The sequence below is a fragment of the Pyrgilauda ruficollis genome, unplaced genomic scaffold (genome assembly GCF_017590135.1).
Source record: "Pyrgilauda ruficollis isolate IOZ18807 unplaced genomic scaffold, ASM1759013v1 scaffold24, whole genome shotgun sequence".
Taxonomy (NCBI): domain Eukaryota; kingdom Metazoa; phylum Chordata; class Aves; order Passeriformes; family Passeridae; genus Pyrgilauda; species Pyrgilauda ruficollis.
In genome coordinates this window covers 6,249,996-6,319,064 of record NW_024523648.1, presented here as the reverse complement: position 1 = coordinate 6,319,064, position 69,069 = coordinate 6,249,996, and the positions used below count along the sequence as shown (strand labels likewise).

The window sequence follows — 69,069 nt, the reverse complement described above, 5'->3', positions numbered from 1 at the left end:
TTTGTCTTGATAACATCCTTCAGGTTGCAAGGTCAGAGGGTGTTGTATTTTAATTACTTCTTGTTCGTCATTACTTTTATGCCTCATCTCTTCTGCCAGGAAGGTGCTGTTGAAATATGAGGTGTTCCCTATGCAAGTTTGTTCATTTGTGCTTTTCAACGTGATTCCTTTGCACGAAAATCATATCTCCAATACTCCTGTTCCATTCTGTTGGGATGTTTCTAACAATAACTCTGCCCCAAGCTGTGTTCTCTGCTTGTATGCAACAATTCCAATCCCCAAAGGAATGCAAGGACATGACTCTTCAAGACTGATATAATTTGAAAGGTGTGTACAAAATACTATGGCTGGTATGGAAGAGGTAGTAAAATCTTATGCTAATCTGATTTGCTGCTCTTTGATGCTAAGGACACCTCGAATATTTTCATCAGGCAACTGAACTTTTTTCTTTTTTTTTTTTGAGACACGAATTTGAGCTGGCCTTCAGAAATTGTTTCTAGAGGGAGAAGGGAGGAGGTTCCTCAGCTAAGTGCCGTGTCTTTCCTCATTAGGTTTTGTCATGTAGGTGCACAGAAGATCTTTTGATGAGGTCCTTAACAAAATCAGACCAAAAGCATTTAAGGAAGGCAAAAAGTACAACATTTTCAAATGCTTTACCAGGAAACCATTTGTCTGATAAAATTTTCTTTATCTGACTGATGAAGAAAAGAAGACCTGTGAGGTTTGCAAATCAAAATGAGAAAGGATAATGCAAATTGTTTAAAAAATCATTTAACCCAGTTCTAACACAAGTTCCTTTTAGGAGTTGCTTGGTTTTTTTTTTCTACTTATGCAGGGTTGCAAAATTTTCCATGGATACTCATTACAGAATACTTCCCACTGTGCTGAGTAGTGCCTAATGACTATTAGTCATTATGGTGCTAATAGTACTGATTTGCTTTTAATGGGTGCCAAGTTAACTTGAGTGTTTATTCCATGAAAGATGCTATGGGCAAGGGGATGAAGAAGACTTTACAGGATGGCACAGGACTGGGGCTAGTCTGGGCTGCTGCATGGGAGTGATCTTGGATGAGAACAAGTATGTGACAACTGCACCTCTGAGCTGTGCTGCTTCTGAGGTAGTGATGGGGAAATCATTTATTTTAAAATCCAACAAACCAATAAGGCAAATCAACAAACCCAAAGGGTCAGCTTGAAACTCAGGCAACAGCCTAGCAGTACAGACTGAATCCTGAGATGCTGTGGCATTCCTGCTTAGGTTGTCTTCTCCCTCAAATGAGGATCGGATCAATCTGGACAAGCTCCACACCAATCACTCTATTGCTGGCTTTTTTTCCCACCAGATGTAAGAGCAAGGGTTGGTGACACACAGCGCAAGATCTGCTCAAGATCTGCAGATGTTATCTGGAAAATCCTAAAGAACTTTTGTTTTAAAATATTAGTCCAGATGCAGGTTTTCTGGAAGAATAAACAGGTGACTGTGGACATCCCTTGAGCTGGCAGCGAGGTACTTCACAGAGAAAACCCAAACAAGAGGCTGTGAGCAATAAACTAGTAATTTGCAGGGAAGTCTGGGTTTGGAGTGCAACCTCACATCCTACCAGGGATAACAAGAGTATGGTGTTAAAATAACACAGATGCTTCTGAAAATGCTGAGGAGTCAGACTCTGGTCTATACTTAGCATTATGAAATTGCAGTACAGCACCCACAAACTAAAATTCATCACATGTAGACCTTCTGTTTAATTGAAAACTGAGATTTTGGCTATTGCAATGTCAGGCTTGTAAGAATAGAGAGAGATGAATGAAACTAAACAAAAAACTAAGTCATTATGATTTAAAGTCTGTGAAATGCCACTACTTACTGAAAATGACACATTGTGTATCTAGGTTGGAAAGAAGAGGTCAACAACAGCATTGGTATCAAATGAGCCTTCTGAGGTTGTGACCACAGATGGATGTGTACTGTGACTGCCTTTTCCACCTTCCAGAGCATCTGGGAAAGACGCTGAATTAATTTTTTTTCCTTGAGGAGCTCTAAAGCACTAAAACTCCTAGAGGAGTTTCTAAAGCAGAGCCATTATGGGGCCATATATGTGACCTCCAGAGTGTTACGCTGCCAGAAGAAAATGTTGATCTCACTATGGTGATATTTTTCTCCTTCTGATTGAAGAAAAAGGGAAAAAAGAAGAAGAGAAAGAAAAAAGCTTCTTTTCCTGATAGAGTAGTGTATCAGGACATCACTTGTCTTCAAAATGCTGTATCATAAAGAAATCATGGACTGGGGAAGAAATTTCTGTTTACAAGATACATATAAATCAAGCAAGGACCCCAAGGTGGTATCACCTGCAGAAAGTGTTGACTACAGCTCCTCCCAGAAGTCCCCACAAATAGTCCATGGTTACTGAGTTCAGCTGGTACAGCCACATGTCCAAAGGTTGCTTACATAAGTCTGAGTTTCAGGCTACACTCTCATGGGTATAGTAACAAACCTGTCATCACCAAAAATTGAAATAACATGTATTCATGCTTTGGATTCATACTGTAGGCTCCAAGCAAAGATTTGTTTAGTTATGTTTGGAATACTCCAACTTTGGTGAAGTGAGCCCTAATTAGAAAAAGTTTGTGCCTAGGAATGTCAGGCAGCTGTAAATCTGTACTGTAGTGCCTGTAAAAGAGCATCAGACAGCTGCTTTTCTCCTGATATTTAGAAGAAAAAATCTGCAGTAGTCTGGAGTTCAACTTTCTCAAAAACTCTAGATGTCTGTCCATCATACCTACTGTTTTTCTGCAGGACTTGCATAGTGTCTTTGAAAAACTGTCAGTAATTTGTAAAATAATTTGTATTGGTAACAACAATATAGCTGGTATCCTCAACATAGCTGTTTCATAAAAGAACAAGAACACAAATGCATAAATAATTCTATTAAAGTAACTCTTAAATAACCAGACTGAACATCAAACTGCCTTTTCAGTGTCTGGATCCTGGGAGAGGGGACACAGCACAGCAATTCTTGTCTTCTTCCCTGGTGGCAGAGCTGGTTCTACTTTGTCTCATTGTTTCACACTGGAAGTTCCTGCTCAGTACCGACGGTTAATACCTAGGGTCAGTTTCTTTCAGCATCACAGCTTTGAGGTTACTTTTTCTATCATATACCTGTGGCTTCATTTTTTTTTTTTACACTTGATCTTCTGGTCCTGAATTTTTTATTCCTTCTCAAGGCTGTTGTATTCCTGGATGTTATTGATCCAGTGTCAATAGGTGCTATCATTTGTTAATTTTAGGATTTTTAATTTCATTGCTTTTTATCGTATTCCTTTCACTTTCATAATAGCAGTGCTTGTCGTTCTAGATGTAAACTTGACAAAAACATCCATGACCATGACAAGCAACTGAACAAATTCAGGAAAAATATGCAGATATTTTTATGATGGCCATGTTGAACATCATCTCTTGGAAATCTTACATTAAACTCACCATCGATTCAGCAGGCAAGAATCTCATCCCTCAACCTGTGTACACTTTATATGCATACATTTATTTATAAACTCCACATTTCAACAGAATTTTCTTTGCTTTAATAGAAGTCATCTTGAGTGTGTGTAAGTGCCTGGGGGCGGGGATGGAAATGTTTTATATGCAGGAACAAAATGTATTGCATCAGTTCAAAGTAAAAAAAAAACAACCTCATCAAAATGCTTAAAAGTTTTAGAGATGGGTAACTTTTTTCCACCAAAAAATCCTCCTTCTCTAAAGAAAGGTTACTTTTCCTGTTTGCATTAGGAATTTACCACTGTCTCCAGTGAAAACAGGTTTGGGTTCAATATTTTGCTGTGTTGAAAAATTCTGGAGACATTTTCCTTGGATGGAGTAACAGCAAGCTAATCTTAATTTGTGGGAAAGACAGATGTTTCTGTGGTTGTCCAGAAGATGCGGAGATTTGGCACCCTCTTACTGCTACATTTTTGATTTTTGTGTGCATTTATAGCCTTGACTGGCTATGCAGGCTGTTTGCATAGAGGGTAGAGCATGGGGATGCTCTCCCTTTCTGCAGAGCAACACATGCCCCCAAAGGCACCAAGCTCCTCCTCCTGCTCTCCTTCTGTTTTGTGTTTGTTCTGCTAATTTTAACATTATAAACAAGAGGAGAAACTAAACCCAAAGGTCAATTATGCTCTCTGAATCCATCTGTCCAATTAGGAAAAAAAAAAATAAGGTAGAGATTGTTCATCTAGATTTAGACTACTGGATGCCTATTGAGCTTTGTGAAGGCTGCACAGGAAGGATGCTCTTCATTTTCTTGCAAAAATCACACTGAAAACCTATATCCACCAGCTGCTTTCTGAACAAGATCAAGACAGAAAACAAGGCAGTGAGAGGTAGGGGCCAGGAAGTGCCTTCCTCCCCTCCAAAAGCAGCCGTGTTGGTTTCCACACTGCCAAATAAATATATAAGGTGCAGAACGGCAGTCGTGGGCCTAAACTGCTGCTTCCAAGGTCAGCCACTCAACACAGCTTTCTAACAGGAGGAATGATGACAGATTAGAGTTAATTCTACCCAAAGGGAGAAGGAGAAAGGAGAAGAGAAAACAAATTGTACTGATAGACATCATAATTGGAAGGCTAGGCAGACACCTCTCAGGTCTGATACAGGAAAAAGATGATCCAGCCATGAGTCAGGGTTTGGCTTAGGTGGTCTCAGAAAGTTAATGGTTACCTGGGAAGTGAATTGCTCAGATAAAGACTTTTAATGAGTTCTGGAAATGTGAAATGCACTTAGCTTCCTGGTTTTACCTTAGTGAGGGTGTTCTTAGATGCTGATAGGAGATGAGGAGCAAACAGCAAATATCATGGATCCATAGAACAGTTTGGGTTGGAGGGGACCTCAAAGATCATCTAGTTTCAATGCCCCTGTCGTGGCCAGGGACACCTGCCACTAGACCAGTTTGCTCAAAGCCCCATCCAAACTGACCTTGAACACTTCCAGGGATGGGGCATCCACCACATCTCTGAACAACCTGTTCCAGTGCTTCAGCACTCTCACAATAAAGAATATTTTTCCTAATATGTAAGTATTATATATCTATACCTCTATATGTAATAACTAAAGCTAAAAAGCATTTAAAATGTCTGTGTCCTGTGTGGCAGATGGACAGACTGCTAGAATTGTAAATAACTTAACAAAGATATATATGAAGCATAAGCAACCATTTTAAAACGGTACTTTATCCTTAAAAGTACATATGTTAAAAGCTATTCCTCCTCACAGAACATCAGCACCAGAGCAGATGCACTCAGTGAAAAGTAAAAAACCTGAAATTAGGTTAAATTCAAATGAAAGGGAATTAATTCTTTCCCACACCTGTGTAGAAATGCTGAGGTATCTGCTGTGTAGAATTGCTGAGGTATCTGCTTGTGGGACTTGCTATGAATCAGCGCCCAGGATTACACTGCACCTAAGTGCCTCCTTTTGCAGAGGTGCTCGTAAAATAGGGGAAAAGACAACAACCACAACCAAGGGAAATGAGAAACTCTTTGCTGTAAAGCCTTCTGGCTTTTCCAACTGGTCTAATAAAACTTGCCCTCCAGTTTTCTCTCTCAAGAGAAGTAAGAAGTTTTTATGAACTTGAGTCAAGGTATTTGGAAATTTGGCAACGTCTGCAGAAACCAGCCTGCTGATGAGGAAAAGAAAGCTAAATCACTCTGCTTTTGCCCTGAGCACAGGGCTGGATAAATATTCTTTTTCAAACAATGATTTTATTTTTGTCTCCTCAGGCAAGTAATTTAAAACATCAACAGACATGAGTCCAAACTCATCATAAGAATACCTGAAAGCAAACTAGTCTTTATTTATACTAGTTTGAGATTAACAGAACTTTTAAAATGTAGATTGTCGGTAGCACAGCAGAGCTCCAAATCTATCCCAACCTGAGCCAAAGTCAGGCTGAGTCAAGAAAGAAAGGTAGAAATGGTTCACCTGTGTACTCACTGGTCTCAAACTCTGCTTCCAGCTCTGGTGATTAATGTATATCACTTCATAAGAAGAATTTGCATCTCCTTAGTATGCCTATCTGAAAGCAAAACCAACTGTGTCTTCTTCTCTACTACTCCCTGCAAAAGAAAAAAAAATTCAAAACAAGGACATAAAATGCATAGAATGAGAATTAAAAAATTCTAAAAACCTTCATACAATTACTCTGTCTACAGTGATCACTTAAATTGTAGGCATTTTCCACTTTAAAATGTAAAAACAATTTTCAAGTATTTGGGAAAAAGAACAGGGGAAGACCAAGATGGGAATAAAGCTTTAAAAACCAATACACAACTTATGCTACCTCTCCATGGCTATACTGCTATTCTCCCCAGTGCATCTTTAATCAACATTAATAAAATAAGCATGGTGCTTTGTTCTTTCACCTTAGCTAAGGAGGTTAAGGCAACAAACAAGATTTGAAGTTTTTTTCTTTAAGATACATACTTTAAAACATGTTTAAGAGCAGCCAGGTTATCATGTGTGCCCAAGGAAATGTTTGATGCTGACAGAAGTGGAATGTGTTCCCCTTGCTCTTCTTGAAGCAATGGACTTGGATCAAGACAGAACAGTTTTCTAACTCCTTCTACCTTTGCTGGCAGTAATGTTCCCTAGGAACCCATCCTGCTGGCTCAGCATTCCAAAGACAACATCCAGTTCAACCCAAAACCTTTCCTGTTCTCAGTTCCCTGTCCACATTGAACACAAACTGGATTGTCAGTGAAGCTGGTTTTATTCTGCATAGGCATTACCCCAATGTAAAAAGCTTCCAGCTGGATCTGCAAGATGCTTCTCTAACCCTTTTGCATTGCATTGATGTCAAAATCTGGATTTGTGGAGGTTATTCCAATGATAAAAATCATTACATTAAAAAGGTAAATAAAAGGTGATTAATTTACATTTCACAGGTGAGAGCAGAATTCTTGTTGCCTTCTATTAGAAAGATGATGTAGCTATTGGCTATCTACTTTGCAAAAAAATATTTATAAGACTTTGCATTAATTATTAGTATAAAATCAATGCTCAATATTCATTCATTTCCTACATGGAAGCTAAATTGCATAAGAGAAAAGCCAGCACGAAACTAACTCAAAGAATGCCACATAGTACAGGGTACATTAGAAATAGGCTGAAACCAAACCTTTTTATGCCTTTGAGAAATCCTGCAAATGCACAGGACACACAGCTCTTGCTGGACTGCTCTCTAGCAAGAACACCTCAATGCCAGGATACACCAGCAGGGATAAACCAGATGTTGGGTCACTACCCATGATCAGGCCAAATCTTCATAATTAATTGACTCATTAAGCAACAGCAGAGAAACACACACTTGAAAAACAGGATGCCATCCAGAGGAATCTGGGCAAGTTTAAGTGGGCTCAAGGGAATCTCATGTGGTTTAACAATTCCAGGTGCAGGGTGCTGTATCTGACTCGAGGCAGTGCCAGGTATTAACACAGTTTGGGGGATGAACAGACTGAGGGCTGCCCTGCTGACAAGGACTTGGGGGGGCCGGTGGGTGAGAGGCTGGACATGGCCCAGCCACGTGCACTCACAGCCCAGACATCCAGCTGTATCCTGGGCTGTCTCAAAAGCAGTGTGGCCAGCAGGGAGGGGATTTCTTCTTTCTGTCTGCTCTGGTGAGACCCCACCTGGAGGGCTGCATCCAGCTCTGGGGTCCTCAGCACAAAAAGAACATCGACCTGTTTGAGCAAGTCCAGAGCAGGCCACGAAGCAGATTCAAGGGAGGAAGAACCTCTCCTATGAGAAAAAAGCTGAGAGAATTGGGATTGTTCAGCCTAGAGAAGAGACATCTTAGGGATAACCTAATTTTGGCCTTCCAGTACCTCAAGTGAGCCTACAAGGGAGAAGAAAAGAGACCTCTTACACGGATATGCAGTGACAGGAGAAGGGAGAATAGCTTCAGTCTGAAAGAGTAGTTTAGATTAAGTATTAGGAAAAAATTCTTCCCTGTGAGGGTGGTGAGGCACTGGAAGAGCTTGCCCAGAGAAGCTGTGGACGCACCATCCTTGGATGTGTTCAAGGCCAGGCTGGATGTGGATTTTAGCAACCTGGTCTAGTGGAAGGTCTGCCTGTCCATGGCAGGGGAGTTGGAATTAGCCAGTCTTTAACACAGACCATTCTATGATTCTGTGACTTTTTAATCAGTACTTCAATATATGAACCATGTCATGCAATGGTTTGAGGGAGCAATGGACAAGCTGATATTTAGTAATGGTAGTAAGAGTTTTTTAAAAAGAAAAACACTTGTTGAATCTCTCTGGGCTTGGTTAGGTGACTGCCTTCCTCCAGAAGAGGAGGTTCAGTTCAGAGAAGGTGGTAACCTGATGCCTCCCTGTGCTCCTGCCAGCAGCATTACTTATAGGCCAAGATCAGATTTAGAACGATTTAGACTGTGTTTTCTTCATATGTTTGGTCTCCTAACCATGCAAAAAATTTCTGGTGAAGTTGCCGAAGTCTCTTAATGTGAGTTTTGGGAATTGTGCAGCCCTACCCACAAAGTGCCTCTTCTACTAGGAAAGTTTTATTACATGAGTATTGTTCTTGGGATTATAAATAGCAGCAAGTTGAAAAAGGTTGGTTTTGTCACAGTATTTGTAGATCAAGTGTGCAGCTCTGTAAAACTGTTAGGATGATTTATTTTAATGGAAAAATATTTGCTGGAAACTGGAAAGCAATAGGACTGCTATTCCTGCACTTCTACTAGTCTAAACGTTGCCATCACTATGGGGTGAGCAGTGCTGCTGAGTGTGGTGCATTGCTGGAAGACAGGATAGCATCACCACCAGGTTTTGGTAGAAAGTCACAGGGATTTGGGATGTACAGACTTCAGAGCTGCAGAGAAGCAGACTGACCCTTGAGCTCTGCACAGACAAAATCATATAGTCCCATAGGAAATTTCAAGAATTCAAGTATTGCTTACGTTCCAACTCTCAGCCTCCAAAATGCCAATTTTCTCCGCATAGGCAAAGTAAAGCTCAGGAGCAATCTGGTGCTAGCTCCAGAGCCAGGGAATAGGGATGCCCTGGCCATTGGCTCTGCCAGCACAGGACTCCCATGCTGGGTGGAACTGCCCACCCTCCATGGCCACTGCAGCTCACCAGAAATAGCACAGCTGTTTCCCATGAGTGTTACCACTTCTACCAGCCTCACTACAGCAAAACTCTGGCTTGTCTTGCCTGACATACTGCGGTATGTCCAAGACACTAGATGGTCCTGCTGCTTTGGCTTTTGGCAGAATGACTGGGAAGATCCCAGCCAACCACAAGTTTGCGTGCGTCGGAGTTTTCTTTCTGTGCCTGTTTGCTGTGAGAGGAGCAGGGGTTGGACATGCAGGGGGCAGGGTTTTCTGGGGGGTGTGCAGCTGTTCCTCTGACAGTCTCTGCAGTGCACACCTATCTTCAGCTTTGCTTCCCTCACGGCCTCTGCATCCAGGCTAGTTGGGAAACCCTATTTCTGTCTGCTGTGCTGTGTAGCACAGCATGCTGTGTAGAACAGTCCGTCATCCCTCCCTGTACTCCAACATCCCATGTTGTCTACAGGCTCCTAAAATGTCATCAGCACTACCCTTACCAAACTGAGACATGCTGGAGTACTTCAAAGTGAGCATTTTGCATAAATGCTTTTGTATAAATGCTTTTACAATGCATGCTCTGGGAAGCACTAGTTGGACTTCAGTACCACCGTTGTGCTTTAAAGGCAGCAATTTTGTGTAATTCAATCATTCTTTTGAAGAGTGAGTTTGTCATCTCCATGTGATTGAAACTTTAACTAGGGGTTTCTGTCATCTAGGAACACAATGCACAGTCTTATTAGAAAATTAAGAAAAAATCTGCATTTAAGAAACATTCTTCATTCCTTCATCATCCTTGCCCTCAGAAAAAATAAATGTGCATTTTTGGAACTGTCCTAAGGATCCCTCCTTTAGCACTCAATTTTGCAAAGGTTTAGTGCCCCCAGTTAGGTGCCAAAGTCACACCTTTGGCCTTGACAGGGCCTATCACACACCAGCAATTTCTCCTTAAATTAATCTATATCCACTTGCAGGTGTTAACAATTTTGCAGAAGAGAATCTAAACACTCAGCATCTCACAATTTTTTGTTTTGTCAGTAATTTGAGTCTGTACCTTTGAAGTTACTGCTATAATTGCAAGAATGGTCACACTAATCTATTCCCTCTAAAGATTGCTTTCATTTTACCAGTATTTAATTTTTTTTCCTCTAATTTCTTATTATGCCTTAGGCAAAAGTAATTTTTGGTGCTTATCCTTTTATAAGCATTTTCTTTTCTAAAAGTTGTTTTGTAGTTTGATGTATCCCTTGCATCACAATGTCAATATGACTTCTTGTGGTCCCTAACTTTCTTGTTTTGGGTGCCACACTATTTTTTGTTTCCGTCCAGATTTGCAGAGGGCTGGGGAACATTCCTCCAAAAGCATCTTGCTGCTGGTTGCTCTCGCCCCCGCCGTGGCGGTGGTGCTGCGAGCAGAGGAAGGGAAGGCAGCTTCTGCTGCGGGAGCGTGGGGGACCGCATGGCCGGGCTGGCCGAGTGGCGGTGCCGCCGGGGACGGCTGCGGGGGTGTCAAGGGACGCGAGTGCGGTTTTGAGATGTGCTTTTGCAGCCGTCTCAGTGCAAATCACTCGGGAGGTCCTCGTTTTCAATTTAAAATGCAAAAAGAACTCTCCCGACGGGGGATCTGCTCAGCTCCATCCATCCGCCGCACCACGCGCTCGCACTGAGTGAGGAGGCGGCCGAGAGTGGGGAAGCGCTCGTTTGCCTCCGGGCTTCCTCCCGTGGAATTCTTCCAGCGGAGTTAGAGTTGCGGGGAGGCCGGGGAGGACTCCCGTCCACCGCCTTCCTCCGCTTCCCCGGTCAGGAGGAGGCTTTTGGGTGGCTAACGCGAACTCCGAGCATTTCGGCGAGCAGCCCCCGCCGGAGCGCACGGCAGGTGCTCCGGGCGCGGCGGGGTCCGGCCCGGCCCCGACCCGGCCGCCGGTGCCGGTGCCGGTGCCGGTGCCGGTGCAGCGGCGCGGAGCTACCCGCACAGCGCGGTGCTGGACGGCGCGGGCGCCTACCGCCTGCGCTGGGGCCGCCGCGGCAGCGCCCTCGCCCTCCGCCTGGAGGTGCGCACCCGCGGCTACGTGGGCTTCGGGCTCTCGGCCAGCGGCGGCATGGCCTCAGCCGACATCGTGGTGGGGGGCGTGGAGAGGGGCCAGCCCTACCTGCAGGTAAGGCCCTGCTCCTTTCCCTCGACCGCCGAGCCGCGTCCCCCTTGTCCGCCCACCTTCCCCGCGCTGTCCCTCTCTCGGGACGCCCTTCTGTCCCTGCCCCACGTTTCTTCTGCAGCCTTCTTGTCCTGCATCCCTGTACCTCTTTACTTCTTTCCACCCTTCGGATTATCCCTATTCTTCTGCGTTCCTTTCCCCTGGAGGAGATACTTCTTTTCGATCCACTCCTTGCCACAACCTTCCCTCTAAACTTCTACACAGATTTCGTTAAAGGTGTCAGGTTTCTTTGCTGTTTATCCAGAAGATATAACAGCCCTATTCTCTGTCCTTTGGGCACTCTCTCCTGCCTGCCCGCTGAGCCTAGACGCGCGGAGGAGAGGGGTGGGAGGGCAGAGTCTCTCCCAGGGAGGTGTGGCACCTTTCCCCTCGCCTTGCCAACAGCTGGTGGAGCTTGGCCGTCCTGGTGCCGCCTGAGCTCGCTCTTTCTAATCCCACCGGCATGAGGGCAACATCCCACCAGCTTCCAAGCCTGCTGATGTCCCCTTCTGCTGCTGCACAGCTGGTGCTTCTCCTGTTCTTGGTGTTCCTCCTCTCCTCACCTGGAAGTGTTGTGCCCCAGATGTTGGAAAGGACTTGCAGAGTGATCGCTGGGAGGACTCCCGGTACATGTCCTTGGTCTGGCAAAGCAAGCTCAGAGGTGCCCAACTCTACTGGCATAATTTTCTTGGGATGTTTCTGTAGTAGTCTAGATATTGTCAGGGCTATGTCTGGGAACAGGAGTGTGGAACAGAGGCCTTGCTGGGTCATCCCCTCCGAGAGGCACTGGTGGCTGGTGGAGTAGGAGCCATGAGAGGGGAAGGGACCCACACCTTTGGTACCCTCTCATCAACCTGAGATCCAGCCGGCAGGAGCTGCTCTGGGGTCAGGGGAGCAGGGGCAGCTTGTCCCACAGAAAGGGCAATCAGGCCTGGAACAACAAGCTGTCATCCCCAGATGCTTGAATGATAAGTCAGAGATGCAGTTTAAGAGCAGAGTGGTTGTTAGAGTATGGTCTAGGAGAAGTCATTGGTCTTTCCTTCATTATGTTAGAGCTAGTTGATCTTTGAAGCTACTGCTTAAATTTAAGGGTTTTTTCCATAAGAATATGAATTTTCTATTAACAATTTACTATAAGAAAATAAAATGCATAATATGATCCCCCTACTATTTGTCAAGATTTTGTAAAACCAAAACTTTTCCAGAAGAATTGAGATTTTAGTATAAATATTTTCATATTAAAAATTTCTTTTACTTTTTCTTTCCTCAATTTGTTTGCTGTATGAAGTTTAGGCAAATATTTGTCTTCCTTAAGTGCAGACCAGTGATTTTCAGAATATTGCTTTCTCCATATTTCAAAATGAAGATAATTTATCTTGAAGCATAAATAAAAGACTAATGATAGTGAAGAAACCCACTCTAGGCTGCTCATTGAGCAGTGAGCTCTTCACTCACAGAATGAAAGGCTTTCTGAAAGGCTTTGCAATTCAGAAGACACACCTATTAACCATTAAAAGAAACCCAAGCTTTTTTTCTGGTTAGTTCATAGATCCCATTAGGGTAAAACAAGTATTTTAGAGAGGCATCCAAACCTAGTGTAAAGACATCCAGTGGTGGAGGATCCATCACTTCCCTGGATAGTTTGTGGCAATAATGAGTCTCTGATGTTTCTGATTGCCAGGATTAGTTTTTCTTGGCTTAGCTTTCAGCTGTGTATTTTCTCTACTATATTAAAAAAAATCTACTCCCCCTGCATACCGCCTTCATGAAGTTATTTATATGCTGCAATCGAGACAATCGTCACTGCTCCATTTTCTTTTTTTGTTAAATATATAGATTGGGCTCTTTAGCATTACAGGACATTTCCCCCAGCACTCCCAGCACTTTTGTGACTCTTTTCAGCACCCTTCGAAGGTTTTCAATATCTTTAAAAATGGCTCTACTCTTCCACAGGTTTTATCCACCAATATTCTATTACAAATAAAAAAGGACTGTAGCAAATGCCTGCCAATAGAAACCTACTGGTATTTTTCCTGAAGCACTAATTTAGCACATAAATTGTTATGCTAAGAGCTATGAGTTATTTTGTTGCACTTTTGAGTAGGTAAGAAGAAATACTTTTGTTATGCTTGCTTGCCACTTGAGGCTTGCTCCATCCCCATTCCTTCTTCAGTTCTAGGAAGCATGGTTTCTTTCTAAACTGAACTGAGGTTTTTTAAAAGTTGCTCAGTTAAAATTTTTCCATACTTGCACCAACAAGGAACAGCCAGGAACAAAGATGATAAACAAAATTTGTCCAGAGGCTTTTTCTGGTCAGGCAGCAGGGATTGCTAGAAAATGAACAAATTGTTCTAGGATGTTGTTTCAATAATATCCAATTCTTCACTTTACTGGACAAACAAATGCAGTTAATATTTTAAAAATACATTCTGTGCTAAGTGTATATCATCATAATTTAGATTATTTACTACTGAAAAAGATTTTTTCATAGATAGCATCCTTGAAAGTATGTGGTTTTATGCCTAGCTGAACTCCATGAAATATGTACACCCTATAATGAATGAACTTACTTTTCTTTTTGGTTTTAGAAATATGTTTTTATTCCATGACCATCCGTTGGAAAATGTGCATCGTGGTCTAAACTCTTAGAGGGGTCATTTTTTGGTTTCTTTGAAAGTTTTGAGATGCTTGTTAGTGGCCTGATGTTCAGATGTTCTGAAACACCTTTATAGCCTTTCAAGTGGGCATTGAAATTGCTAGTCCCTTGGGTCAGTTTTGCCTTTTTTCCCCCCCACAAATTCTCTCACCTTCTTTAAAAATAGAAAGTGTTCTCAGAGGTAAGAGTTCTCTTCTGGGAATAAACATGTAAATATAGTTAGATTACAGCTGCCAGTTAGGGTAAAAGCACATAATCCTGTCTGTGGAAGGTCCATGCATTGGGGTAGAGGAAGACTGCCAGATAGTTTTCAGAGAAAAGAGAAAAAATATTTCCTCTGGCATTTATTCCTCATCTTCTCAGAGCAAGTAAATGCTATTCCCACCATCAGCAGGCAGTGTTTGCCTTGAAAAAACTCAAAGTCCTGGATATCCTGGGTTGGATTTTACTTTCTCAGTTTTCAGTGTATCCTGAACTTGGGTGCAATGAGCTCTTTGTTTTGGTTTGCTTTTCTGTGTTGGAGCTGTATTTAATCTGAAAGGGTGTCTGACATAAGGAAAGGCTAAAACAATTTGGAAGCCTGTGGCTTAGTTTTGTCTAAATATATCAAGATGGAAAGTGTTACTATGTCATGAAAGAAAAGAACAAGTTTTTTGAAGAGCATTGGAATGATAGGGAATTATACATTTACAGTCCTAACATTTAAGAAGTTTGATACTTGAAATGGGAACCTTAGCATATTTTGGGAGGACATAGAATGGGTATGTGTATACATACATGCATGACTTAGTGCTTTGTCATGAGGGAGGCACCTCCACCGAGCAGAAGGAGGAAAAGGAGATCAGTGAACAGACTGTTCTTACACATTACTGAGAGCCTGTGGTGTCAGAGCAGCAGACTGTGTGGCGTTTGGCTGAGCATGTTTGAGAACAAGAAGATGCCAATGGGGGTCGGTATTAGAAAGCTGGGAGCTGTCTTTGTCTCTATAGGGAGCAGCTGGACTTAGGAGAGTTCATTCTTAGCAAAATGTTACCTTAAAATATTTCCATGGTCATTTGCAGCATGTGTTACTCTTCATACAAGATCTTGTGGCAGCCTCAGATTTTGTATCTTTTTTTTTTTTTTTTTTTTTTTTTTTTTCCTCCTAATGCATCTCTTTTGTGCTTATGAATTGACACAGCATGCATTTTCTTGCTAGACCCATGCCTTTTCCTTGGTCTCCACCCCTGTCTGGAATTGTGCATCCCCACCCACAGCACGTAGCTGCTGAGAGCCCCATTTTGGGGAGAGTAATCCTCCTTGATGAATGCCTATTTTGTGCAAGTTATACAAGAGGCTTGCATTGTTAGAATCTTCTGTTGAACTTGCACAAAAATAGTCCCTACTCAGGGTGAATAGGGACTGTATGTCACTAAAAAGTACTTTATTATTCATTAGAGCCTTGCTTATTAACTGTCACCCAAACTAAAGAATATCTGTTATCAAATGTATCCCATAGAGTTAGCTTAATTGCTCACAGGGAAGTACTTGGAAGAGATTTTAAAGGACAGAAAAACAGTGAGCATTTTCAGTACTTAACGATATGCCGCTTTTAAGTGCACTCATGCCAACAGCAACAAAAGAAGTGTTTAGAAAACAACTTGAAAGGCACCAAGAGAGAGATGCGAAGCGAGTGCCACACTGACATATCTCAGTCGGTGTTTTGTTGGAGGTATTTCATGCCTTTGGGCGTTGGGGCAGAATCTCCAGGTGACTAATGTCTCCCTCTTGGCTTCAATGTGGGGCATAAAGAGACGCTCCAGTGTACATCTCCACTGGCTGGATGCTTTGTAGTTCCCTTTGAGAGGTACAATAGTTAGGACAAGGAAGCAACAGTTGGTGAACAAAAGATGAGAAGAATTCTGAAGCTTGTAATTTGCAGGCCTTCAGGGGACTGTTTTCAAGTGTTTGGTTTGGATTGTTTTTCTTTTTTCTTTTTTTTTTTTGTTTTTTTCCTTTGTCATTTTTTTGTTCTCCTTTGGATTCTGGAAACACCAAGAAAATGAAATTTTCTCACATGTCCCCAAAAATATGGAATTGTAGCCACTGTGAGTGATGCAAAGACTTACAATAATGAGGGGATTGATTTAATTCCCAATATAAACAAGTACCACAGAAGTAGGAAAGGGAAGAAGGGAGATTTTCTAAGGCAGATCCAGAAATTTTGGGAACAAGTATTCCTAATTGCTGTGCTTGAAAATCCCCTAAGTGTTTTTAATCTTCCTCATAATTGAAGTAATTAAAATAATTAAACCCAGAAAACTTGTACTGGATAAATGTGGCTCCTCTGTAAGGAATGTTCCTTGTGATAAAGTGCAGTTCTAAGATTGTATCGTGCAGTATCTCCTCCTTACTGATTTTCTTTCCCTTAAAACACTTTGCTGCATGTTTTTTCTAGTCTCTTTCTGTTAGGACAACCTTTAATCTAGCTTTGTATTTTCTGATATAACTGGAATATAAACTCTTACATTAACATTTATTCTTGATGTGAAGACTTGTATAGGGCCTTGGGACTCCACCACAATGTCAGATTTCCCATGTCAATATTCAATGTCATTGTCATGGGGTGACTTTATGATGTTGAATTTGTTCTGTTCGTCTGTTTAGCCCAGAAATTAGTTTTGCACCTTTCAAACTAGATCTGAGAGTGAAGTGGGGGAGAAGGAGAAGTGGTGGATTGTCTGAGGTGACAAAAACATAGAGATGAGCTTCAGCATTCCTGCTCACAGACTGTGCTGCCTGCAGCACAGACAGCAGGAGAGAGCTCTCCTTTGCTTTTGGTTAGTTTTTTTGAGCTAGCTGAGGCAGAGAAGTTCCCTGGACTGTGGCTTTTCTTTTTCTTGGAGCTGATTGGCCCTGCTCTGGACTGAAAATCCAGAAGAACACTGGGACCTCACGCCTGTGGCCCACCAGGGCCTGGGACACAGCATTTTCCAGCACAGCAGGGACTGAGGAGAGACTGAGCGAGCCGAGATACAGTCCACAATGACTTTCTGAATTTGCCATTTCTTCAGAACAGCGAGAGGTTTTATTTGATATTTTTAATTTTTAATGTTTGTGAATACTTTGTTTGATAAATAAACAGGTTTTTTTCACCTTTCTCCCAGGAAATCTTTTCCTGAACCAGTTTGGGGAGGGGCAGCTTGAATCTGCTTTCTAGAGGCACCACTTTGGAAGTTTCCTTCCAAATTTTCCCTAAACCAGGACAGTCATATTTCAATCTCTAGCCACTAGTGCCTCTTACACCTTCTTGTGCTAAGTTAGATCTCCACAATTCAGTGTTTTCGTTTGTGTGCAAAGTGGTATGTTTTACTTCTAAGGAATTTCACAAAAACAAAGGGATGCCGCTGCCAACTCTAGGCCACCTTGGGCATTTAACTGGATATAAGGAATATACAGAAGTGTATTCAAGTGAATATACACTTCTATAAGAAGTATAAGAAATGTAAGAAGTATAAGAATTAAATATAAGAAGTATAAGGAAAATAAGAAGATAATAGGATTCTTCTCTTCTCTTGTATAAGAAATATACAGAAGTATATTCAAGTCTGAATGAGAAAAGGCATATGTCTAAGTAAATAATTGTGTTTCATGTATAAAAAATACAAGCCCTCTTTTTGTGAAGAAAATATATGAACATGTACACACATATACAGGCATTATCTGTTTCTGTAAATACACAAATGGAAATGTGTGTCTTTGTGTATATGTTTGTCTGCATTTAAATTACAGACACACACACACAATTATTTGCTAGAGATAAAAATTTTCTGTCCTTGTCAGAGTTACTAGTGCACCTGAAGTAAATAATCCACACTCTAGTGTGTGTCAACCAGTTTAATTGGAGTTGTACCAGAAATTGTGTACAGCTTCTCAAGACTGCCCATGTGATTGAGATCCAGGCTTCCTAGCAAGGACTGAATCACGTCTGCTAATCTGCTGTGTAGGTAAAAAAGCAAAACGTAAAAGCCCAAACCCAACCTCCCAAAACCCACCCAGCCAAACAACCAGAAGCAAACAAAAAAAACCCTGAACAAAAAACCAGTGCAACATGCCCCCACCCCCCTCAAACTAATAAATTAATTATAAACAGACTGCCCATGGGGCAGTGGCTGTGAACTTACTGATCCCAGTTACTTTAGGAACTTACTGCAACTACTTATTGCTCTTTCTGTACCCTTTGTATAGTTATTTTTTCATTTGCAGCCAATCTCAAGATTGGTTCAGTCAACTGGAATGCTCTCAAGGTGTTCTTATATAGAACAGCGATGCTTTCAGGCTCCTGCCTCATGTTTGGCTGCTGTGAGTGGGCTCTGCTTTTCCCCAGCATAAGCTCATAGTAAGATCTTTGCCTGAAACTCAAGCTGAAATTTATTTGAGGTTGCAAAACAGTTTGGTTTGCTTATTTGTAAACTCATGCTCTGTTTCGTTCTTGCCAAATACAGTGTAAAACCAGCTTCTTTTAGGTGGTAACATCTAGTGTGTACTGGAACCTTGAGCAGCAGGATTCCATTTAAATTGAATGCAACAATGAAAAAAAGAGAAATGTTAACCACAGTTATTTTTTTGGAAACCCAGAAAGGCATAACTTGGTGCTTATTTCAAACAAATGTTTGGTTCCATTCTTTTCCTTACCGTAGCAGTTTATCCAGCCTATTTATGCTAAGATAAATCCTCTCCTACGCTAACTTTCATCTTTGTTACAGTTCATGATCCTTTTTGCCAAGTTTCTCCTTGGTCCTGGTCATTGGCATCAGCTTGGAAATTGGGGATTGTCCTAATGTGACTTCATGATGCTTGTATTCCCAATCGTCTGTTCTGTTTATGCTGGATATTAAGTTGGGCACCTTAAAACTAGATCTGAGAGTGGAGTGGGGAGAAGGAGAAGTGATGGAATGTTTGAGGCAGCTGTATTCAAAAACATAGAGATAAGAGCATCAGCATTCCTGCTCACTGTGGTGTCTGCAGCATGGAGAGAGCCGGAGAGAGCTCTCCTTTGCTTTTTAGCTAGATTTTAACTAGCTGAGGCAGAGAAGTTCCTTGGACTGTGGCTTTTCTTTTTCTTGGAACTGAGCCTGCTTTGGACCTAAAAATCCTGAAAAACACCATGAGCTCACGCCTGTGGCCCACTGGGGTCTGGGACATGGCATTTTCCTGCACAGGAGGGATGGATAAGAGACTGAGCAAGCCAAGCTACAGCCACAACAAGGACTTTCTAAATTTGCCATCTCTTCAGAACAGTGAGAGGTTCTATTGTTTGAAATTATTCAAATTTTTAATGCTTGTGAATACTTTACTTGTTAAATAAACAGTTTTTTCCCACTTTTCTCCTAGGAAATCTTTTCCTGAGCCAGTTGTGGGAGAGGCCACTTGAGTCTGCTTTCTAGAGGAACTCCTTTGGAAGTTTCCTCCCAAATTTGCAATAAATCAGGACAGGGATATTTCAAATTCCATGTGTTGGCTACAGAACATGAGTGAGGACAGGTGGAAACACAGCTTGTTTTCCTGCCATTTCCCATTCCTGACTTGTCCCTTTTTCCACTTTTAAGTGTTAGACTGCTGCTGGAACAGCAGTGATGGCCTGGTTAGAGAAAGGCAGCACACGTGAATTGGGGTGGCTGAGTTTCTCACAAGCTGAGCCCATGAGGCAATTGCTAGATGGGGCCACAATCTGAGAATTATTTTATGCTCCTTGAGGTTGAAAGGTGATATATATAATTTAGGACGGGAAATTGATATCATAAACAAAACAATCTTGTACATTGTAAAGATCTGGGGAGGGAGTCCCATAAACACCTGTTTCAGTCTGTGATGACAGCTGGTGGGGCTTTTGGGGTCAGGCTTCCCTCTGCAGCTGTGCTTGCATTCTCGAAGGAGAAACCAGCGTCTTTTCACATCCTTAAGAAATTACTCTCCCTGACTGTTTGTGGAACAGAAATCAGAAACCATATATACCACAAAATATTTTTTTAACGAGGGGAATGGCTAATGGTATCTGAAAAACAGTATAGTAAGATCTGCCTCACATCTGGAAAAGACCGTAAAATATCTTGTAATGTCAGGAAGATTTTTCATTTTCCATATGTTATTTCAACTTTTAGGTAATGTGAGAAAGGAGATACTTAATTATTTGATGGATTGCATAACTTAGTCCAGAGTTCAATATGCCATTTTTTGCAATATTATCAAAGGGAGTACAGCAAATTCAGATGCTTCACATGTAGGCAATTTGCACATGTAAATCCTGAAACAGACATCTTTGTTATCATGTAGCATGAGCAATAACAGTTCTGAAACACTTTTTGAAACACTTAGTCTTTAAAGAATCAAAGACTTTCATACTAGAAAAATATAGTCACTTCATCCTTCTCTTTCACTAATTCTTGTACTTCTGTAAAGCTGATGTGTAATTCCAAAATTTTATCTTCATTAAACATATGATATATATTTTTTGTGTGTATAAGAAAAAACTGGAGAACCTGGATGCAAGTACGGAATCAGTACATAAAACCATATTGTGGGTTTATCCACACACATGTGAGTGTTTCAGAAATCCAGTTTTCAGACCTTGACAATTAATGTGGATCTTTTGAGACTTCATGAAATTCAGGGGACTTGTATCAGTATAATCTAGCCTGCAAGAGACACAGGTTTTCTAACTAACTGTGTGGGGTAGCAAAACCAGATCTGTGTAGAAAAAGATTCTACCATGTTAGAGCCTTTTGCTGCTTTTTAGGAAGGATAAACTGTTCCAGTACGAAGCCCATTTTAGAACTATCTGTGATAGATATCAAAGCACTGAAATGCTATGGATTAGAACATCCCACTCCTTTCTTTACAGAATTAAATAAGTGAAACTTGTGAATTTGGATGAGCTCTGTGTTATAGTAGTCTGGAACTGATAGAGTTTCAAACTAAATTTATATTCCCTTGGTTTAGCTGAAGCTCAAATGCCCAGTTTACCCTCTCTGGGCTCTGGTAGATCCATCCTCTGTACTGCCACATTTCAAAGGCTTTCAGGGCTATACAGCTTTCTCCTTTGACTAGACAAAAGAGTTGAGTGTAGGCAGTCCAAATATGATGGTTTTGATTGCATTTGCACCAGGACTTTTGGCAGAAGGGCTGTATTTTTATTTTTCTACTCTGAAAGGAAGCATAGAATATATATAAAGGTATGGACATATAGATCCACATAGATATATATAACATTTTTTTACTTTTCCAGATTGCAGATTTTTCCAAATTGTGGTTGAAAAAGATGTGGCATCACAGATTGTCGCTGTTGCCATTTTTGAGAACCTTTTGTGAATTCTGTTTCATACACAAACATATCTTAAAGGCTTTTAAGCTCTGATGAGTAAATTGAGCAAAGTCTACCTAGTTTGACTTAAAATCTTCTGTGTGAAAAGAGAGAAATTCATATGGTTCCTGGACAACATGGCATTATTTTGTTTTAAAACTGGAAAACAAACCATTTTCATGTGAGAGGCTGAGCAATCAGATTTTGAGTTGTTTGGGGCTTTTTCTTTTTTTTTGCTGTTTTTTTGTTGTTGTTCTTTGTTTTGTTTTCGGGGATTTTGTTGGTGGCTTTTTTGGGTGACATAAATTGATTTTATTTTTATGATGAAAACCTGGATAATTTTCAACAAAGCAAATAAAAATAGCATTAGCTACATCGAGACCAAATAATTTCAGGTGAAATTACTGAAATCAGCAAGGTTCTGTTCATTTTTGGCAGCAGGGGTTGGCAGCCATTGCCTGGGCAGGCAGCAGTGTGAGTGCCCAGTACAGTTCTCATCCCATGGGGAGCAGCCTGTTCCTCTCTGGGGGCCTGGGATTTGGGGACACCTTCTGCAAAACATTCACCAGCAGCCACAAAATGGGCCTCTCTTGGTGAGCCAGAACTGTGACCTGTCTATGACTGTCATCCAGCTGGGTGAGATAATTACACTGACAACCACGTTATCGAGGCATATCTGGGCTTATGCCTCAATTACAGAACTTCTTTGCATTATTTTTGCATTCTTGCCTCAGGCTCATGGAAATCAGGACTATATCACACGGGGTTTTTTTCTGGTTAGAGCTGTGTCTTCTAGACTTGTGATGAAATGGTGAAGTTCACCACAAAACATTTGCGTGTGCTCACCTTTCCTTCACGTTTCTCAGCTTCCCTTCACACTGGTTTCAGGCAGAGACTTTGAGTCTGTTCACATGAGCAAAAGCTGCTCTTGAATTTGTATTCCTCAATATTTCAAAGTGTGGGTGTGTTCACTAAGAATGTCTTCCTCCAATTTGAGGTAGCATTTAAGCAAAGATGTCGCACTTCAATAAAAACTGATGTTCACAAGGTTACAATTCTTGTCCAGGCAAAAGCTTACTAGAAGATGGAAACAGAGATTCCACAGAAGAGTGTTTTCAGAGCAGGAATTGTATTATGTATAGGCAATACACTGCCTCTTTCCAAGATCTGATGCATGGTAAGAGTGGAGGGTTTTGATCCCATAAAGTATCTATCTTAAAAGAACCATTGCAAAATGAGTCTTATTATTTCTGTCTGGAAAACTGCAAATCCAAGTTATTTCTCTAAACAAATACAACTCATCAGTTCACTTTCTTTCAGGTCTCAGGCCTGTGTTTTGCTCTTTTTAGTGATTATTTTTCCATTTGCCTATTCTCTCATGTATGTACTTAATCATTTGTATTTGTAAGAAGTGGTGACAGGAAAAGAAGAACTCTCTGGTGTCTTGCCCAGACACAGATTTCTAGGGTGGAATGAAGTTCAAGATTACAGCTCCTAAATGACCCTTTAGTGAATTAATGAAGTTTCAGTTATTTTTTTTTACTGCTATCAAAATACTTGGGCATAACCTTTTACTGTTTTTCAGATCAGTTACCTCAACCTTAATGAAAGGAAAGCTAGAAATCTCGAAAAGTGAACAGAGGTCCAAGCAGAAATGCATGATACAGAAATAAATGCCTGCTGGGGCCAGACAGTGCTGCAGTGTTTTGCAAAGACACCACACAATTAATGGTGTCTGCCAGTAGCCTGTTTGGCATAAGAAATACATTGCTTAGTTAAAAGACCCTTCCCCACCCCAAACCAGGCAGGAACAGCCTAAAGCTCAAAGGAGGATGACCAGAGGAGGTGCATCTGAGGCAGTGACCAGCCCTTCCTAGGTGGCCAGGGTGGGAGAAGAGGGAGGGACGGGTCCCAGCTGCAGGAATCCGGGGTGAGGAGGTTAATGACCTGACATTGCTGCCATGCTACTCCTTTGTGCTGGGCCTCTGCAGAACCCTTGAGGGGAAGCATCTTTCTTACAAACGGCTCCCTTGCCTCTTCCAAAACCTCAACCTAATCCCAGCAGCTTTTGTATGAAATGAGCGCTTTTCGTGCTAGTTAAGCTGTAGGGTTTCTGGTTCCAGTCAATGTTCATTCAAGAGGTTTGTTTTTTGTGGGAAAGAAAAAAAACTTAGGAAAAAGTGTGGAAAAAAGGAGTGACACTATTGTTGATGCAAATATTAAGTGAATTTCATTCTCTCTGTAATGTCTCCTGGAGTTCATGACATCCTAGTTATGACGAATAAAGCTTCTTGGTTGCTGGGTCCAACCTTTATTTCTGCAGTTACATACAGGCAGCATGTTGCTAAAATTACTTGAAGCATTCTTTAAGCTGTTTGTCGAGGAGAGTTGCTTTCTTGGAGATTTTGTATAAAAAATAGTTCAGTGCCACCTCAAATTTATTGTTTAATTAAAAACTGACACTGCAGAATTTTACATGTTTTGAAAAAGGCTTCAGTACTGGACATTGAGTTTCATTTTTAATATTAGATTTTAATAATGGGCAACCTTTCTTTTATAATAGGATTATTTTACAGATGAAAATAGAGTACTAAAAAAGGACCCTCAACAGGATTACCATCTGGAATATGCCATGGAAAACAGTACACATACAATACTGGCTTTTAGCAGAGAGCTGCACACTTGTGACACAAATGACAAGAGCATAACGGTAAGAGTCTCTGACTATATGTAGACAGATAAAGGAATTAACACAGGATAAATATGTGTGTGGTAATTAAAATATCATTTTAGTAAAAGGACAGAATTAGAGAAATTAATTTTCCAAAACATCTGTTTGCTCAGGTAAAATACTTGTGTTAGTTTTATTAAACTGGTATGTTTAAATTTCAGCTTTCTTTGTTTTTGTACTTTAATACATTATGTTCTGTAATTTCTAACTAGTGTGCACAGGATTGAAACAGATACCTCTGGGCCACCAAGTCCTATATGCCATTGTTATAACCATTCAAGAGAGGCCAAAATGATAAATACTTTTAAGATTCTGCACTAACTTGTAACAGATTTTTAAAAAAATTTGAAGAAGATATATTGGAAGGGTCTGTTTGTTTTACTTTATTCAAAACTAAAAGTGAAAAAATTTTATGGTAAAACTTGCCATGGTAAAATAATTTTCATGGTAAATGTTGCCCTAGGGATTGCTGTGCTATTTCCTAAATATAATTTTAAATTACATGAAGCTGATGACTTCGGTATTGGAAATGACAGAAAAGTTAGAGAGATTTGCAAGGCTTTCTGTGCTTTGGCTTTTTTACTGCTTCTTTTGGAAGCATTAGTATGGGAGTAAAGCACTACATTCATTATCTGTGTTTTTACAATATATGCAATTATAGCAACATGAGAGGCTGAAAATGCAGGAAGCAAACCCCACCTGTATAAACCACCAGATTCCCAGTGGATCTCTGGTTTGCACACCTGCCCCAAGTTCTCAGTATAATTTAGCATTTTGAGGCACTTCAGGATTTATTATAGCACTTTGTCTCAAGGGTCATTATTGCAATCCGAGAATGGTTTACAGAGAGCTGATCTGTGCAGTGGCTGCAGATTGATTTTTAAGACGTAAGTCTGTCCTGTAATTGAATGTTAATTTTCCATAGTATCTAAGGACAACAATTCACTGAAGGTATTCACATCTTCACAGACCTGAGCCTGGAAAATGTCTGGGGGGGGGAAAACATTCTGGTTGCTGATCAAATAAGTAACATCTCTAGGAAAATGTCTGTAATGCATTTAGTTGGTTACTTCTTTATGAGACTGTTCTGCCGTTTGAAGATATGACATCTGTTCACAACATTAGGGGAGGAATCTATCAGAGAACAGTTTAATTTATGTGTATTTCCAATTAACCCACTGGGTATACAACGTTATTTATTTCAAAGGCCAAATTGTGTAGGTAGGTGGCTGCTCCTCTGGAGTACATTGTCATTTAAATACACTTATGTCACAGCTATTGTAGGAATTATAGGAACTGTAAGGAAGGTGTTGTTTCTATCCCTTGTGGACATTCTGCTGTGTGTTTTCAGGAGAGCACAGTGCGGGTAATATGGGCCTACCACCACAAAGACATGGGAGAAGCAGGTCAGAATTACCATGGATCGAATCGTGGTACAAAGAGCCTGCGGTTGCTGAACCCTGAGAGAGAGGAAGTCTCATCTGCCTCTTTGCCTTACTTTGACTTGACAAACAAAGACGTAAGTTACTCCTACATGCTGTAGAAACCTCCATGCTGTAGGTTTCTGTGGAGACAGGAATAAGGTGGTAGCCAAAGCCTTGACTTACACAATGAGTAGTGTGACTTTTATAGATTAAACATAAGGAAGAAATTCTTCACTATGATGTTGATGAAGCATTGGAACGCGCTGTCCGGAGAAGCTGTGGATCCCTGCAAGTTTTAAAGGGACGGGGTTTTGAGCAACCTGGTCTAGTGGAAGGTGCTCCTGCCCAAAGCAAGGGGATTGGAACTGGATCTGGACCTCCAAGGTCCCTTCCAACCGAAACCATTCTGTGATTCTATGATAATACTGTGTTTGTGCCCTTTTTATTAAGACAGGTGCCTGTACCAGACAAGGACACAACATATTGGTGCCAAATGTTTAAGATTCCTGTACAACATGAAAAGCATCACGTGACAAAGGTGAGTATAGCAGACTCAGAAAATGTTGAGGAATTTAGATAATAATTACACTTCAAATCAGTTCTTGCACTTTGGAAGTTTTTTTCACTGCTTACTGGAGGGAAAACAAGACCTCTTTTTGTATTCACAAATATGGATTAAGTGTTTGTATATGTGAGCCCAGAACCTGGCTCAGGTGTGCCCTGACAAGTGCCCTGAACAGTGACAGACTCTCTTTCTTGCAGTTCTTTTCTCCTTCATCCTCTCTCCCCCAAGAAAATGAGGTTGAAAATTATTTCTCTCTGTAAATATTTCTGGCAAGGACTAAATAAAATTGTCTTTAAGCACATTACATCAGGTTTCTACTTTTATATAGGAATTTAATGAATTTAAACAGATGGTAATTTTAACGTAAAAAATAATTAAATGGTGATGTTTGTTTTAATAAAGGGCCAGGTTATTATTTGATTCCATTCACCTTTCTTGTGATGACCAATGTGGAGCCAGGGTAAATCACATAAGAACACACGCCAGTATTTTTAGCAGTTTCAAACCTAAGCATTATTTCAAAAAGAGGTTAACATTGTTGTTTATTTAAAAAATAATGAAAATGTGTGAATAAACATTCACACAAGGCTCAGCAGGATCCTACGTGACTTGAAAACCCACATGCATAAATATGTTTTCCTGTAACACATATTGTAACTTTTCTTTCTGTTTTAAATTGAAAGCTTAAGAGTGCTGAAGGAAAGATGCTTCTCGCATTTCACCCCAAAAGCAATATACTGAAGACCTTATAAAACAACAAATTCTTATTTTTCTAATATGCTGAAGGTAGCACAGTGAGATAGTTCTGGCCCTCATTTTTCTTTCTTTGAACCCACAAATGCATTAAGTGTAGAATTCTATTTCTTCTTTTTTGTTACAATTATCAGTCATATTTCTTCAGTGTATTCAGTAAGATTGAAATTTTAAATTAATTCAGAGAACTTAACATATCCTCTCAATGTCAGTATGATAAATACCTATAATTACTCTGAAATATTGTATGTTTCTGCACTTTATCAGAATGAACAATTGCAAGGCTCAAATTTGTGCCTTCAGGTACTTGATCTTTAATCACATTTGAAATTGGTGACAGCTACTTTCACTGTATGAAATGGAGAATTGTGTTACAGTATGTATGTCAAGATCCCTAGTTTTCTGCTTTCAAGTGAGAGACCTTCAAAATGGTAGTATCAGAATCAAGCTTTCCATGTTAAATCTGGTGGAAGTTGTAGATATTTGCTGTTCTGCTAAAAGGTTCCCCAGAAGTATTCATTATTTATAATTCCTAAATTTATTTTCTAAATGCTTTGCATTGACCACATACAGTTGCACCTACAGTTGCACATACAGTTGCTCAGTCTTTAAAAAATAGTGTTTGGTTGAAGCTGAAACAAGATTTTAGCTCAGAAATACACTGGCTGAGTTTTCAGGATAATTTTATAGTCTTTATTTTTACAATAATGTATAAAGAATATTAAAGTTTTAGAAATCATGTTTTCAAATCAACATATTTTTTGTAAAGTTAAAAATTAGAGTAGAATCCTCAGTGATTTTCCATCTTCACAAAAGCAAGAAAATTTCATTTTTTTGCTTAAAAATTTTTAGAGAGAGAAAAATGCATAGAGAAAGAAAGTAGATTTAAGTAGGAACACTTCCTTAGCCTTTCTTTTCAGCGGCACAACTTATATTTTCCTATACGTGACGTTTTGAGATGCCACATAGAGGGTTGTTGTGGAATTGTATCTATGTGCTCTTGCAAACTGATTAAACATTTCCTAAAGCCTACTGATGCACAAAGGATGGGGCTTATGACTACTGGGGAAGATATTAGCTGTGCAAACAGAGCTTGAGTTTCACAAAGGGGAGGGCGGATGAACTCTTTGGCCTCATCAAACTGCCCGGGTTAGTTAAATACTTACATAGATGTTGATTCTGGATTCCTTCTGCAGCACAGTTTTCACACAAACCTACACATCTCATTTTTACAGACAGAAAAAGAGAGGTGTAGACATGGTACAAATTTTTCTTGTGGCATAATTTAGTCTACTTCAGTAGTGTACATGTGAGCTGGCTTTGGCCATTTCTGTGCTCCCGTGTGGTTTTGTGGAGCGCTGAACTCCTCAGTTTGGCACTTGCTGGACAATGTGTGCCATCAACAGTGTGCACTTAGCTGCACTGATGTGTAAATCTGATGGTGATCTGGGGTCTCAAGTAGGTGCATCAGCCACAATGGGAATTTTTTTCCTACCTTCCATGTTCTCTGCCATTTCTTCCATCCTGAAAATTGCTGTGAGCACGTTATAATAAAGTACTTCTTAAATATCAGTTTCATCTGGAAAGCACGATGTTTTAATGAAGTAAACTGAAAAAAATTAGACCTGTCATTAAAGGTAGAGGTCAAGACTTTTAATTGTCTCTGGTTAACAAATACCACATTCTGAATTTAAAAGGAATTTTTAACATCTATTAAAGTTGCATTATCTAAAAAATATTGTCTTTCAACCAGAATATATTTAAGGTATTTACAAATATGTTCTGTAAATACAATCTAATGGTGCCAAAGCTGGTTACCTGATAACACGTGGGTCTTAGGATTCACCTGCAGTAGTGTTTTAGTTTCTTCTGTTTGCACTAGGTGAATAAATAACCAGTGCAAGAGATCTCAGTATTAATCAAAGATAAATTATGCAAGACCTTAGGTCTTTTCTTTCTCTTTAGATAATATTCATGCTGCTTTCCAGGAATCACAGGTAATGGGAAACAGCATATTTTCATTGATCAAGCTGCTCTACATGATATGTAAATTGTGCAACAGATAAGATTGTAATCGGAGGTAGAATAAGGACATAGACAAGTAATTTCTCCTTATGCTGCATTTACCAAGGGAGAACAGATCTTCACTGCAATAGGGGGACACCCAGCCAGGTTTAGAACTTCTCTGTTAAATCTTCTTTTGTTTCGCATTTCTTGCAACATTCTCCTCAGGGAAGAGATTGTGTCTTCCTACATGTCCCTACGATGCCTTCTGTTTCTAATGCCTCCAGGAACCTACGGAGAGACAGCTCATAATAACATGCCTGCTAAGAAATGAAACAGAATAAGACAGCTTCTCAATAGCTGGGCATATTAGTGACAATAGTGGTGCAGAAAGCAACCAAAACCAGGCTCTGAGCTGGTTTTGTGGCTCTAATGGTTTACATCACTCCTCAGCTTTAAACTGCCTACCTGGCTGAATTATGGCTCCTTAAAAATTTATTAAACTTCTACAGGATTTCCCCCCAGAGCATTTTCTATTAACAGAACCCATTATAAGGGCAATAGGTAAATTTTGAAAATAATATAGGCAGAACAGATGAAAGGGCTTGCTTGGAGGTAATAGCAGGCATTCAAATCAGATATTTGCAGGATGGCCCTGCAGTGGTCCCAGAGTGGTGAATTTTGGCTGCTCTTCACATGGAGAGCACACAGCTGCCTGTCTGCAAACTCCTCCTGCAGCTACATGTGCATTGACCTGTTCTGCTGCTCTGAGCTTCAGGCAGTGGTGTGTGCCTCAGGCTCACTACCCAAGGGCTTTTCACTTTTCTCACATGCAGAAGTTAGCTGGGAGCTTTCTCAGAAGTAGGTTTCTTAGAAAAAAGCATTCCACTTATTAGCCCAGACTTAATGGTGATGTGTTTAAGACTATGTCTTGCTGGGATTATTTGCAGTTCTCTGTAAATGTCATTATTCTGACTGGTCCTTAATGTGCCCTTTAATCACATTCCTAAAGAAAATTCTCTGGTTTCACCAACTGCACCTCAGGAAGAAACTCCACTCCAGCAGGACCTCTCAGAAGCAAGGAGAGCGGGATGCACTGGTAGAGCAGACATCCAGGCAGGTCCACACACCTACCTTTGGATGAAAATGTTTCTGTCTCTCTGCTAAAGCCATGCTGAGGACATGTTCCTGGGTGTGGAGAGCCCACACAGGCAGAGACACCGCTGCACCAGGCTGGGAGCAGGGCTGACAGAGACAGGGGAACATCCCTGGGAGCACACCCTGAAAATGGGTCTCTGCAGCATCCTCCCCTTTGTAAATTGGTTTGTCTCTCTTTTTGCTCATTCAATTGAAACAAAAATTATTCAGTGGCAGCTGACTGGATCTTTTGACATCTTGTCATTTTTGTACCGTCGAGGTGTCTGATTTTCATGATTGTCACTGTGTGTGGATCTGTGTGTGCTGACACGTCTCTATTTTGACAAGTTGTAAAACTATTTGCTGATAGGTTTTTTTCGGCCTATTTGCTGAATTTGTTTTTTCCTCGCTGTAAGCAGGCATCACGAAGATGTTTACCACCAGCAAGGAAGTGAAAATTTGTTTCACATTAATGAGAAATACTTCCCAGTGTTTCAATAAACACAGCTCTTGCTTTATATTCAAAGCTTGTTCTTAACTTCTTTTTCTACTTGTGGTCCTACAGATGCAGCTCTTTTTTATGACTGTCTTTAGTTTAGGTTTCAATACTCCATGTCTTCTGTCACTTCAGTTTAACTGTATTGCTTATTCAAATAACTGCATCTGCTAAGGATTCATGACACTGTCTTCACATTTACATCAAGTCTTCCATGTGCTTGATTCTTTTTTCTGCTGCAATTAAAAGACCTTAAGATACAATGTTCTATTGTATCTTAATTCTACTGTCTAGTTTTTCTGTGAATCCTTTAGACCTATAGTCTCCCTCTCCACCTGACAAATTGTTTAATGCTTTGTGTAAACTGCAAATTTAGAGTATATACTGGTGAAAGACTGGTATGGATATCCTACATGCCAAACGTGCCGTAATCTATTTGTGTGAAACTTTTCAGCATAGCATGCCTGTGCTGGTTCCAACACTGTAAATTTCTCCCCTATGTTTTCTTAATTTCTTTTAAAAACACTGTGTTTTTTCTCAGGAAAAGTAGTTCCTTAGGATTTGTTAGCAATAATCCCCTAGTCAAAAATATGTCAAATATTGAATTTTACTCCAACAGTAGGAAAAACATTTTATGTAAAATAAACCCCAAAATTGGGTAGTACGGTCACTTTGTTGTATCTGCATGTCTTTTCTCTAAGAATAACTCATTTTTCCTTAGTTCTAAACTTTATAGGTAGTTTCAAAACTAGTATAGTCAGAGAAATACCAGCACAAATGCTGTGATGTGGCTGTGCCCAAGAGCATAAAATATTTCTGATTCTGGAAGAGAACTTTTTAAATGGAACATCTATTAGAGGGCATTTGGCATTGGAAAGGAGGATAGTAGTTGCTCTTTTGTAAGCTCTTAGAAGTTTTGGTTCTTGTATAAAGCAGTCCTTCCACATGCATTATTTGAACCTGCTTATGAGAATGGTGTGAGCAGGTTTAGCTCTGCTGAAATGGGGAAGAAGCTCCACACTGGGGATTAAGCTGTGTGGTCAAAATCCAGTATCACTTCAGTACAACTCATGAATACTCAGCCTACATATTAAAGACAGTAAATTTGCAGCCATAGAGAGGGGCCTCCTCTCGTCTAACCTGTCTTATCTATGGGCCTGAGCCAGCTGCTTAATTGACCTTACAGTGGCAAAACTCGCTGTTTGTATCATCCTTGAGGAGCTGTCTGAAATGTATGAGCTCAAGCATTCTGTGTATGGTTCAGTCTCTCTCTCCACTGATGGATGAGAGAGCCCAGACCACCAGCCTGTGTTATATAAGTAACGCCCAGATGAATGAATCAGGGGAGATATATCTCAACCAAAAAGATCAGGGGAGAGAAGAGACTGTGATAAAAGCAAAAATTGCAAAATAATACTCTTTTAAAAAAATTTGCCTGTGGGGAAAATGATCTTCTCTCAACCACAGCCCTGTGTAATTTTTTTGGCACTAAGCCTACGATGTGACTAGTGAAACAGGCTAATCATATAAGCAGAAAAAAACCCCACATTATTTAGCATTAGCTGAGAAGTGTTACATTAGGCATATTTTTGTATCAGCAGTAAAGTTTTCCATTGCTGATCTCCTTAGAAGAGGGGGCCTCTTTTCAATTAAAGAAAGGTCTGTATTAGAACACACCAGCAGTTGCCAGTTAATCTTCATATTCTGTTTTGGGGCAAACTGATAAGGAAGCAAAAACTCCAAAAAACTTGTTGCCAAGGGTGACTGTGCTTTTTGACAGTGGAATGCTTTGGTAATACCAAAGACCCCAGTGTGAAAGTACAAAGGGACTCCAGTTTAAGAGACTGATTGATTGGAAGCCAGAAGGGCAGCTTGTAGCCTGCAGTACCTAAATGAGGGCACTGATTTTTAACTTGAGTGATAGCAGACAGTAACTGCTTGTTACACTCTGGCCTGAACTTTTACATTTTGCTAAATGTGATAACTCTAGCAAATTGCATCATGCAGCCTGACATAAACAAATGTTCTATATTTTCCCATGCATTCCCCTACAAAGCAATTTCAGCCCCAGTAAATTAGATTGGCAACCAAACAATCATCTTACGCTGCAGAGCTTGTAAGCTATCTGCCCTTTGATCTGCAGGGCTGGCTCTTTGGTGCAAGCCTGAATTGGCCCATTAGGCTTTGCAGTGCTAAGATTCATGTAACTGAACGGGCTGAAAATTAAAAGTTTCCCAAGCACTGTCTGAGGAAATAACAGAAATGCATTATTCTCTCATATTCTGCTAAACGATTTCAAATGCAAAATTATTTAAGGTATTATTCCATTCTGTGACCACAGATTAAATTATATATGACCTCAGATTTTGCTGTCCTACCAAACTTTATATTTCTTACATATTTTTATTTTGTGGTAGTCTTCTTTCGTTTCACTTGTGTATCTTAACTAAAAGAATTCTTAAATTATGCAGTTATTACTGCATTAATTATTCCATACTTGACATGCAAAAAAACCTTACTTCTGTCATCAGCAAAGTTGAATGTCTAGTTAACTTAATCCATTTTCTTAGATTTTTGCTTTCTAAATAAAAACAACATCCATCTATTATGGCAATGTATTGACCATGCCAGCAGGTGGTAGGAAGGTATGTGTGCTGTGTGATTTTTTGGTTAAATAAAAGTCAGATGACAGCAGCCTTTTTTTAAATTGTGACCAAAAGCAAGCATGGGAAAGGGGAAAGTACAAATTTTGTGAAGATCTCTGTGTTTTACCTCCCAGTTCTGAGAGAATTTGTGGGGTGATCTTCAGAACACCATTGCTATTAGTTAACCCCATTTTGTCTTGTGCCATGTATTTATTTTTTTTCCCTTATCCTTAGCTTTCTATATGATTTTAAAGTAAACCTATGACGAGGTGCACTGAAAAGATAAGAAAATTGTCTGCAGACAAACATCCAGCACTTCTTATCACAGCAGGCAACAAAACACTTCAGAACAGCATTTCTCCTTAGATGAGCAGTTACAAAGCATCTTTTGTGCAAATACCAGAACAGCAGGCTCATAGGTAGTAAAATCTCTCTTTATGGGGCTTGTGTGTATGGACCACAAAACAAACCTAGCTTGGTTCTGCTAGCATCTTGGTATTGTTTCTGAAGATCAACCTTCTAATTCAGACAAATCACATTGTAGCAGCATCGTAAGCAAATTTTCAATAAGGCAAAATAAATTGCTCCAATGGTATTTAAATGGAACAGAACTTTCTATTCCCATCTAATTGAAGTATTTCTCTTCAGTAGCAATCTTTTCATGTGCAACCAGCTACTGGTGATAGTTTCCAGAAACTGATATTATGACTCTGTCCCTCCTTGCTTTCCCTTGCAGTATGCAGTAGTCACAGCTATGAACAAAGCATAGATTCATAAACTCCACATTAGCAACAGTGGGAAAATAGACAGACAATGGTCAGAAAAGGCCTCTCCACCATGCCCACACATAGCAGACTGTATTGGGTTTGCAAGGCTATGTTTTGGTGGCAGGGGGGCTACAGGGGTGGCTTCTGTGAGAAGCTTCCAGAAACTTCCCCCATGTGCAGCAGAGCCGATCCCAGGTGGCTCCAGGATGGATGTGCCACTGGCCAAGGCTGGGCCCATCAGAAATGGTGGGAATGCCTCTGTTATAACAGATCTAAGAAGAAGAAGGAGAAGAAGAAAAAAAAAAAAAAAAGAGTTATTGTGCAGATGTAATTGTAGCTAGTGAATAGCAGAGTGAGAAGTGGAACAACTATTCAGACTCCAAGGTCAGTGAACAAAGAGGGGCAGGAGCTGCTCCAGGTGCTGGAGCTGAGATTCCACTGCAGCCCCTCGTGCAGACCATGGTGAAGCAGCTGTGCCCCTGCAGCCCATGGAGGATCACAGGGATGCAGAGATCCACCTGCAGCTCCTGGAGGAGCCCATGCTGGAGCAGGTGGATGCCTGAGAGGAGGCTGTGACCCTGTGGGAAATGTGCTGGAGCAGGCTCCAGGCAGGGGCCTGCAGGCCCATGGAGAGAGGAGCCCACACTGGAACAGGTTTCCTGGTCGGACTTGTCACTCTGTGGAGGACCTGTGTTGGAGCAGGCTGTGCCTGAAGGACAGTATCCTGTGGAAGAGTGACCCACATTGGAGCAGTTTGTGGAGAACACTTGCTCATGGGATGGACTCACATTGGAGAAACTCGTGGAGGACTGTCACCCATGACAGGGACTCCACACTGGAGCAGGAGGAAGACTCCTCTCCCTGAGCAGTGGGACAAACAAGGTGTGACGAACTGACTATAACCTCCTTTCCCCTTCTTCCTGCGCTGCTGACTTTTCCATTACTGTGTCTTAAGTTGCTGGGACTGAAACTGTGTCTTTCTGTTTTATGAAGTGCCAATCACAGTTTTGGTTTATACATAATTGCTATGGTAATGCAGACTTTGAAAGAACCATGTAATCTGAAAATAGCTCCTGAAAATAGCCTCCAAGTGTTGATGGGTGATGAATTCTCCTGCAAAAGGGTATACCAGGGTCTGACTCTGGGTGAGAAAATGTGGAAATAGTATTAATGTGATCATTACTTAATTGCTTATTTGTAAGCCCTCTTACGTTTGTATATTAACCCTGCAGATATACATTTTTAGAGGGTTATGAGCAATAGTTCCTGAGTGTTGCTCTGGAGGCTCTCATGTCAGAATCAGGAGCCTTGTGCCTACTTTATCCCCTGCTTTCCCTTCAAACTGAAGGCACCAGGGTGTGCAGGTCAGTGGCTCCTGTGGGAGTATCTGAACACTTAAGGCATTTCTCACATATGGTCCTTTTTGGTAGCCTCTCACAGAAGTCAGCGTGTCATTTTCAGAAAACGTGTTTCCTGATAGTGTCCTTCTGCATGTGCAAAACAAGAAAGGGAGACACTGTCAATTCTCATGTGTTCTGTCTTCAGACACAGCTGCGCACTCACTCCAAAGCAGGAGGAGAAAAAGCGTAGTGTTATTTTAGCTGCATGATCGAGGGGATTGTTTTGCACTACTACAATAGAATCAAAACCTCTGCCGTTTTGCCCTCAAAGAAATAGACATTACTGTGCAAGAATGGTGATTGCATGAACAAATGGGAGCACCTTCACTGACTTTATTATTTATACTATTCAAATTGTGCATTCCTCTTGAATAGCTATAAGCTCTTTATTGGCTACCCATTTTGGCCTTAGACATGAAACATATTTGGTTACATATAACTTTTTTATGATACTGTTTTCATAAGGAAGCAACGATGTTTATGATGAATTGCCAATTAATTCTGCTTGAAGTTTGTCAACTGTGCTGAGGGAATATGGTCATCCTGAAGACCGCAACTACTGCCAGTGGCTCTGCTGCTTGGGAGTACAATGAGAGTACTGCCAGGATGCATAACCAAAAGAAACATGTTTGTGCTTGACCTGAGCTTTTTATGAGATTGCTCCTCGGGGTTATAATTCTTAACTATTACTAAATGCATTATCTTAAATCTTCAGGCGTACGTCAGGCAGAAACAATGTTTTATTGGTATTTCTTTGAGCTAAACTTCTTTTGGATTTAGTCTAAATTACTGTAAGTCTTTAAAGTCTGAAACTTCTTATGAGTGGCAGAGTTCCAGGTAATTAATTAGGAATAAAAATTTAAGAATGGGCCTGATAACAGAGAGAACAAGAAGTCCTAAAACCATCTCTAACTCTCATTTTTAAACTCTCATTTGGGATTATTGTTTATTGTGGTTTTTGATTCCTCTTTCTTAATTAAAATATTTAAGTTGTTCTGCAGAAATTCTGGTTATACAGTATAATTTTTAGTAGGACTACATGGGGATAGAAAGATTTATGTAAATTTAGATATATAGCCTTCTCTCCGAGCTAAAAGCACAGCAACCCTTACATTTTATCTGAAAGTACATATTTTTTCTTCCAATAGAAAATTCTAAAGCTTAAAACAGAGGTATGGTAATTACTTCTTAATACTGTATAGAAATAAAACCTAAATGAGAGCCTTTGTTGAACAACAAAGTCACAGAGTAAACGAATACTTTTTTTTACACCAAGAATAGGAAACATCTATGCTTTGAATAAGATTTTCCATTCATGTGGTAAGGGCCTTTCCTCCTCAGTTATGTTAGAATTTTTGTTCTATGTTTAAAAGAGAACTCAAAACCAGGAAAGCCCAAATGCTAACAATACAACTTAAATCAATCAATCAATCAATCAATCAATCAGATAATATTGTTATTTCAAATTAAAATTATTATTTGAATCTCACTTTGGGGCAGGGGGAAAACCCTCCACGCATATTAAGTACAAATTACACAAATTTCAATGCCTTAGATTGCACAGAAGTTTCAGTCTGGAAAAATTCCATCCTCCAAGGAAACCTTACCTAATCATATTATGAGATTAGGGCTGGGGATGGTTTCTGTTGCCTGGGCCTTTTTCTTGTCTACATCTCTGTTTTTATTTAAATACAAGAATCAAGAGCTGTGACTAAATGCTCAGGTTAGATTTTTCTCCAGCTTGAAGGTACAACAAAATGTGCATGAGAATAATTTGTGTTAACAGTTTTACCTTTGAAGGACAATTCAAGTTAAGCAGTAATGCTCCCTGTTGTACCTCAGATGTAATCATCCCTGATGACCATAAGGGAACCAGAAGCAGTGGCTTTGCTCTATTTCCTGCAAATAACTCACCAAAATATACACTTTTCTAGGTGTTACAGTATAAACTCAGAAGAACTTGGAATAGAGAATGATTTAGAGGGATTTGTTGGAGGTGATGACTGAATTTAGGATCTAGATTGTACGGTGAGGAAAACAGAAATGAGCACTAAGCTGCGTATGTGCAAATGATCTCAGGAAAGATTAGAACAGCTAGTCCACGCTAGACTGCAGCCAGCTGAGCACTGGAAGTGTCTCTTTCAGCTCTAACTATTCTGTGGCATTAATTTAATGCTTTCTGACAGACAGGGTAGGGTGGAGGCATGGGGAGGGTGGTCCCTGCCTGACCCCAAAATGCCTTTACTCTGGGCTGAAAGTCTGCAGCAGATTCGTGTCCCAGATGTGACACTGGTGTAGGCAGGCTCTTCTGGTAACATGAGATTTCTGTTTGGTTGTTAGTGCTAAAATCCTGGTCTGCCCTGCAGTCATGGACTTCAACATCTACCCCTGCCTAGAGGCAGCTCTTGTTTAGCTCAGCACACCTCTGGGTTTTGTGCAAGAAGCAGTGTTAGGCAACAAATGTCTGGTGGTTTTCTTTCAGAATATTTATAGGAAAATAAAGCCATATTACTGAGAGGGTTTTTTTTCTGGAATATATAGTTTTTTTTCTGAAAAAGACCTAACTTTATAAAGCCAAATATTTTAAGTATTTGCTTTTCTGAAAAAAAATCTAAAACCCTAAAGGTGATGTTTTAGATAAATATTTGATAATTTCACAATTACTCTTTAAAAAACTCAGAAAAAAACTTGATGAAGTCTAACGAGAAGAAATCATGTCACCCTTCGAAAAAGTTCTAAGTCAGATAATGTTTTAAATATATATGCTTGGTACACATTTTCAAAAGAAGTACAAAGGCCAAAGTAATCAGTAAGCATGTAGTAGTTCTTCCTGATGAGGAGTGCAGAGAGTCTATAACTTGGTCTTTTGTGAAAATTTTCAAGTACTCAGTTTCAGTACAGCCAGTACTCAGTTTCACAGCCATCACTTTTTGCTCTGAGTTAATCAGAGACATGGCAAGTTCATATAAATGAGTTAACCAACCACAGACTAGAAACTTTCCTAGATGTAGCAGTGCTAGCATAAAAATCAAATTTTTACTCTCCATTTTGAGACTGAAGAATTACATTTTCTTCCCTGTGTCACCACTGCCTACATGAGGTGTTGTGTAAGGCTGAGACCTTATTCAGAATAATTTACATGGCAATATATCACACCATCGTGTCTTTAAAATGTAAAATTAATTTGGAACTTCCTGTTTGAGACAGAAAAAAAAAAAATAAAAATCATTATTTTTCTTTGACATTTTATTGTAGAAACATTGCTGCAAGCAGATCAGAAACCTGTTGCTATTTCCATGTATAAAGCCAGGTTTTTGTTTTCTGACATTTGGTGGCCCGTATTTTCTAAATAGGGACACAATGGTGAGACTGTGGATATATTTGAATATCTTTCTTCATTTGCACAAGCAGGCATAAAGAACAAACCATGTTTATTACCATCAAAGAAATCAGAGCAAATAAAAAGGTAGAAAAACTGGAATAAACAAGAAAGACTTCAAGGTTTCTGGAGATGTTTTTAACTTGTGGGAAATTTAACTTAGACCACTTGAACTGTTTTCATTTTCCTCCTGTTTAATACATCACACATTAGTATCTTGACCCTGCTTATCATCAACTTGAGATGCAAGGCACTGTTATGTTAAAATTTTGTCTTCCTTTATAAGGAAAAAACCCCAAAACATATGACAATGTTTAGACTGTGCAATAGATAAAGTGATAATAGGAAACAGAGAAGACAGGAAGAAAAATTGAGGATGAGTGAGCCAGACATGGCAGATATAAACATCTTTGTTCATGTGATGTCAGCCTGTTGACTAAAACAGGGTTTCTGTTAAAATGAGAGGTGAACAGCACACATGTCATCTGGTTTAACATTGTAATGACTAGAATTTTTTTTATTTTGTATTTTTTGAAAGTCAGCATTTTCACAAGTCCTCAGAGATTCAGTACCGTGAAGGGAGCTCTGTAAAACCTCTCAGCCTGCCTGACGAGTACAAACCAAGCACCATGACTGTAACCTGTACTTTTGGTTGCAGAAGGCAGTACCTTCACTTACATTTGAATGTGAAATATTTTAAATACCTCCTTCCTTTTGAGCCCTGATTTGAAGTGCTGGGGATTTATAGTACATCCATTGTTTTTTACCTGTATTAGTGGGAGTGTGGTTTATGTATGTCAATTGCTCAGTTTGAAAGGCTTTTTGGCCAAGCTTTCAAGAAGGGTGGAGAGGAAGAAGCAGAAAGCAAACAATCATGAATAATAAATCATGATCTTCTTCCTGCAGGTTTCATGAAAAACTGGAGAGGTTGTGCCTTGTTGCATGCACTTACGTTTTTGCAATCCCAAACACTTTGGGCATTTTGATGTAGAGTGGATGTAGGGCTTTTGTTCTCCATGCCTCTGGCAGTTAGGAAATGTCAAGCAGAAAATGCACTTTGCCTGCAGGGGAAGAAGTCACTGAGGTGCCTGGTGGTGCAGTATCTCTGCAGGCTTATTCAAAACACGGCAAAGAGATAAACCCTGACAGCTGTGTCTTCCTTGCATGTCAGCAACAGTGAAAATTCCACAGATGACCCTCAAAGAATGAGGTAAAATGGGGAAGATAGGTAGTTATATGCATATTCCATTTTAGTCTCCTTTCAGTTTCTTTCTTGACTTCTTTGGCTAACAAGAGGTTGGTAGGAAGTGGCAATGACAGAGGAAGAAATACATTTCAAAGTCACAGGTTTCTTCATAATTAATGAAAATGAAAGGTGGATTCCCATTTTCACTACATTCCATCTAAATTACTCAATTATTGCTTACCTTATTGTTTGGCTCCAAGTGTCATTTTAGAGTCTCCTTGAAGTAAGAGAGCAAACAAAGCTGTGTATAAATAAACATCCAAATAAAAATGAGCTGTTGACTTAAATCTGCAGAGTTTAATGAATATTATGTACCATGCCTGTTTTTATCACATTTTTTGTGTGTATTTCACTCCTGAAATTGCCCTAGTGTGCCACTTCAAATTATTTTCTTTCCATAAGTATCCTAAAAGTTGCACAAATTAAAAAACCCGTCCTGATGACTTTTCAGGGCTGGTCCCCTATCATTGTGACTGGAGACCAGGAAAAGTAGAGCTCTGAAAATTGTGTTATCATTCATTGAGGCTACAAGTACTCTGGTAAACAGGTCACCCTGATCTAGATGCTTAATTATAGATACCTACTTTAGCAACTAAGTTTACACCTAGGACTACTTATGTGCACTTCTGAACGCATTAATGATTTCCTGAATTTGGCCCCTTATTTGAGAAACTCAGTTGTTGTTCATCATTGCTTGTAAGGCTGGCCAGAAAACAAGACTGTTTATCTGAGAAAAAAAATGAGGCTTGGAAATTTCTTTTTGGCTTGGAGCAAAGTAATCTGTACAGATGTACTTTGTGGAAAGTCAGAGAGGAAGTGTGAGGCATCCTAAATAACCAATCTTTCCTATAAGCTAAAATGGCCAATAGCTGAGTAAACAGGGCAGAACTCACCTGGGATGTAGAATGGCGTATTTAAACCCCTGCTCCAGTTAAACACTACAATAGAGTATGGGATTGTATTTTTAAATTTTCTTTTCTGCTGAAGTTATCCTAGTAAGTAAATATAGTTAGTTATTCTCCAGATCAGAGAAGTGTCTAAGGGTTCTGGTCCTCTTCCTTCTCTTGTTTCATTTAGCAGTACTGCTGTGAGCCTTAAGGACCTAGCCATTAAAATATTTCTATGCATTTTGGAACAATGCAGGATTAATGATATTTTCCTAAGATTTTTTAAAATAGGATTTTGACCTCTCTAATATGTTCTTTCTTTCTTATTTATATGCTATGTAAAAGGGGAAAAAGAAATTTCTTTTTAACCAGGTTGTAGTAAAAATGTATGAAAAGCATAACTTCACTGCTGCTCTTCATTATTAATTTATGCATCTGAAGAATGTAAATTTTCCTACAAGATGCATTGGAAAGATGTGTAAGGATTTGTTCTAGTTTTTGTTTTTCTTTTCTTCATTAAAGAAAGCTGAACAAAACTGCTTTTTGAAGTGCTGTAATTGTTTAGGTAACTGACACTAAAAACCAATGGCAGGATGTGAGTTTCTAATTTTGGTGATATCCCATTGTTTTGAGGGGAAGCTGGTTTTGAAGTAGTGATTGTAAGCACAGCAGGTGCTGGGATCTTGTAGCAGCAGGCAGAACTATCACATGTTGGGACAAAAGTTCTCTTTTTTTCTTGGTAGATAGAGGGATAATATTTCCACAGCCATTTTCTTGACTAACATATACAGTATGCAGAGCTTCAAAAATCTTGAGGTACGTTTTGTTATTTAATGTGTTAGCTGCCATGTTATGACTGTGTTTGGGCTCTGCAGTACTTGGATAAATATGCAGGTGTGTGTTGGAGAAGAGGGAAGAAGCAACATCAAGCTGGAATCAATTTCTGAATCTTTGTCATTCAGTCTGATATGTTGGGGAATACATTCTTATTCCATGGAAAACCTGACTCATCTTCAAAAATACCTTTTACTTCCATCATGCAGTAATTCACAATGATGGTAATGCTAACTGAAACAGGGATTACTGAGAAGAGTACAGATGATCCCCTATGGAGTATTTCAGTCTTGCCTCCAGAATAAAACTTTGGTGCATCTGAATCAATTGGCATCCTTCCACTGATTTCTCAGTGCAGTGAAGTGGGTTGTGCTCTTCTTGGGTGGACATGCAGGTACTCAGCCGCATCTGACCTCTCCAAGAGCCCAGCTCCAATGTACTTTGCAGATTCATGTCAGCAAGGGTGGCCGTGATGCACACAGGCTCTGGCTGCTGCCTCCTGCCCTTCCTCTTTTGTAATTGATCTAGTGGTTAGAACAAAATGCAGGGAGACAAATTGCGTTGACAATATTTTAATAATGTAGTAAACTGCTCCTGCTTACCCTGTTCCTGTCCTCCAGTAGCACATGAATGTGCCTGCAAAATGAAATGTATGCAAATTTAGGATGCATATATATTCTTTTCCTATTTAAAGTAACTATCTCTTTCCTAATACTGAAATGCAATACTGCATGGCGCCCTGCATCTTAAGAGTTGCATTGTCAAAGCTTTACTTTTCTTGTACAAATATTAATATTTATCTTATTGAACATGAAGATAGATATGACAGAATGGGATGAAATCTTTGAAAGGAAAAAACCCTTTCATTTTAATACTGTTCTCTGTATGCTTATATTTTGTGAAATATGATAATTCTTAAATGCAAAATAATTACTTTCAGAAGTACTCATATTTGCCCCAGGGATATCATCTCTGACAGAGATGATTTAACATCACCCATCCAAACAGGGAGTGAATACTTACATGGAAATTAAATAATTTTAGCCTATGCAGAAATTCTGTGGTGTAATTATACTGGGGGCACCAGGGCACCACTGAGAGCCCTCCAGCTCATCACTGCCACAAACAGGCTGGAGCACCCAACCTCTCAAGAATGATTTCATGTTAATAAACTCTTCACAACTGGGTGGATTAAAACAAAATAAATTCTAATTTCTTGTACATGTCAAAAAAATTTCAAAGTCCATTTTGAGCTGCTGAGGAATGTGGGGTATACCTTTAGGCTCACTCTAGATATACAGAACTTATGGGCAGCTGTAATTTGAAATAATACAAAAGAGGCAGAAACAGGGATGAAAACCTCTGAGTAGTTCAGACACCAAGCTGGTTCAGCAGAACACACTTTCAGCTGGTTTATATCCCCCCTCCTGCTGGAATGTGGCTAAACAAGATTGGGCAGGGAGAAAGAAAAGTGGCCATGCAAGACTAGGATGGGAGAAGAGAGAACAAGTAAGAATGTAACAGAGGTTTTGTCCAGATGCTGAATGCTTTTCCTGGCCCTCATTGATGCACTTGGGCAAAATGAAAATTTTGAGAACTTCACTCCTTGAGTTTGCAGAGTGTTGGGGTTACATCTCAAGCTAAACAAGATTGGGCAGGGAGAAAGAAAAGTGGCCATGCAAGACTAGGATGGGAGAAGAGAGAACAAGTAAGATTGTAACAGAGGTTTTGTCCAGATGCTGAATGCTTTTCCTGGCCCTCATTGATGCACTTGGGCAAAATGAAAATTTTGAGAACTTCACTCCTTGAGTTTGCAGAGTCTTGGGGTTACATCTCAAGCTAGGTACAATCGAGTACAATCAGAGTAACAAGTCTCCTCTTTTAAAATGAAAGTACTATAGATTTTTTTGTCCTGTCTTCATACCTGCATTGAAATAGTCCCATTGAGATATGTTTTCTTTTTTTTTCCTTTTAATTTTGCCATTGACAGGTTAAGCCATTGATCCAGAAAGGCCACGAAAACCTGGTTCACCATATCCTCCTATACCAGTGCAGCAGCAATTTGAATGACAGTGTTCTGGACTATGGGCATGAGTGTTACCACCCCAACATGCCAGACTCTTTTCTTACATGTGAGACGGTCATTTTTGCTTGGGCCATTGGAGGAGAGGTAGGATGAATGTCTGTCTAGCATGGTTCATCAATGGGGCTTTTTGAGTGTGTTTATCATCATGAAATTTCTTCCTAGTATATTAGCGATTGCCTGGTTTTAAGGATACATGAATCTGCCTGTTTTTAAGGATAAGGGGTCACAATCCCTAAATGCCTCAGCAGTGAGTCCTCAACCTCTTCTTGGCCTTTCAAGTATGTAGTGCAGTGGTCATCCTGAGTGACAACCAAAAGTAATGAAAATAGTAGAGAAGGAATTGATGCCTTAGGGGAGAAAGATAGCTTTGGAACATGGAAATCTCTTGCTGTATCAGCTTGTCTCATCTGACAGGGAAATACAGTGCCTCTAGCAACGACCAGTATCTGCTACCTGTGGATAATGACAGAAAGGAAAGCAGTGTCTGTAGGTGGCTCATGAAAGACACAGAGGCACAACTTTCCAAATGAAATTATACATTAATTTAATTAATTTGGTGCCTCACAAGGACCTGGTTTCACTGTTGCCCCATTCAGGCATATCATTCTGAAGTTTCTTACCTGTCCAAAGAAACATCATTTCAGTGTAGGAGAGATCCTGTGTCAGTGCAGGGCCAGCATAAGGACCACTTTACATATGGCAGTGGGGCATATCTACAGAAAATACAGGCTGCGATGCCATGCTCACCCCAGGCTGTGTTTGCAGCTTATTTCATGTTAATTTAGGCTGCATTAAAGTTAATGCTTTCAGCTGACATAACACGGCATGACTACCAGAAGAATCCCAGCTCTTTACACCCTTGATTCACTGTGTGCCCACCCAAATGATGGTTTGGGCACAGAGAGGGGCTGGGGTGATGATGCTTTCTGGAACCTTTCTTTGCTAGCCTGCAGTCCAAAACCAGCTACAAATGCCGCAATGTGAGGAAGCAAGAGTAGTTACATGGACCCATCAAAAGTTTAATCCACTAGGAGCACTACCCCTGGTGTATGCTTTGTGCATTTTTGCCATTAGCTATGCTCTGACCTAGTATTTGTACTTTTAACTGTCTTAATCTAAGTGAAATTAAAAACTCATATAAATAAGTTATCATTTGACAAGCTCTGTGGAGGTTTTTGCAAGGATGATCCTGCTGTTAAAGATCTGTGGAGAGGAATCTGACAGATCTGGGTTACACTCTGGTTTGCCCAAGTATCCATTTCACTAACTTTAGCTTACCCTTATGTAGAATGAAGGTGGCAATAATTTTTACTATATTTATTTATTTATTATTCCAATTAATTCACTAATGCCCATCAAGCATCAGAAAGTTGGAATCTCAAATTGCACATTTCAGAAAGTTAGGATGTCAAATTGCACACCAAAATATTAACAATATACTATAAAATGGTGCAGATTAATTCCAATTAAACTGAATTTGGTAAATGAGTTCACTTAGGAGAGATAGTGGTATTTTGGTTTGAATCAGGAGTGAGCTTTTGAAGTAAATCTCCCAGTTATCCCCACTTACAAAGTTTTGTTTATCATCATGAGTGGTTTGGGAATTTACACAGGCCTCTCTGGGATGAAGCCAAAATAAATGTGCAGGGGTGAACCCAGCACCTTTAGCAATCAATGGGACCTGACCAGAGCTTCTCCAGAGGAGCATCATTGCGGGCAGTGGGTCCAGCACAAGCTGTTTCACCATGCAAAGCTTCTTCTTTATTGGCTTGCTAGTGGAAACATAGCCATAAAGATCACCTTTTGTGTTCAAATAATTTTACTTAGAGTACAGTGACTTGTGCACAAAAAGCAAGTTAATTACATGCAACCTCAGTATTCCCTGGAAATTACTGCTTTTAGAAGCTGGGGACATTTAAAATGTTGATTCACTTCTTCATAAGGGTTTTATTGTCAGACTAAGTGGTTGATGATGCAATGTTTATAAGCTTAAAATGGAATTTTCCTTTTTTGCTCAAACAATAAATACAGAATAAATAATCATAAGATCACAGGACAATGCAGGTTGGAAAGGACCTCAGGAAGTCTCTAATCCAGCCTCCTACTCAAAGCGGGGTCAGAGGTGAAATTAGACTAGTTTGCCCAGAACCTTGTCCTCTGGGCAGCATTAGATCTACTATTTTATATTGACGTAGTTATTAAGTTTATTGAGCACATAATAGGTATATTTTATCACAATGCCATGTTCAGAAAGCTGTAAAAGAAGTGATATTTGTAAATTTTGTCATAAATGTGATGATGTCATTGCAAGAAGGAGTCAATGTACTTACAAAGAGAAATTAACTCTTAACTGTGGCAAAAAATACCTTAACTCTGTATTGATTTCTGTGTGTATTGGTTTCCAGGGCTTCACCTACCCTCCTCATGTTGGCTTATCCATCGGCACAGCAGCCGACCCTCTGTTCGTCCTTATGGAAGTGCATTATGACAATCCATCAGAGACAGAAGGTTTGTAGCCTCACAGGCTTTAAAGCATGCCAGACTGGAAAATGTATTACACACAAGTGCTCATCCCTGCACTGCCTGGCAAACAGAGCTAATAAAAAGCTGAGGGTTATTTTTTCCTGATCAATAGTTCCTGGTTCACAGTGTTTTTCCCACTGCCATTGATTTTTTTTCCTGTATTTTTTTAGATGTACATCTACCTGAACAGTGGACAGTTTCTGAAGTAGAAGTATAAATGCAGGTGTCTAGACCATTCACTGGGTAAAATCAGTTTATCCTAAAAGATAAGCTTTGAATTTGTACAGATAAGCTTTGAATTTGTAATAGTGTTTTAAAATTGTTCTTCTTGAATTTAATTTTTATTTAGAAGAAGTAAAAGGAAGAAACAAAAAATCCCAGGAAAATCAGGGGATCTTTGAAGATGCCTCTGGGAAAGATACTTTGTGAACTGAGTAAAACCGAATCATAGTATACTGGCCTTTCTTTACACCGCCATGTGTTAAAATAAAATTTGTTGTGTGGGCTATGGCACTCTGCCTTACTGTCATTTCCCATCTTCATCTTTTAAATTAATTAATTTTTTTAATTCAGTGACAGACTCTGTGCTTTCAGCATGTGGGATACAATCAACTTCATTTGCATTCTAGATACTGTATGATTTTTCATCAAATGTTGCATGAAAGCCCAAGAAGTCACATGCTGAAAAACTGTGGCCCTTTGGTTTGTCTCTTTGATTTGGTTGTGTCCCTAAATCCATCGTTTTAATTGACTGTGCTGTATGATAGTGTTGGTTTAGCTGAAGTGGCACATATGAAAAACTGATAATGTTTTGTTTCCTTTTAAACAATAGGAACAATTGTGCCTTGCTGGGACAGTCCCAAAAGACCTGGGAAAATTCAGACAGTGTAGGAAGAGCAGGGTGTTTGTAATCCAGGTCATGCATCTCCTCCTCCCTGGCAAAATACACACTGTAAGATTGTGCCAGGAGTGCAAGAGAGCAGACCTGGCTGCTCCATCTGCTCCAGGTGGGGACAAATGAGTTCTCCTGACACAACAGCAAACCTGCCACTGGGTGACCTTCATTTGTGTGTTTTGGCTCCTGCATTTTCCCAGTTTGGGTCTTGTGGTGAAAGGCTGCACTGTTTGCCTCACATTGTGACCTGGAGTAATGTTTTCCTAAGTGACTCAGACTGGTAGTGACTTTTGGATCCCAGTTAGGAGGAGCTGAAATATATTTTAGTTTAACATGGATGGTTTCACTGTTTCTGGTTTCGTAGTCCTTAACATTCACTTCTCATTTGAAAGGTGGCCTCTTTTGTTTATCAGAAACTCTGACATACCAGAGTTATGTCATACATAAATGTGTCTGACATTTAGACATTAACAACATCTAACAATTTCTGAAGCAGAGCTAGCAAAAGGAAAAAAGCCAAGTTGATGAGATTGTACAAATTACTCCAGGAAGGGAGTGAGTGTGGTTCCCAAATGCTAAAGTTGGGATGTTGTGGGACACAGTCACCTTAAATGTGATTCATATGTTGCAGAAGGTCTCATGGCTGATTATTATTCTTAATTGGCTATGCATAGTTCATATCCTTTGTTCCTTAATAATTTTATGCACTACTCCGTCTTAGGTATTTTAATGACTGTGTAACAGTCCCTGCTCTGTCCCTCTGCCATTTGCTTATCTTAAAATAGACTGCTGATATCATATTGATGTAAAATTTGGCTTCAGGCACTGCTATGTCTGTTTTGTTTTTCAGAAGACTAATATAGGTCACTAGGAAGCATCCTACCTTCTCTGAGATATTTGATATCTTTTTTGCATTTTTCATTTTCAAAATTGAAATTATTTCAGTAACTATTCAAAAATACAGAGATTACAAAGAATAGATGAACTAACAGAATTTAGTTCCTGCGCAAACACAAATTAATCATTTTTTGTATATATCTTGACAAATAAAAATGACTAAAAGAAGGCAAGTATTCTAAGCATTTAGATGATAAAGGCAACATAAATTATTAATAGATGCACAAACAAACACATATGGCTAAACATATGTGGGTGAACAAAATAGATTTGTATTATTTTGACTCTTAAAAAACACAGCCTCCAAACAGCAGGCTTTGATTCTTTAAGCCAATTTTTGAAATCAAGGTAAGTCCTCGAGTCAGAGCAACATTAAAGTACTCTGTAATTTTCTTGTCTACTTCACTCAAGATGGGGGTATTTTCTACAAGTCTGGGGTTTAATAAAGCAATTTTCATGTTTAATTGATGCTCTCTTAATTGGATTGTAAAAGGGATGCATTTTTTTATCTTAGGTAGTCTGCAATGTAACACGCAATCCAAAGCAAAGGGAAAATATAATTAATGGTAGGACCCAAGATGAAGAAATAGACAAAATTCTTAACTAGAAGACAACATGTGGCTTGAAAATTTTAAAGAGAAAAAAACACTTCCTGCAAATGGTTTCACTCATTTCCATAATACTGAGATTGATTCCTTGATTTTCACGGAGAAAATTTATGACATAGCATGAAAAACATGAAGCAATATGGTTTGGGCTTTTTTCTCCTTTAAAAACCTGATTTTTATCCATGGCTAAGTGTGTTCTTTTGTTGCAGGCTTGATAGATAACTCTGGTTTGAGGCTAATTTATACTCCAGTTTTAAGGAAATATGATGCTGGGGTTATTGAAGCCGGTCTTTGGGTCAGCCTCTTCCACAATATCCCACCAGGCATGCCTGAATTTGTGTCAGAGGGTCACTGCACACTGGAATGTCTGGAAGAGGTATGTCCCTTGCCTGAATCCACTGGTTTTCATTCATGGAAATAATTGGAAGAGTCACTTGAACTTCTTGGGAAGATTGATAGTTACAGTTAAAAGACGTGAGCAAATACATCTGGTGGTACATGTTGTCCTCCAAAATGTTGTCTTTTTTAACTGGGTACTTGCCATGCTCACTGCTCAGGCTGCTTTATTTATTTGAGTAATAATGGATGCCACAGGGCTTGCAGTGTTTTTATTTTGTGTTCAGTATGTAAACATACACTGCTTTCCATGAGAGCTATTAATAACTTGGAATAGCTAGCCCAGAAAAAAAAGTTTAGACTGATTCAGACCTGGGCATGTGCAAAAGGCTTCTAATGATGAAAGGAAAGCCTGAAAGGTATTCTTACATCAGACACTGTGGCTGAAGACCTGAACAGGTTTTACATTTATTAAGTTCTTGGTTTCATTAAGATAACTTAAATATCTCTAGTAATTTCTTACTTCCATAGTCAATGGAAGTATTGTCTAAAATCTGTGCTGACTGTATAATGGGAGATTCTCATATACTTTGTCATCTGTAGGGAAAGGTTGAATTAATAATATGGTTTGCAATGAAGGCTAAATTAGATACAAAGTATAGATTTCTTCTTGGTGGTGTTAAATGTTGTGTACTGTCCTGGCATTTCAGCCTTAGAGCTCTTGAGTAATCCATTATCCTGAGGCTTCTGACCTAAGGCTGTTCTTGAAAGTTATTGTGATGACAGATTATTTCTACCTTGAGCTCTGAACAAGAATTGAAGTTGAGCATATTCAACATAAAGTTTAGATCAGTAGATGTCAGCTAGAATGGGAGTGGTGTCAGATTTGTGTCAATTTGGAAAAGCTAATTTGCAAATGTTTTTGACCTGGGAAAAAACTTCTTTATGTAAATTTACAGTATTTCCCTACCAGTTCACTGAAAGATGGAAGGCAGAGGATATTACAACTGCAGCCTCTCAATTTAAAGTGTGTCTCTTGGCATCATTCATAACTGCAAAAAATTAATTTTCACAATAAACATCTACATTCATTAGTGTCAGCCATTAGCACCAAAATAATGTGCAGGTTTTAGTATGATTCCCTTGAAAGCCTTAAAACTATAGAGAATTATTTGCAGTCCAGTTGATTTTCATTTTAAAAAATGTGTGCATTAGAAGTAAAACCATGTTTTTGTTATAAAAAATAATCACAGAAAAAACCCTAGCCTTTTTTGTACATAAACCCTGAATTTCACTAAAAGTTTTGGTTTTGCTCCAGACTGCATTTTTCAGTAAACTGAGTGAATTCAAAATGCATTAATGAATGTATTTTCACTCTGTTTGTAGATGGCATTGCATTACATTACTTTGCATTTGGGAACGCTGATGGTGTTGGTTTCTCTTGGCCAGGCTCTGGGTGCTGAGAGACCTGCTGGGATACAGGTGTTTGCGGTACTTCTACATGCTCACCTTGCTGGCAGAGCTATCAGGATGCGCCACTTCCACAACGGCGAGGAGCAGAAGCTGCTTGCTTATGACGATGAGTTTGACTTCAACTTCCAGGAGTTTCAGTACCTGAATGAAGAAAGAACCATCCTGCCAGTATGGCACTCTTAATTCTTTCCTGAAAGTGTTTAAGAGATAATGTGCCTAACATTTTCTCACCTTTGGGATTAAATTTGCCATAGAACTTCTTAGCCTTGCATAATAGAATTCTTGGATGTTCTGTTAATTTTTCCATTTATCACAGAGTCACTAATGAATTAAAGTTCCAATGTCTCAGGGGTGTCCACATGAATCACGACAGAACTGGTTTGGTTCACCAAATCACCAATCATTTGGGTATGCTTGACATCTATAATAATCTGAATTTTACTGTCACATAATTTTGTTTGAACAAAGCAGATCAGAAAATCCCTTGTGTGCCTGGCTGTACCATCTTCATGCATCCAGAAAAATGAATAATGGAAATGCCTCTGTATGCCTTTACAGAGCTGTGGGACCCATTAGCATATCTTCAGTATTTGCACACAGCAAGTATCCAGCCTTACAAACATGTTTAAAAATCAACCAAGTTTTCTGTTTGTTTCACACTTTTTCTTGTTGGGAGTAAACTCCATCCTCATGTTCTACCTGATGTTTCACTAGTAAACAAAACCCTTTGAAAGAAGAAATCATACAGCTCTATCTACTGTATTCCTGAAAATAACGTAACATAACTTGTAGAAATATTCCAACTACAATTATATTATAAAGCAGCAGCTATGCATAGGTATTGCATGAAAGGAGTCTGTATATTTTTGTGTGCCACTCATTTAAAAATTTTTTGTTCTTCTTTTGTTCCACCCAGTATCTTTTTTAAAGTTTTGGCATGATGACAGAAATTTTAGTGCTGCAAAGTCTGGGTGCTCCAGATCTGGCCAGGAGAGCAGCTTGTCCTGGTGCATGTGAACAAGCATGTTTTTAAATTGCCAGCTGCAAAACATCAAAAAATTGAATTTGTTTACAATTGGAAGCACTAAGGGAGACGGATCTGAAAAGAAAATTGAAATGACTGAATTTCAAGTATGGTCAGGAGCCCCATGGTGTAAACTTCAGGGGCTTCTCTTCAAGCCCCTTTCTCTCTTCTCATCAAATGTGATACTTTGATATTTGTACTTTAAAGACCAGAAGCTAAAATGCTATCTTTATAGTTTAATTTCTACAGCAAAACCTGGATGTTCAAGTGCAGAATTTACTCTTTGAAGTCAAATTGCTTGTAGTCTATGGGCTTCAAAGACAAAGTTACCTCCTTCAGGAAAGAAGGTTGAAGGGTTTAGGAAGAGGGCTGGCATAAGATGACAGGTTTGCAGAGAAAGCCTGTAATATTTTTAGGAAAATTCATGCAATTATAACAGAGGGCCTCTTAAAATTCCAGAACATAAGGGAATAGACAACAGAAAAACTATAAGAGGTATTTGATAGTATCAGCAAAATGACAAAAAAGCCAGCTCAAGTAGAAGGTGGAATTCTTTCTCTGAAGAGAACCATTTTTTATGCCTTTCATTTTCATTTTATACAAAACTACCAGTGCAGCTTTACATACATCATCTGGTGTAATTCAGAGAACAGTTTAATCAGTTAACTAATAGTTTGATTTTTCATGTAAGTTCTTCTTATTCTCTCTTTCTATAAGGTCTCCCAAGAGTGTAGCCTTCTTTCAGCTTGTGGAGTCCGGGTTTTTTTTTTCTTCACATAGTAGCACTCTCTTCTCCATTTGGAAGCAGCAGATCTAGTCTCACAGAAGGAACAACTTTAGTGAATGTTATCCAGTCTGTAAGATATGAGAGCCAGAGACCTCATTGACAGGAACAGAGTATTCCCACTGGAAGCAGTGACACTGTGCCAACTCAAGCTGCTTCAGAAACCTCTGTCTCCATTTGGCTGACATGAGGCTGATGCACCTTCTTCCAGCAGTCTGGGTACAGATTGTGCCAGTCTTGATCTGGACAAACAGCCTGTAGGAAAGGAGAAATTCTCAGCCTTTGAAGGGTGATTTGGTTTTTTGTAGGGAAGTGTAATGGTTGATAAGGCAAGACGATGATACAAAAAAAATCCACTTGATTATCACGGTGATTTTCGGATTTGTACTTGATTAGGTACAGGGAGTGAAACTATTACCAAATTGTAGATCAGTTTGTCAAGACACCAAAAAGTTAATTGTATGTGCTTGAGAAGGTAAGTATTCAGCCTTTCCCATACATATCTGTCAATGTAGTGAAGTCTTTGCCTGCCACTCCTCTACTCCCAGGCTTGGCAGAGATGTAGTTGTTTTTGTGATGTGGAAAGCCTCCTTTTCCTCTTTTGCCAAATATTTTTATTGAAGTTGGCAATGTAAATTAGCCTGGGTAAAGTAGCGCTGGATGAGTTTTGGAGCAAGAATCATTTGTTTACATTGTCTACTATATCATTTTCCAGAAGATTGGATGGTAACTGGGTAACTTTATTGCTATTTTAAAAGAAATCCAGACAACACTTAATAAGACTCTGTTTAAATCCATGGGGGATCCCTGAGGATCTGGGATAATATGAATGCTAAGTGCCAAGGCCTTAACATATGGCAATTACCTAATCCTTCACTCTTTGAAAAAGTCATATCCACTGCTATGATATTTAAGTGTTTGCTGTCATTTGTAGTTATCTGAAGCCGGTGTTGATAAAGTTCAGAACTGTGAAATTCCTAAATTTTGTATTTCAGGGGGATAATTTAGTCACAGAATGCCACTATAGTACTGTGGACCGAATTCGCATGACATGGGTAAGTAATATTTTAGTGGATCAAAATAAGTACATAGATAATATTGGGGACTAAAACATTTTTCACAGAACACTGTTTTAAAAAAGTGAATTTACTTGCTAATGCCTGTGTGTACATAACTATTTATTGTCTTTTCTTTCATAGATTCTTAGGTGTTAAAGTCATCTGGGCTATTGTCATCTTAGTCTGATCTTTTGCTTCAGGCATTCATATGACTAGTTTGTAAAAATAAGCACGTCAGCTCATAAAAAATCATTAGAAGTCAAACTTTTCTGGTATAAGGAGTGCTTTCTTCACAACATGTATTAACATGCAAATTCTGCGTACTCTAATGAATTATTTTTATGAGCTTGTTATGCATTTTTCTCTGGAGTTGTAATTGCCAGTTCTTTTGTATTGATTTTTAGATAAGCTGTGATCAGGAGGTTTTTCAACTATTTAGTTTTGTGCCTAACATAGAATCCAGAAAGAATGAAGGTCCTTTGGGTTGAGAAGAGGAGTTGAGAAACCACCCCTCCCTACTGAGGGTGTCCAGCTCTGGTTTGGCACAGTCTCCCAGAAGCAGCTTGACAGGTTAACAGAGGCACTGGCCATTGCAATGCAGTCACTGGGTTTTGGAGGGGAAGTAAATTTGGCTACTTGGACATGGGCTGGACTGTGCCAGTTGTCTAGGAACACATAGAGTGATGCCAAACCCACTGTGTCTATGGGAGGGATATGTCTGCCTGTGCCAGCGCCCGATTCTGTTCCTGGGTAGCGGCTGGATCCAGACCTCTGGGAAGTGAGACCCGAGGGCTGTCTGTTACGCAGGGAAGAACTGTTCCTGGCATCCAGAGAGCAAAGGGGTACTTCTCCCTGAATAATGCATTGCATGTAGGCACATGCACTAGTTATTTAATGAAAAGCAAAAGAACAAGAATGAAGGCTTTTGAGTGTTTGTCCTGTTTTCCTGTGTGGTGTCCACACTAACTCTTGGCTCATGTGTTTTGTTTTCTCCATTCCTATTCCTATGGTTCCATGAGACTTGTGGAACTGTTCCTACCCAGGATTTAGGAACATGCAGTTTATAATCTTGTCCATGTTTACCAAGATTAATTTTAAGTTAGTTGTTTGTCCCATGGTTCTCAATGGAAGACTGTTTAAGAGTCTATTTCTTCTGTTAACTAGAAATATTATTCTAATAACTGATTTTATAATGATACTCATTTTTTCTTGAGTCAACATTATCTGTCAATGTAAATAATTATTTTCCTTCTTGCTTTTTATTGGCATATGTTCTTACAACCTAAATTCGTAGAGATTAATATTCCATCCCAGCCTCCATTTTACTAGGCAAAGCTCACTTTAGTTTCTTATTAAACAGATTAATTGTCCTAAAAGATTTTTTTCTTTATCTGTTCCACTTTTCTGAAACGTGGCAAATCTAAGTACCTCAGGGGCAACTGAAAGTAAACCCGAACTTCTCAGATAGTACACGTCAATATAATATGAGCCTTATTTTATGCACAGGTGTTCTTTCTCATGTCTTTTAACTTAGAAGCTATTGCTTGAACTTACAGAGTATTTTGTAATTAATTATGTAATAACCTCTTGCTACTTGATAATCTCATGTACAAGATAAACTTGTTAAATTGGGCCTCCTGATACACCTTTCTTTAGCATATAAATGCTAATCAGTGGTTTAATCTGTGGGATTCCAGTGCTACCCTGATTAAAAAAAAATCCCATTTTCAGGGTGGTCTGAGCACCAGGAATGAAATGTGCCTGTCATACCTGCTCTATTACCCGAGAATCAACCTCACCCGCTGTGCGAGTATTCCAGATATAATGGAACAGCTCCAGTTCATCGGTGTTAAGGAAATCTATCGACCAGTCAGGTATGTAAAATCTTTATGAATATGTGCAGCACCTCTGTCTGTGGGATTCTTGGATCATTTTTATACAACTTTTCTTTCTTTGTGGAAGAAAGAAAAGAAACATAGTCACTGTGCCACTTGTTTTGGTCATTATGCTGTGCTGCCATTTTTCCCACCAAATTATTTTGCATCTTTTTTTCCTCTGATAGAAAAGCAGTTTCTTCTTTTAAGGAAATAATACTGATCACATTGTTTTGGAGGTTTTTTTTACCACATCTGTAAAGAGGCATATATATATATCAAGGTTTTAAACCTATCAATTTATTAAAACATGTCAATGTTTCATATATAAGAAATAATTTGAAAATGAGTGTGTGAGCATGGTTATTGAATTTCCCTGGACAGGAATTCTGAGGACAAAAATGTGTTCCTTATAGTGCTTAAAATTCAAGCATCTCAACAGGAGATTGTAAACAGTGAGAACAGTCAAAAGTGGAGTGTTCCCAAATGAATGAAGCACAGAAAAATAATCAAACAATTGAAAGTTGAATGCACATTTTGTGGTGAAAGGCAAATTATGTTTGTATTGTTAGTTGCACTAAACCAAGGTAATAGTAAGATTTTAAAATCAAATGGATAGACTAATAGTGTGTCATCACAAATTTTAAAACTTTGCTTATACAGTTTATCTTAATAAACCATATAAAGCTATTATTGCAAAATAATTTGACATACAGGCTTAGTGGTCTTAGTTCTGAAATTTATATTCAAGAAAAGTTTAAAGGAAGTCACAGGGCAATCAATGCCTGCATAATTTTCCACGCTATTTCCATTTACAACCTCTTTTAATACAGGGAGAACAGAGTTGCTAAATTAGTCCTGTCTAAAAGAGTCTTTCTGAGCTTAGAAAGAAAATATTCTAATAAATGTATGCTCTCTTGAGTGTTCATTCATGATAACTGTACTTAAGGAAAGAATGCACATTTGGCCTGGGGAAATAAAGATGTTCTGAATAGAGTAAGTATGCAGACTGTCTGCCACAAATGGAATAGTAATTAGAAGAGGAGATTATTAATGCCTCTAGTATTTATGACCTAATCCACAATTCTTGTTTCATTAAACTCTGTCAGCCTAAGGATATGTGACCTGATCCTCATCTCTCTTGTGTCAGTCTAACACTAGAATTGCTTCACTGACTCTTCCAAAGTCTCTCTTGACTTATAAATGCAAACTGGGAGTAGGATCAAGGCACTTTAAAACATTTTTCCTCTGTCTGGTGGCACAGACAATAGTTTAAATCATGAGGAGCAGAGATAAAAGTGACTGGGCCATAATAGTGGCCCAAGCAGCAAAATACTTGGTTAAAATCACAGTCTCTATGCCTAGATGTTGAGTGGAGCAGAACTCTGGCATAGGCAATTTCCCCAAAGCAAGTGGGAGACACCCTACTACAAGATAACACAGATCTGTTTAAGGTATTCTGAGAAGATAACTCATTCTCCAATCACAGTACTAATTAGGTTGCTTGATAAAGTTTTAGATACTTCTGTTCTTCCTCTAGCTGTATTGATTTTGTGTTTGCAAAAGTTTGATCCCTCCACCGTGTTTTTTCCATGTTCATCTTAGTAAAGTCAAACAAGGAGAAAACAGAAACAATGGAAAAAGTGTTGGTTTTGTTGTTTTTTTTTTGTTTGTTTGTTTGATTTTTGTTGGGTTTTGGTGTGTGTGTTTGTTTACTTGTTTTGGTTTTTTTTTTTTTAATTTTTGTTTGTTACTTTTTTAGTTTCCTCTACTAAATGAAAGACATGAAATCTCATTCCTTCCCGTTCCATGTTTTTGGCTGGTGGGAAATGAGATTGTCCCCATTTGTTCATGGAAAGGACTCCCACACTTGGCCAGATAGATCCTTCAGAGCAGGGCAGCAGGTCTCCCTTGCAGCCCGCTTGTAGGAATATGCCAAAGGGAATGCCCACCAGTGCATAACAGAGCAACTCCTGTGCTAGGCTCAGCTCTGACCTGAGCTTGGCAGAACCATCTGGAAGCGGCTGTCTAATGGCAAAGTTTTCTTGGCAACTTTGCCTGACAAACCTAGGAGAGCGTGTGGCTTTCTTTTGTTTTTGTTTTTTGCGGAAGTTACAGCAGAAGATCTGCTTTGTATTGCTTGTGCACTGAGTTTGTGGATCAGAGAAGCGCAATGTAACTCTTGAAGTCCTTCATTTCTAAAAGCATCTGGCAGCAAGCACTAACCTGCTGACAGCCTTTCACGTCTGTCAAAGTCAATGAAACTGCATCAGTTTTCAGTAGAAAAGAACTTAGTTGAAAAGAGAACTTAGTGAGCTGGGCATAATATACATAGGTCTTGTGCCTTTATTTTTCTGAATAGATTCCCCAAAAGTTTTCCTCGTTCATTTCAACTTGATAGTTTTTCTCCATTTTTTAAAATAATTACTTGTTTTTCTTTAGGACTTGGCCTTTCATTATCAAGAGTCCCAAGCAATATAAAAACCTGTCTTTTATGGATGCAATGAACAAATTCAAATGGTCCAGATCAGAGGGTCTCTCCTATAATCAACTTGTGCTTAAACTACCCGTGAACGTGAGATGTTCAAAAACAGATAATGCGGAATGGTCGGTAAGTCTGTGTGCTGAAAAGGAGGCAACAATGCCACAAAACTAATTTGATTTACTATATTTCAATGCATGTGAATAAATATCTGATTATACATCTTCAGGATGTTTACACAGTTATATTTCATTTATATAAAATAACAAATAATGAGAATGCTTTACCAGTGTTTTCATCTGACTTGAGTTCTATAAGCATTTAAAAAGAATAGAAAAGTTGAAGCTTTAATCAGCACTTGGGATCAGTAATAGGAAGATTGAGTCATTCAGTGGGGCTGGGACTGGTTAGAAAGCAGCCATGTATGTCCAGGTGAAGTGACCATGCCAGGAAGCTGTTCTGCTTTGGCTGCCTCCATGGTCAGGGACTTATATTAGGGTCTTGCAACAGATGATTTGAAATCCCTAAATCAGGTTTCCTCTCTGAGACACCTTCTAGGGGAAGCTTATTGACTGTATAATGAAGCCTCAAGAATCTACCTTCTTAACGTGGGCATCTAGACAACAATGAATACTCTTATTGCAAGAGTATTCATACATCTAAATACTGAATGCATGAATACTCTTGCAATAAGTCTTGCTTTTTTAATGGTCCTAGAATTGTCTATAGTATTGGGCCAGCAAAATAAAATTACATGGTCTGTTCCCTTTGTGCAACTTAGTAAGATTTTATCTTCTGTGATTTTACTTTGCCTATTGTCTTGATTAAAAAACCTGTAAGATAAAAAATAATTCCCCAATAAATTATTATTTATTCTAAATATCTTTTGGTATTTTACCTGGACACTGCTGAGAAAAGTTGTCATCTTCAACATTGATGCGTGTTTAAAAAGAATGGCTAGTGCATGTCGTATCATCCCTAAAAGGGATGCTTTAAAATATGTATTCCTCTTTGAACTCCTTTACAGATTCCAAATTCTAGGCTTTTACTTCTTTGAGATTTTCTGTTCAGAATGAGAGGCAGTCTCATTGTACTGGCTTATTTGCTATTGTGATTTCAGTCCAGTGTAGCAGAGCTGCTGTGAGATACTACTGATGAAGTAATTCCCAGGAAAGGACTTCTGCCTCATCCTCCTCACCCTAGAAGATAGCCCATGCTTCCTCATAGTGTGTCACACAATCCTTTCAGGTCGTGAAGAAATTGCTCCTCCTGGAGCATGTTCTTGGGTTTTTCCAACATAGGTCAGACTGTTCTGCCCATTGGATGTCAAAGGAATGCTGTGTGCTATAAGTAATCAAAGAGGTTCTGGTTTTTTCTAGGTATTATTTGTCCCATTGTAGACTTCCTGTGAAAAGTAGTTGTAGACATACAATACATGTGACTTTTCACCAGTTTTGGTTAAACTTCTTGACCTTTACAGCTGCTGGGTAGTAGCAATTGCATAGCCACCCTTTCACTGATTATTTGCCAGAGGATGAATAGCACAGAAATTTTATCAAGGGGGATAAGCTAAGGTTTTTTTAATGGTATACTTTCTGGAAAATGCTGTTGCTCTTTATCGTACAGGATGAAGGAACAATACTTTGGACTTAAAGGATGTAGTCAAAGAATGAGCTCATTGAAACTAGGAGTTCTTAGCTCTTCCTTAATCATAGTTTCCTTTTTCAAATTACATGGGCATATTCTTCAAAGATAAGATTAGGACTCTTTCCTTTCCCTTCCCTTATTAATGATATTACACTTAAATGACCATCCTCATCAAAATCAGGGACAGATTTAACCTGAATGGCCAAACAATCCCTCAGTTGTTACAGGACTGAAAACAATTTAAGCAGAGGAACTGAGTTGAAAATACCTTAATCTTTCTATAGAGTTGGTCTGTATTTCGGTTTTAGTTTGGTGCTGTGTTTGCTAAGATTAATTCAATATTCAGTTGGGGTTTATTTCTACAATACAGAATAATAGCAACATAGATGAAATCCCCAAAGCAAGCATATGCTGTACAGGTGGGCATTCAAACTTTAAAAAATGTACACAGGAGCTTACTTTCTGCAGAGCTTATTTTCTTTAACATGTAGGGAGTAAATTTAGGAAAAGCAAGCTGAGCAGTGTACACAAATGTCTCTAATTTCATGTCAAAACCATAGCAAATATGTAGCTACATAAAATCCCATAAAATTGCACTGAGTTCTACAGGAAGAGTGAAAAATTCTCAGTATAAAGAATCTGACACTGCTTTTTGTGACCTTGCTTAAGCAGGGACATGGGACCCAGTGACCTCCAGGGTTCCCTTCCAACCTACAACCACGCTGTGGTTCCACGGAACAAAAACTGGGTACACAGTTTTAGCTGTTTTGTATGTGCAAGTGTGAGCCTTTCACTCAGAAATGAATGCATTCAAATATCATCCTATATCCCTACAGCAGAGTGACACTGCCAGCTTTCATTTTTATTTGACAGAAAGATGAAAACAACAACCAAACCTGCCAAACAACCCCACAAAGCAAAATAAGGCTACTCAAATCAACCAGCTAAAGTCTAACCTTTCTTTACTGGAGAGGATGCCAGTGTGTACTGCTTCTCTCAAGCTGAGAATGTTGGATATGCACACTGGCTGATTATTTGGCATGAAGTATATTCATATTTTTACTGAGCTTGATGTTTCCACAGTGAGAGTCACAGCCCCAGTACAAAGCTATCAATAGATTGTCAGGCAAGCTGCCAATTATCTTGAGAGCAAAAAGAGTTTTCTAATCTTATGTGACAAAACTCTGATAATTTTTTGCTATTTTAATTTCAGATCCAAGGCATGACAGCTTTACCTCCTGAAATAGAGCGACCATACAAGACAGAGCCAGTAATATGCAGTTCATCTTCCTGTTTAAGTTGCAGTTTATTCCTTACTCTGTTGTGTATTGTGTACATCACAGCCAGTACCATAGGAAACACTGGGACCTTTGTATAATAATTTTTATTCATCTGTGTTCTGTATGCCATGCAAGTTCCAATGTGTTTGCACTGTTGCTATTGTAGATTTATTTTTTTACTTATTAATGAACTAAATTTGCTGTATCAAAACAAAATGTGTACATCCTCTGGAAACTGTGGGGTTTTTGGTTTTCAATGTAAAATATGTATGAAATACAGTAGGTACACTGACACATTGCATATTGAAATCTTCTCCTGTACCATTTTCTTATACTTTGTCCTGCCTCTTTCACGTGGTGGTTTCAAAGTCGTCTATGTATATGGGTAAAATTAATAAACTAAAAGCAACTTAGTTAACCACAATCAGCCTGGTCTGTGTTGTATTATTTTACCTTGGTTGTTGATATTTGCAGGTAATGAAATTACTGTTGTATGGACAGGCCTTGTAAACATAAATTTGGGCATGTCTGGCTGACATGTGCCATAAAGCTATGGGAAGGATTCCTTCAGTCCAGACATTTCTGGGAGCAACACACTGCAAAACCATCTCAGCTCCTGAGACATGGGAGCTATGGGTGCTAAAGGGATGAAAAATGCAGGCGGAACCCCAAAGCTCCCCATAGTGAATCCTGTACAAATCCTTTGGCTTGGTTGGCATTTCTTTTTCCTGATCCCAGGTAGTTCAGGGTGTTCCTTGTGTCTTAAGATATTTGCACAGTGAATAAATCTTTGGCGAGAAGTAGACACTCCTTTTCTAGATTTGATCTGGACAGCAGGAGCCATAAAAACTTATCTTGCATTTAGGCTCTGCCATGCACAGGGAATTGAGCCTGCCAGGAGCTATTGTTAGCACACGCTGAGCATTGCAATAGGCCAAACTGCTGATTAAGAGGTTGTTTTTCTGTCTCATATGTACAAAGTTTCATTTATATTTGGAAATTGGCAACTTTTCAACTCAGATGGTGTTGGGTAGGGAAGATTCTTGAAAGAGACAAAATTTATTGCTCCCCAGTGAAATTATTCCACACAGCAGAAAAGGACTGAACATTAAAAAAAAATCCATTCATTTTTGTAACCACACTGCAGTTACAGTAAGCTATAATTTTTTCAGTATTGCATAAACATTTTTGGAGCGTGGCTGTAAAAATAAGTTAGACTGGATGCTGAGAGTGCTTCCCTGATCACTGCAACACCTGCTCTACAACTAACCTCTGTAGGCTTAGTTACACACAGGCTTTCTTATGTACACTTTATGACATTGAGCACTTGTGTGCAGTGTGGTGAGTCCAGAGCACATCAGGAACCTGAGCTGAGATAAAATGGTTTTCTGCCCATTTTTGTTCATTAACTGTTAACGACAGATATCAGCTCTCCATGCAGTTCCTCTTCTTAAGCAGGGCAGGCTGTTTTTTGCAAAGAAATATCACATAAGAGGGAAGACAAGAGGATCTGGCAGCTGTCTTCTCTGAATTTGAGAAGTAAAAAGGAAAGCGTCGCAGAGCTGGTAGGGCTCCTCTGCATGTAGCCAAAATTACAATGCATGTGATAGCTGACAGGAGAGAGGCACTGAAGCAGCTAGATGTCTCAAGTAGAGATGAAAGATTTAATGGAGGATAGATTAATTTTCTAGGAGTTATAACAATCTCATTAGAGAACTTATTTATAAAGAGAGTTTAAAATGAGCCATGAATGTAAAAGTTCATAGGGCCAGATTTGTCTTCCTGATGCTGTAACCGTAATTGGCTAGGAAAAACTCCTGCATGGGAAAATTCTTTATCATTGTTGGGCAGCTATTTGCTCTAAATATACCTGGACAGTGATATATTCTGTCATTCTTCCCTTTGGTCCTGGATAAGGTAAGGAAATAGTGTATACCAAACAGCATATGGTTTTTTTGGGATTAAGTTCCTGAAGTTTCAATAAAGAAATGTAACTATGTAGGTGTCTTCTTCCTGCCAGAAGAGCTATGTTCTTCTGTTTTGTATTCCCAATAGAACTGATTTGGCCATGTTTTAACAGCTTTCCTTCAGGGAGCAAGCAGAAAAATAACAGGGAATGACATGAAAAAAGAGCTTTTGTGTTGGACTGGGGAGCCCTTTCACACGCAGTGTTGTTTCTCATTTGCTACTACTGGCATCCATACTAGGCTGACTTGATTTGCAACAAATATAAAGCAGATCTACTGTTAATTTCCATTCTGTCTGTTCTCTGATTCGATGCAGTTTCTTATCTACAGGGATTTCCTTTCCATGGGCACCCATCCTAAGAACACGTGAACAGATGGGTGTTTGTTTTTGCTATTCAGTATGGCACAAGATGATGTAAAGCAAAGCCAGCTCAGAAAGGATGTCTATGAGAGATAGCTGCCAGCATATCAGGCAGACCTGTCATATACACTAAACAATCATTTTTGTTTAACCCACAAGTGTTTTGTGATTTCTGGAGGAATGGAAAGGAAAACTTTGCTTCACAGGTAAATAAAAACAGAAATCGGTGATAGAGTTCTGGGATATTTCCAAATAAAAGAATCCAAGACAGATGTGAGCACATTATTACAGAAACTTAAAACCAGAAAACAAATAAAAAACAGTCTGAAATTGTTGAAAATTCAAAGAAGGATAAAAGTGAGAAATGCCATAAGTTAACTCTATGTCACTGAAGAAAAACATGTAACAAGCACACACCTAGTCACACCGCACAAGAAAAAGCTCTCAGACACAAACCTCTGTAGTTTTTTCTCATTATTGAGCTCTAGTAAAGCATATGTTCTTTCCACCCAAAGCATTCATAATAGTTATAGTTAAAAACATATACAGTAAATACTATTATCAAGCAGACCATGGGGGAGGAGAAGATGTGCATACTCTGGAAAATCTATGACTTGTAGATGATGAGCCCAAAAATGACTACGCATAATATGTGATTTTAACAATTATGTCATTCATGCTTTTCTTTGTGTAAAGAAAATGTTTAAAAGTTTCTAGTGAGAAGCCAGGTACATAAATATTTTAGTGGGATTAAATATTTGGTGGATTGCATTCTTCAATAGTTGCTGAAAATCCCATTCTCTTTTAATAATTTTCCTCACAAAATGGTCCAGTTGCCTGTCACCTGCAGACTATCTATAGGTGTACTATTTATAGTATTTAATCCCTTTTGGGTCTATTATTTATCCATTACAGATCTTCCATTTAAACATGTGTTTCTCCTCAAATATCCCTCTCATCGAAACCGACAGCCGTTTGGGATTTTGCATGTGTGTAGTAAAAACAGGATGCAGGATGTCTGAGACAGCAACACTGGAGTTTACGTAGCTATAATATTTGTCCCTGTAGAGGAGCATGTCATTCTCTGATCTCATTTCCCATCCTGAAGGCCCATCATACAACCCCATGTCAGCCCATCCTTGGCTGCATAGCATGACATCAAGGCTGGGTTCAAGTGTGGACCAGTGCAAGGGTGAGAGGCTGAATCCCAGCTGGTGAGAGTACAACGGTATTGGGCTTAATTCATTTCACTGGGGAGGTCTGGCTTGTTTAAAAGAGGCCTGTTTGGCCATATTATCCCAGATGCCATAGGGGCACAAATTTAATAAACAAAATCCAGCAGAAACACTGGCCTCATTCTCTTCTTTCCTCCCATCAAGCAGAAAGTGACTATTTATAGACCAATTATTACTACTGGGGTATTTTAAGAATTTTCATTCCTTCTGCCCTTTGCCTCTTATTTCTGATTTTTGGTACATCTGTGTCTTCCACAAGGGTGAGAGAGACAGCAAACATTCTCAAACTTTTAGCAGAGCATAAAGCTGGGAGAAGAAAATGACAGCTGTGACACAGAGAGCTCCTCTGGCCCACTTCCCCAGAGAGGTCTCCCTCAGTCATGGGTGCCCTCACAAGCAATTTCCATCCCCTCACCAGTGTCCTGAAGGTGCACTGAGGCAGGCACAGGGTGCCAAAGGGGGTGGGCACAGCCATGAAGTTTCCCTACTTCAGCCCCTGCAAAGTGGAGGTCATGCAGGCGCATTTGCCCCATCTACCAAAACCTAAGGCCTGGTGCTTAGGATACTCACCTTGGAAAAAGGTGTGAATGCAATTAATGCTTGCACATCAAATCAAGCAAAAGAGACTATTTACCTAGACTGAATTTTTAGTTTTGTGCTGTCTAGTTTACAGGAAAATGGTAAGGTACCAGGGAAACATTAGAAAATTTAAGAGGACTACAAACGCGACTCACAGTCTGCTTCTGGGCATACTAGCAAAATTTGTGCTTCAAGCAAATGTCTTTTTGCTCTGCGTGCAACAGACTCATGTAACGGGAAATCCGCGGCTTCACATCTGCTCTAGGACAACATATTGCAATTTCACTACCAATGGCAACTAACACTGTGGTGTGGAGGTGAGCTCTGAGAGACAGAGAGCTCTGCTTGTGAAACACAAACAGACTGTGTAAATGCTCCTGGAGACTCAGAGGTTATTGGCAAAGTAAATTGCCTTTTGTGAGGCTGCTGTCTCCTTTCCTGTGCATGCCTCCCATGGGTTGCATATACATCACCTTGTAAATGCTTCCAAGTTTCTTGCATCCTAGCAAGTAAGAAACCAGCTGGGAGCTGAATGTGCTTCTCCCGCTAGAGACGCCAGACCAGACTAGTTGTAAGGTTTACAACTCTGTTGCAAAGTTATGACAAAGAAAAAAAATAATTGCTCTGTCTTTTAGTTTTAGAGGCTTGGGCAAGTGTTTCCTGAGCACATTGCCATTATTTAATCATGATTTAAACTTCCCTCTTTGCAGAGATTTTTAAGAAACATAACTGTGTTTTTCCACTAAAAATTTCTAATCCCTTGAGAGAAAACTTGGCAAAATCCAAGCTGCTAACTCCTTCCCCTGCTCTAACTTCTGAAATAGAGAATAAAATGGTTCTTACAGCTTGACACAATACTGTGAAACATTTTGCATTATGAAGAAATAAAAATAACGTGACAATCTGAAATACCTATAAACACATTCTCAATACAAGAGAAAAATATATTAAAAATGCCTACTTTGTTAAGACAAATAGCATTTCTGTGGGCCTCGTGTTGGTTTCATGGGGAGTTTATGTCCTTAGGCTTAAAAGAAGGTGTTGTGCAGTATATTTTTCTTTCTCACAGGTTGTCTTGAGATTGCATGACTAGTTTGTCTTTAGAAGATATCTTAAGGTATTTAAGAAGATAAGGTTTGAAAACTTCTTCATAGCCTGTGCGAAACCCTGCGAAGCATTTCTGGGGAATACAGTAAACTTATATATCACAAATCTGCACTATTCTGTGCAAACCATAGAAGCTGCTGGAGTGTTGGCCATTATTTGTAGCATCATGTAATAAATCTGGGAGAAGCTATTCCCGGATTGTGCCTCTCTGGGAGACTGTAAGTGAAATACTGAACCTGGACACATTTTTAGAATTGACAGGTTCGATTTGCTGCTGATGTAAGGTGACACAAATCCATTATAGAGCTGTAGGAATCTACCTCCACCTTCAGCAGTTGAGGAGTTAGTGTTCTAAGGTTGGCAAGACAGACAAAAGTAGGTCAGAAAGTTGAGAAAGGCATCTCAGGAACCAGACCATGGAGAAAAAAATTAAAGATAGATGTGTCCAAGTGAACATACCTCCAAAGGTTAGTGCTTTTTAGCCAGGGTGTGGAAGAACAGAGCTACAGAGAGAAGAGAGATGATTACTGAATATGAAATTCGTAGGTATTTTTGAAAAGCACGACGGATGGAAAGAACAACTGAGTTCATGTCTAAGGTGTTGAACTGAGCTTAGGAGTCCCGAGTTCAGTAGTGTATCCATGCCATTACCAGAAATATGTCTCCAAACCACTCAAGACAGGGTGAGGATGGATAAATCTGTGAAAATGGATACCACAGGGAGACAGAGAACTGCCAAATATGTACAGAGACTGTACTGGTGCTGAAGTGAAGAAATTATTAATGAGATTTTTTTGGGAGAAGAATTAGGCAAAACAAAATTATGGAAGTCCGGAAAAGACAAGTAGCCAAGAGTTTCAGATTATGTAATCTCTCCATTTTGTTCTTCATCTCTGATATGAAGTCCTAGCAATCTTTTATATGGGACAGGTAATCTTAGATTTGGCAAAAATTCTCCACTTTCAGGGACATGGCAGAAGGCAGTCTGGTAACCAGACAAGCTCTTTCCCTTGTAAATAGAAAGATGAAACATGCCTTTCCTTAGGACCTCTTTTTTCTGTGATTATCTAACTTCTTTAAAGGCCGAGTATTTGTCTTCCAACGTTGATTCTTAGAAACTGTTCTTTTCTGGGTTTTTTTATTTGTTTGGTTGGGTTTTTTTTTTTTTAAACGAGACTGCGCTTTTTAAGAATGTGTCTCTATTTTTCTCTAAAAAAAATTTGTATGGCATTACAACAGGTTAAAAGTTTTGGAAATTGCAAGGTAAGGAAAAGATTTCATATTAGAAAAATATACATATTATATTCTCTAGTCAGCCTCAACCCCAACAGGGAGAGTAAAATAGATCCATCTATAGAGCATTCTCTTCAAAGTTTAATTCTCAAATTTCAAATATTGCTGTTCTCCTTCCATTAGTAGTTGTTGGACTAGGGGTTATCTTCATTTCTTTGGATTTAGTTCCCAGCTGGTTTACCACTGTAATTTCCTTTCTCTGGCTTCCCTCCCATTTTTCCTATTCTAAGCCTAGCTAGAATTTTTCTATTTCTCAGCTACCTTAAAACAGGTAACACAAGATCCCAGCTAATGACAGTGTTACTACCAGGTTTTCATTTTTGTTTTGTCTATTTTTTTTAAAAGCCACAGATTTTACTCTGACTGGCACAAAGAAATTGTTAGTTTGTTTCTTTGACCCTGGTAAATACTTGCAGTATTCTCTGCTGCTCCTGCCTATAGAGTGGGATAACAGCAGAAGAGGAATTTTAAAGTGTTGACTTCTGGAATGGTAGCAGGCAGTTGCCAGTTTCCCCACAATATTCTGTGGATTTACCCCCCTGCCCGCCTGCTAGCCGTGAAGCAGGACAGCTGAGATACCCAGGCAGCAGAAATGGCTTGCCAAACTTGTGAGGCTCTTCATGTATTTTTTTTTTTTACCACATCCAGCTTAATTTGTAGAGGATGGAGGGCTCTTTCCTACAAGCAGAAGGAGTAAAATATTTCTTTCCCCCCTGCTCCACCACCCCTCCCTCCCGCTTTCATGGTTTCCTCCTCGATTTTGCCTTAAAAAAGAGAGAACCAGACTGAAAAAATAACTGCTTATTGAATAGCACTCTCTGCTGCCCTCTGAGAGATCTGCACATGCTATCAGCTCTAAGCTTTTCGACACTTCATACCCTGGAAGAAACAAAGAGCTGGTGTTAACGAGTCTTTTGTGCCAACCCTAAACCCAGCTGTTTGCCTTTCCAGGCAAGAGAGAGAGCTCAGTGGCAGTGAAGGAAAGGAAGGAGGGAAGGCCCAAGGTACACTCAGCCATTAGCCCCATCCTCAGCCCCCATCTGCTTTAGTGCCTGCTGGTGTAGAGCCAGGTGCTGGTACAGAGGGGAAGAGCTGAAATCAGACACTATCAGTGCGCTTCAGAAAATACATTTACAGAAGTAGAAAACCCCCCCAACAACAGCTGAGCATCTGCTTTCTTTAAATATGTCATTTTATTAAGTTTTTTTTTGTCCAGGGACAAAAGCAGGAACATTTTATGTGTAAACTGTTACATCTGTAATTTATACAGTATAAAGTTATTTGCAGTGGCTGGCCTAATCCCAGAAAGCAAAGACAAAAATTGGTACAAAAGCAGAACCAGAAAGGTGCACCTGCTTACGCCAAGTTATACTTGTAAAGCAGAATTATTTTTAAAGTGTTTAATCCTCTCCACAGCTAAAGCAATGCTGCTATGCAGACAAAGCCTCATCACTAAAGACACATAATTTATACTCACTTTCTAAGTTTAACAATGTAAATAGCAGTATCTGAGAGTGTCAGGCAACCCAAAAACGACAGTGGAAAAAAAAAAAAAAAAAAACCAACCAAAAAAAACCCAAAACAGAATCAATGAGAAAAAGGGGGGGAAAAAAAAAAAAAAAAACCAAAAACAAAACAACCAAAAAAACCCAAAACAGAATCAATGAGGCAGAAGTAGAAAAGATTTAAAACTATGGTCCTGCCATCTTGCGGTACCGAGGAAGAATTACGCAGCCGTCCTGGTGTTGCTTTTCTGGCAGCCAGCAGTGCCTCAAACACTGATTACTGTTTAAAAAAATGATAGGCTGTGGGAGAAGGAGGTTTTAAAATACTGTAACATTTCAGCTTCTACCTAATGAGAACTATTAAAATACTTTAATCGGTTTTATCTGCCTATTTTATTTGTCCATTTCACCTTCCCATTAGCACACAGGGTGCTTACTCTGCATTTATAAATACCATAACTATTTGGGTTTGTTG

At 39.4% G+C, this 69,069-nt stretch overlaps 1 protein-coding gene across 1 annotated transcript; it reads left to right on the top strand.

Moving 5' to 3' along the window:
- The first annotated feature begins 10,584 nt into the window (after positions 1 to 10,584).
- MOXD1 (monooxygenase DBH like 1) lies at positions 10,585 to 61,468 on the top strand. Its single transcript, XM_041470022.1, has 15 exons — positions 10,585 to 10,652; positions 10,758 to 10,924; positions 10,980 to 11,281; positions 23,876 to 24,022; positions 25,395 to 25,562; positions 25,922 to 26,005; positions 43,571 to 43,750; positions 46,072 to 46,174; positions 48,799 to 48,965; positions 50,375 to 50,566; positions 53,202 to 53,261; positions 54,996 to 55,138; positions 57,581 to 57,749; positions 60,481 to 60,559; positions 61,413 to 61,468. Exons 1-15 carry the CDS (start codon positions 10,585 to 10,587, stop codon positions 61,466 to 61,468), a joined length of 2,085 nt encoding a protein of 694 aa, XP_041325956.1.
- The last annotated feature ends 7,601 nt before the right edge of the window (positions 61,469 to 69,069 follow it).

Bases quoted from the DNA above. Each gene is read 5' to 3' on its own strand.
- MOXD1 (XM_041470022.1), top strand. From the start codon at position 10,585: ATGGCCGGGCTGGCCGAGTGGCGGTGCCGCCGGGGACGGCTGCGGGGG. The intron at 48,966-50,374 runs GTATGTCCCTTG...TCTCTTGGCCAG, and splicing joins CACTGGAATGTCTGGAAGAG to GCTCTGGGTGCTGAGAGACC. The intron at 55,139-57,580 runs GTATGTAAAATC...GTTTTTCTTTAG, and splicing joins GAAATCTATCGACCAGTCAG to GACTTGGCCTTTCATTATCA.